At 47.2% G+C, this 72,089-nt stretch overlaps 1 protein-coding gene and 1 pseudogene across 1 annotated transcript; one reads left to right on the top strand and one right to left on the bottom strand.

The window, feature by feature from the left end:
- The first annotated feature begins 18,157 nt into the window (after nucleotides 1–18,157).
- Nucleotides 18,158–59,311, top strand: LOC126529616 (protein lifeguard 4-like). Its single transcript, XM_050177133.3, has 6 exons — nucleotides 18,158–18,536; nucleotides 18,701–18,809; nucleotides 22,999–23,104; nucleotides 31,875–31,908; nucleotides 46,427–46,544; nucleotides 58,902–59,311. Exons 1-6 carry the CDS (start codon nucleotides 18,428–18,430, stop codon nucleotides 59,152–59,154), a joined length of 729 nt encoding a protein of 242 aa, XP_050033090.1. The 5' UTR covers nucleotides 18,158–18,427; the 3' UTR covers nucleotides 59,155–59,311.
- On the bottom strand, nucleotides 36,970–39,485 carry LOC140213180 (uncharacterized; annotated as a pseudogene).
- Nucleotides 59,312–72,089: the final 12,778 nt, after the last annotated feature.

Genomic DNA, 72,089 nt, shown 5'->3' with positions numbered 1-72,089 from the left:
CTGGGTGCACGTTGCCGCTATTACCAGCTTTAAGCACGATCGGGTGCTGCGGAATCCAGCTGTTGAATAAGCTCACGTAAGCTGGGATCACAGCGCTGTTCATCGAGGATGTGACTTAAAGCGGAGAGTGACAGTACACATGCAGGCGCGTCATCGGAGGCTTCAGCGAGATCCACGGGATTACAGGCGTCCCGGCGCAATCGTTCAGACTTATGAGAAATAGGGTAGGTGTATTCTTGGTGCCATAGTACCCAGCGACCAAGACCCCCAGCGGGATCCTGGCAAAGTGCCGGCAAAGCCGGCAAAGTGCGCGGTGATCAATAGCGACGGTGAAATGCCGGCCATGTAAATAAGGCGGACTTTGGCCACCACCCAACAAGACCAAGACACTTCCGTTCCACGATGGAGTAGTTCTGTTCGACAGGGAACAGAGACGGCTGGCATATGGGCGATAACACGGACATGCCCATTCTTATGCTGGATTAAAACAACGCCGATTCCGTGATCGCTAGCGTCGGTGCTGAGTTCTGTTAGAGCAGAGCCATCGAAATGAGCCAGGAAGGTGGTGTAGTTAGTGTCGTGATGAGGATGTATAGAATGCGACAGCCTGTGCAGCACCCCCCAAAAAAACGGAACACCTTTCTTTAGTAAGTTTGTGAAAGGGCGTGCAATTTCCGCGAAATTGTTGACAACGCGACGGAAGTAGGAGTGTAGTCCCAGACAACTACGAACTTCCTTTGTGCTAGTCAGAACGGGGCCGGAACTTCTGCATTGTTCGAACTTTGTGAGGGTCGGGGCGAACACCAGTCGAGTCGACGAGATGACCGAGCATTTTAAGTTGCTGATGTCCGAAGTGGCACGTGGATGAATTAAGTAGCGGGCCGGCTTTGAGAAACACAGAAAGGATAGAGGAAAGGTGAGTTTGAGATGTCGGTGTAGGTACAATGACGTCATCAATTTAACGCAGACAAATGGACCATTTAAAACCGTGTAAGAGGGTACCCATCATGCGTTCGAAGGTGGTCAGGGCGTCGCATCAGCCTAAAAAGGATGGCTTTAAATCGATAAAGGCCGTCGGGGGCAACAAAAGCGCTCTTCTCACGGTCCACGTCATCAGCGGTGATCTTTGAGTACTCTGACTGGATGTCGATGGAAGAAGAATGCTTGGCGCCCTGAAGTCAATTTAGGGCGTCGTCTATGCGTAGGAGCAGGCACCTCCACCAAGATGTTACGTGGAGGCAGACGCAACAGGAAAACGCATTTACAATATATTCACAAGGCGATCAAGCGCTGAACCATATGGTCGAGAGCGCGCGTGAGATTAAAAGCGTCTTCTTCGTCTACGCTCCGCTATAGAGGAATAGTACCGTGACAATATGTTTGTGGCATGTGCTAGAACGAACCTGATCGCCAGCGCGGCGTTTGGAAAACCGCGCGGCGCCGGTATAAATGACGAACAGACAGATATATATAAAAGTTGGTTCCTCGGTTTCCTCGGGCCGGCCCGGGGGGCGAGGGATTTGCACCTTGATCGATAAACGGCTAACTCATATCACCCACGACCTCAAGCTGGCGAGTGGTAGAATCGAATATGTCATGGTTGAGATCCTGCTCGACGTTCCGCAGCGGAATCAGCGCAGAAACAGCGTGTTCGTCCTCAATGTATATAGCAACCCCAGAGACTCGCGCCAGCAGTTCAAGACCATTCTCAAGAAGGCGACCGACTTGGCCGGCCCTTGACCCTTCGTCGTCGTCGGCGACTTCAACGCACCATATGGCATCTGGGGTTACGTCTACGACACTACCAAGGGGCGAAACCTGTGGCAAGACACCAACGAGATGGACCTCACTCTGGTCACTGACAAGAATTTTCCTACGCGCATTGGCAACTCCATCACCCGGGACTCGACACCCGACCTCGCCTTCGTGAGGAACATCGAGGACGTGGGTTGGGAGAACACCGCCATGGAGTTCGGCAGCGACCACTACATTCTCGAGACCAACTTCAAGGTGTCTCGGAGTAGGGTCAGGGAATTCACGTTCATTGATTGGGACCATTTTCGCATGATTCGTGACGAACCCGGGAGAGCCAGGGCACCCGCCACTCTCGAAGAATGGTGTGAAGGCATCCGGAACGACGCTTCCGCGGCCACCAAGAAAGTGGAAACAGATCTCGACGTCGAGCGGATGGACAGCAGACTCGCCCACCTGATCCAGGCCAAAACCGCCATGCTCCGCCGATGGAAGGGTCAAAGGATCAATCGCAGACTCCGAAAGAAGATTTCGGAGCTCAACAAGGTCATCGAAGACGACTGCAAGGCGCTATGCCAGCAGCAGTGGGACGAGCTCTGCGAATCCATCGACGGACAAATGCACAACGGCAAATCCTGGGGTATGCTGAAGCACCTTCTCGATGAAAGCGGCTCGAAGTCAAATCAAAGGCATACGTTGGCCCGGGCCCTTCACGAAGCCACCAGGTCTAACACGGTCGATGAACTCGTCGCAAAACTCATACAGAAGTACCTACCTGTCTGTCGCGACGGAGATCCCGGACTACCGAGGCCGTCCACACCCCGAGCTGGATAAAGACTTCTCCGTTGCCGAGGTCAGACAGGCCATCTTCGCGCTCAACCGCAAGTCTGTGCCGGGTCCGGACGGAGTCACCAACAGAATGTTCAGAAACCTCGACGACACGTCGATTGTCTTTCTCACCGACAAGATAAACGAGTCCTGGAAGAGCGGCATTGTACCTGCAGAATGGAAGACGGCCTGCACGGTGCTCATTCCCAAGCCCGGCAAGGCCCCGAACATCGAAAACTTGAGGCCGATTTCTCTGACCTCCTGCGTCGGCAAGGTCATGGAGCGCGTCGTCCTCAACAGGCTTAACGGGTACCTCGAAGACAACCAGGTTTACACGTACAACATGATCGGCTTCCGCGCCGGACTCTCAACGCAGGATGCCATGAAACTAATCAAGCATCAGATTGTGGATGGCCGTTCCAGAGACGTCAAGGCTCTGCTCGGTCTGGACCTCGAGGAGGCTTTCGACAACGTGCTCCACACCTTCATCGTCAAGACCATTTCAGACCTGGGTCTCGGTTCCAGATTCCACAACTACGTCAGCTCTTTTCTAACTGACAGGAAGGCCAAGCTTCGCATTGGAGACTTCCGCTCCGAAGATGTGCCCCTCGGAGGGCGGGGCACTCCTCAGGGCGCCGTCATCTCCCCAACATTGCTTAACATCTGTATGATTGGTCTTTCCGAGAGGTTGGCGCGCGTCGAGAACGTCAAGCACACCATTTACGCCGATGACATCACCATATGGTGCTCACGCGGCTGCGAGGGCAGAGTCGAAAAAGCCATGCAGGAGGCGATTGACGTGATCGAGGAGTATCTCCGCCCCACCGGACTTCGATGCTCCCCCGCCAAGTCGGAGCTGCTACTTTACAGAAAAGAGAAGGGAGGCAGACCCAAAGATTGGAAGCCAGTCTCTGAAAGCAGCATCAGACTTCGCACTTGTGACGGGGGCGTGATACCCAGGGTCGACGTTATTCGGGTCCTGGTCATGTTTGTCGAATACAACGGCGGAAACGGAACTGCTCTCCGCAAGATTATCGCAAAGACGGACCACGCTTTCCGCCTCGTTCGCAGAATCGCAAACCGGCATCGAGGCATGAAGGAAAGCAATCTTCTCAGGCTGATCAATGCCTTCGTACTCTGCCACCTCACGTACACGATTTCTATGCACAACTGGCTCAGAGCGGAGCGAGACAAGCTCAACGTTCTTATCCGCAAAATAGTCAAGAGGGCTCTCGTGCTACCCATCAGGACCCATACCGAGGATCTCTTGAAGCTGGGGGTACATAACACCGCCGAGGAGATTACCGAAGCCCAAGAACGCGCGCAACTCACTCGCCTGGGCACCAAAGCAGCAGGTAAACGCATCCTCGAAAAGCTGGGTTACCACCCTGCGGGATTCTCGACGGTCAGTACCCCGATCCCTAGGTGCATTCTAGACAAGTTCGAAGTGGCCCCTGTGCCCCGAAACGTCCATCCCGTCCACAACGAGGGCAGACGCAAGGCTAGAGCAGCCGCCATCCTCAAACAGATCAAGCGACACGACATTAGCGCAAGCTTCGTCGACACTGCGGAGTACAGTGACGGGAAGACCTTTGCCGTCGTTGTGGTCGACTCGGGCGGCAACATTTCCAATAGCGCCTCGATTCGCACTTCAGACCCCGGAGTCGCCGAGCAAGTCGCCATCGCCCTCGCTCTGCTAGACGGTCGTGGGTCCGAAATCTATAGTGATTCCAAAACGGCAGTTAGGGCTTTTCAAAAGGGTTGCATCGCCAAGGAAGCTGTTCGTCTTCTTAGCGGCTCGAGTCCACATGCTCTCACAAACAATTCAATTCACTGGTTTCCCGCTCACGTAGGACCGGTCGAGGGTGCTCCCCCGAACCTCAATGAGTCTGCCCACGAGGCTGCGCGTGACCTCACCGACCGCGCTTCCTCTATGCACTGACTCCCCTCCTCTCTACGGTCACAGGGACGCTCCCGCTACTCACAACGAGATTATTAAATATTTCTACATGTCCAGAAGGGTCTTTCCACCCCCTCGCCCCAAGTTGAATAGGGCGCAAGCCGTTTCGCTTAGGCTCCTACAGACCAGCACATATCCGTGTCTGTCCGCTCTCCACGAGGCTTACCCCAACGTGTATCGCGACGACGCCTGCCCGTCCTGCGGCCAGACCTCCACTCTACCTCACATGCTCACATGCTGGACTCGCTTTTGCGTAGCCCCGCTCTAGAAAAGCAAATCCTGGCCGTCCGGCGTGCCCGCGACCGGGCCGGTGGGCTAGACTTGCCGGTCCCGACGTGCGACTAGCCGGGTGCGCGACGAGTTCGCGTCCTCGCCGGACCTACAATAAAGTTTATTCACTCACTCACTCCTGTCTTCTCGGTCATATATATATATATATATATTGTACTGAAGGCACTGGGCAGTGGGCATGGTGCTAGTGAATGAGAAGAAGACGACGAGGAGTGCTTGCTTCCCCGTTTCGATATAACAATGACGTGTTTTAAGCCTACCGCTGCCACCTAGAGCTAGTGCTGCTAGGCGAACACCCCCGTTGCATTTGGTGGAGCTGCTGGGTTTCTCTTCAACATCCTGAAACTCCGCAGTCGGACGCTACCACCAGCTGTTGCAATGGATGAACCGGGACCGTCCCAGGCTGCTGCTCCCGTGCCCCCGGCCATCGTCTGCTCTGGCGTTATCCGCCAGCGCGATCCGGCTATATTTAGCGGCACAGATGACCACGACGTGGAAGACTGGCCCGCCGAATATGACCGTGTAAGTGCCTATAATAAGTGGGACGACCGCGCCAAGCTCACAAATGTCATATTTTACTTGACTGACGTGGCCAACCTATGGTTCCGCAATCATGAAGCCGATTTTACCACCTGGTCGGCTTTCACGACGACTTTGGCTGAGGTCTTCGGCCGTCCCGCAGTTCGCCGGCTTCGCGCTGAGCAGCGCTTGCGTGGTCGAGCTCAACGCCAGGACGAGACCTTCACCAGTTATATTGAAGACGTGCTCTCGCTCTGCAAGCGCGTCAACTCATCGATGGACGAAGCTGACAAGATCAAACACGTCATGAAAGGCATCGATGAGCATGCCTTCCAGATGCTCGTCGCGAAGAGTCCCCGGACGATTGCCGAGCTCATACAGCTTTGCCAGCAGTGCGACGAGCTGCGCAAGCAACGTGCATCAACACGCGCTGCTCAGCAGGACACTGCGGATCTATCCCCGTTGGACTTCGGTCGCGACGCTGCCGACATCTCTGCTTTAATGCCGGAGATAAAAGAGTTCATCCGCCATGAAGTGGCACGCCAACTCTCACTGGCGAATAGCGCACCCGAACCGTCGACAACCCTGGCTCCTTCGCTTCGTCACGTCATTCAGACGCAAGTTGCCGCGGCGCTGCCATCTGCCCCTCCTCCGCAGCCTGCAGCTGGACCGCTAACGTACGCGGACGTTGTCGGCAGGCCTTACGCTTCTCCGGCTCCTGATTCCTACCGGGCCACCGGCACCTTCCATGTACCGCCGCCACCTCCGCGTCCGATAGTCGTTCCTTACTCGGCTGCTGGAGCCCCTGTCGTCAACCCGTGGCGAACACCTGATAACCGGCCAATATGTTATTCCTGCCATTTTCCGGGCCACGTAGCACGATTCTGCCGCCGTCGCAGCCCCCGTTTACCTGACAGTGGGGGCGCCTGAAGCTACAGGCCTGCTCGACTTCCGCGTCAGGACCAATCTAACCTTTCTCCGGACTCCTCTTACAGTCGCCTCCCCTTCGATTCACGCCGGTCGCCTTCCCCACGTCGCCGATCCATTTCCCCGATGGTTCGCCGACCCAGCCCAGCCCGAGAGGAAAACTAGCAGTCGCAGTTCCAGAGGCAAGAACTGCGTTTACGTCGAACATTTCAAGGCCTCATTCTGCGCCGACGAACGAAATTGAACTGTCTGTAGACGGCGTCACCGTATACGCACTTATCGACACCGGAGCCGCCGTTTCTATTATTAGTGAGGAGCTCTGCCGCAATTTGAACAAAGTGACCATTCCCCTTATCTCTCTTTCTCTGCATACGGCAACCTCGCATCGCATTCAGCCTTCAGCGTCGTGCACAGCCCGGGTTGTCATTCAAACCGTTATGCATGTTATCGAATTTGTCGTCCTACCTCGTTCCTCACACGACGTTATTCTTGGTTGGAATTTCCTATCTGTCAATCAAGCTCTTATTGACTGCGCTCGTTGCGAACTTACGTTATCACGGCCGTGTTTTGACCCTGACGACCATTCTTCTCCTAAAGTTGTTGCCGCCTCTGACATCGATATCGGACCTTTCTCCGCCGCTCTGGTTCCTGTGTTATGTAGCTCTGCTGCGAACTCATCCGTTCTGTTTACGCCGTCGGCCACTTGTGCGCGCCGCCGGAACTTTCTGCTTCCGTTTGCTGTCGTCACTTTTTGCGAAGGTTCTGCTGCCCTTTACGTGTGCAATCCGTCCGCCTGCCCATCATCCCTACTCCGCGACGATTGCCTGGGTACCGCTGAATCTTTCGATAGCGTTCTCCCGGCCACCATGTTTGGTGATACGGCATCACTTCCGATTTGTGCCGTAACTCCTCCCGCCGCGACCGATGCCCCTGTAGACGTCTTCGCTCGTGCCGTCGACGCAGAACTCACACCTGCGCAGCACACCGAAATCATCAAGCTCCTCCAGCGTTCTCGTGCCTCATTTGACATTGGCCAACCATCCTTGGGCCGGGCGTCCGCAGTCGTTCACCGTATCGACACCGGCCAACAAACACCATTACGCCAGCGTCCGTATCGTGTGTCGGCCGTTGAACGCCGTGTCATCGACCAGCACGTTGAGGACATCCTGGAGCTTGGCATCATCCAGCCCTCTAACAGTCCCTGGGCATCTCCGGTTGTCCTCGTTAAAAAAAAAAATAAGATAACTCCATTCGGTTCTGCGTAGACTATCGCCCCCTTAACCGAATCACGCGCAAAGATGTCTATCCTCTGCCGCGCATTGACGATGCCTTGGACAGTCTGCAGGGAGCGGAATTCTTTTCCTCGCTGGATCTATGCTCCGGGTATTGGCAAGTGCCAATGGCAGAGGCCGATCGCCAAAAGACGGCCTTTGTAACTCGTGATGGGCTATATGAATTCACCGTCATGTCGTTCGGCCTCTGCAACGCGCCTGCCACTTTCGAGCGAATGATGGATAGCATTCTTCGAGGGCTGAAGTGGAAAACGTGCCTCTGTTATTTGGATGACATTGTGGTTTTTTCCACCGACTTTGCGTCGCACCTCAGCCACCTCGAGCAAGTCCTTGCGTGCCTCTCCACTGCAGGACTGCAGCTAAATTTGAAGAAATGCCACTTCGGCGCTCGCACGCTTACTATTCTCGGTCATGTAGTTTCCAAAGACGGTATCCTCCCGGACCCCACGAAACTTAGCGCCGTAACCGAGTTCCCTAAACCAACCACCATGAAAGAGCTTCGCAGTTTCATCGGCTTGTGCTCATATTTCCGGCGCTTCATCCGTAACTTTGCCTTTATCATCGCCCCCTTGACGCAGCTTCTCACCGGCAGTTCTGACCTATCAGCCTGGTACCCGGCGTGCGACGACGCATTCCAAGAACTGCGACGCGTTCTCACCTCTCCACCAGTAGTGCGACACTTCGATCCCTCTGCACCAACTGAGATCCATACGGACGCTAGCGGTGTCGGGCTAGGCGCTGTTCTTGCACAACGCAAGGATGGCTTCGAAGAGTACGTCGTCGCGTATGCCAGCCGCACCCTTACCAAAGCCGAGGCGAACTACTCGGTTACTGAAAAGGAATGTCTGGCCATCATTTGGGCAATCGGAAAATTTCGTCCTTATGTGTACGGGCGTCCATTTGACATCGTGACCGACCATCATGCCCTATGTTGGTTATCTTCATTAAAAGATTCAACTGGTCGGCTCGCCCGTTGGGCATTGCGCCTACAAGAGTACGACATCCGCGTTGTTTATCGCTCCGGCCGAAAACATTCAGACGCAGACGCTCTATCCCGGTCACCCCTGCCCTCCGGTCCTGTCCACTCGTCTATTTCCACCTATGGAGCCTTCGCCCTCAACATTTCCGACATGCCATCAGAGTAGCGCAAGGACCCGTGAATCACTTCGCTTATTGACTTCCTGTCTAGCCAGTCGCCAGCGCCAATTTCTCGAACGCTCCGTCGTCAACCCGCGCACTTCATCATTCGGGATAACCTGCTGTACCGCCGCAACTACAATTCGAGCGGTCGCAAGTGGTTGCTTGTTATACCCCGACACCTGCGCCCTGACATCTGCACCACGTTCCACGACGACCCACAATGCGGCCACGCTAGTGTCTTAAAGACATACTCTCGCCTCCAGCTTCGGTAGTACTGGCGCGGTATGTACCGCTTGGTTCGCCAGTATGTCCGGTCCTGCCTCATGTGCCAACGACCCAAGACGTCACCTCAACATGCCACCGGCCCCTTGCAACCTTTACCATGCCCCGCGCGCGCGTTCGACCGCGTCGGCATTGACCTATACGGTCCGCTTCCCAACACTCCAAGCGGCAACCGCTGGGTTATTGTTGCTATCGATCACCTTACGCGGTACGCCGAAACTTCAGTCCTAGCATCTGCCACAGCAAAAGACGTCGCCAGTTTTATCCTTCGAAACCTGATTTTACGCCATGGAGCACCTCGAGAATTACTGAGCGACCGCGGTCGCGTTTTTCTCTCCGACGTCATTGCAGCATTGCTAAAGGAGTGTCGCATCATTCACCGCACTACCACGGCATATCATCCTCAAACTAATGGGATGACAGAGCGTTTCAACCGCACCCTTGGCGACATGATGGCCATGTATGCTTCATCTGACCACTCGAATTGAGATCGCATTCTGCCTTTCGTCACCTGCGCTTATAATACCGCCACGCAAAGCACCACTGGGTTCTCCCCTTTCTTTCTCCTTTACGGACACGAACGTTCATGCACTATGGACACGATTCTGCCTTACCGACCAGATGCTTCGGAGTGCACGACTGTTTCTAGAGCGGCTGCTTACGCCGAAGAATGTCGCCAGCTCGCTCGTTCGTTGACATCCCAGGAACAGTGCCGCCAAAAGCATCGCCACGATTCATCTACTGCGGCTACGTGCTTTGATCCTGGCTCGCTGGTCTGGTTGTGGGTGCCCTCTACTCCTCCAGGCCTTTCCTCTAAGCTGCTCTCCAAGTACCACGGTCCTTATCGGGTAGTGAAACAAACATCCGCGGTAAACTACCTCATCGAGCCAACGGAAGCGCCTTCCGACCAGCGTCGTCGTGGCCAGGAAATTGTCCACGTCTCCAGGCTCAAGCAGTGCCATGACCCTGCTGTGTTTTCCTGTCCTTAGGTCGCCAGGATGGCTACTCTTTCGGTGGGGAGTCATTGTACTGAAGGCACTGGGCAGTGGGCATGGTGCTAGTGAATGAGAAGAAGACGACGAGGAGTGCTTGCTTCCCCGTTTCGATATAACACTGACGTGTTTTAAGCCTACCGCTGCAATCAATATATATATATATATATATATATATATAGTTACGGGGACGCGGGCAGTGTAGAAGATTGTATGTAGAATATATATACAAAATGAGCCTGAGTAGCTAAGATGGCTGAACAGCACGCAGCAGCCAGCGTCTCCGATCTTCTTCGTCCTCTCTCTTCTTTCATCCTTCCGTAACAATATACATATATATATATATATATATATATATATATATATATATATATATATATATATATATATATATATATATATATATATACATATATGCGCCCACCGATTCCAACTAGCGCCCGCGGATTTCCGAATTTCATCCCTCCACCTTGTCTGCTGCCGTCCTCGACTGCGTTTCGCTTCTCTTGGCACCCATCCTGTAACCCTAGTGGTCCAACGGTTATCTAACCTGCGCATTACATGACCTGCCCAGCTCCATCTTTTTTTTTCGTGATGTTAATTACAATATCGTCTATACCCGTTTGCTCTCTGATCCAAACCACTTTCTTTCCGTTTCTTAAGGTGATCGCTAGCAATCTTCGTTCCATCACTCTTTGCGCGGTCCTTAACTTGTTCTCAAGCTTCTTTGTCAGTCTCCAAGTATCTGCCCGACATGTCAGCAGTGGTAAAATGCACTGATTGTACACCTTCCTTTTCAGTGATAATGGTAAGCGTCCAGTCAGGAGCTGACAATGTCTGCCGTATGCGATCCAACCCATTTTTATTCTTCTATGAATTTACTTCTCATGATCAGGGTTCCCTGTGATTAGTTGACCTCGGTAAACGTAATCCTTTACACACTCTAGAGACTGACTGGCGATCCTGCACTCTTGTTCGCTAGCTTGCCCGGCTATTGATCATTATCTTAGTCTTCTGCATATTAATCTTGAACCCCACTCTAACACTCTCTCTGCTAAGGTCCTCATTCATTTGTTGTAACTTGTCTGCTTGTTGCTGAATAGAACAATGTCATCGGCAAACCGAAGGTTGCTGAGATATTCACCGTGGATCCTTACTCCTAAGCCTTCCCAGTTTAATAGCTTGAATACTTCTTCCAAGCACGCAGGGAATAGCATTGGATAGATTGTGTCTTCCTGTCTGACCACTTTCTTTATATATATGTAGATATTTTCCAAGGTATTTCTGTAAGCGGTCTGTACTCCTTGATTACATAATGCCTGTATGACTGCTGGTATCTCTACTGAGTCAAATGCCTTTTCGTAGTCTATTAAAGCCATATAGAGAGGCTTATTGTACTCTGCGTATTTATCGATAACCTGATTAATGACATGGATGTGATCCATTGTAGAGTATCCCTTCCTGAAGCAAGCCTGTTCCCTTGGTTGACTAAAGTCCAATGTTGGCCTTATTCTATTGGAGATTATTTTGGTAAATATTTTATATAATACTAGGAGTAAGTTAATGACCTGATAATTTTTCAATTATTTAACGTCTCCTTTGTGGATTAGTATAAAGGTTGCATTCTTCCAGTTTTCTGGGACCCTTGTAGTCGATAGAAACTTCGTATAAAGAGCCGCCAGCTTTCGAACCATTATGCCTCCTCCCTCTTTGATTAAATCGACTGTTATTCCATCTTCTCCTGCCGCACTTCCTTGTTTCGTGTCTTGCAAGGCCCTTCTGACCTCATCGCTAGTTATAGGAGGAGTTTCTGTATCGTGTTCATCGTTTAGTTAACGCACGGAATTACTAAAGTTTCTGCATTGCATTATTACCTCCTCCGGCCGGATTATTTTGCCCGTAGGGACAGTTTTAAATATAGTTTCTGTCCCGGTGTAATTGCATACTTGATTCTTATCAATTGCCTACTCGTTGTCTTCCTTTAAACTTATTTTTAGCCGCTATTGAATATGTAGTTGGTATTTTCATTTCGTCTGTATTGTTAATATTGCCTCTATTATTTGTCATTGTTCTGCTTTTCACACCCACTCCTGCATTCGCCCTATAGGGTTGCAGTATGTACAAATAAACGTAATTCATTTGCTGAAATATTATAATTACATAAAAAAGTGTCAATGAGAAAGTTATAGAGCAACATGGTGAAAAACTCCCGGTGCAGCTTTCTGTGGCTCTACATAAGTGTTTTTCCTAGCGTGAAAGCAGCCCACGAATACACGCAAAATTGCCGCGCAAGTGGCCGCTCGAGGCATTTTGTGTGTTTTCGTGGGCTTCTTTCATGCTCGGAAAAACACTGATATGTAGCGCGTATTGAGCAACAGAAAGCTGCACCGGGAGTTTTTTACCATGTTGCTCTACTATTTTCTCATTGACAATTTTTATCTAATTATAACGTTAGAGAAGTTGAATAAATAATTAAGACTATATATAATTATGTAATTAGGCGGAATACAAAAGATAATCTGAGCATCTCCAAGCGACGGCAAACAACTTTACCTTGGTTCTGTCCACCTACGTAGCATTTGCATATCTTTAAATCTTGGTGCATGATAGTTTGGACACCCTGTATATTTGCATATGAATGTGGCTGTGCATGGTGTTCACAGTGGAAATGTAAAAAAAATGCTGAAGTGAGAATTAAGGTTGTTTCGTAGAGTTTGTATACTTACTGTTGGCTTCCCCTGTCTTTTCAAACGCATCTTGCATTCTTATGGGGGACATCAATATCGACTTAAGTTCCAATGATGCTTACGTAGAAAATCTTGAGACACTGTTATCTACGTATGGCTTCGCAAACCATATAGATAAACCTACAAGACTTACAAAACAAACTGCCACTGTTTTGGATGTTTGCATAACAAACTTCAGTCCACGAGACATCTCCAGCGGAATATTTTCATATGCTCTTAGTGATCATCTGCCAGTTTTTTTTTTTTTTGCTTTTTTCAATGACTAAGCACTATGACAAGCCCTATATTAACAGAGAAGGTAGACGAGCCATAAACCTTCCAAGACAAAAGGAATTTTTCCACTTGGTCAGTCTGATTGACTGGTGTGAGGTTTACAATGACGAAAATGCAGACAGCGCTTACGAGAAATTCTTTTCTTTACTACACGCTTCATACAATGCCGCATTTCCTGTATTACAGCCGTCCGGTCGTAATCGAAGTAAACATAAGCAACCTTGGATTCATTCAGAGCATTATCACCGTATCAAAATAAAAAATAAGTTATTTCATGATTTTATCCGTTCAGTATCGGAATGCTTAACGACTGAGTTAAGAAAAGCAATACAGTACTACTATCAGAATCTTTTTGAGAGCATATATAATAATCAGCGACGAATGTGGGAGGTTGTAAACTCGCTCACTTCAAGAACAAAAGCTAGGGATGGTATTACGCAGCTCGTAGTTGATGGTAAAACACTCATCGGTGAACGACTAGCTAATACAATGAACACACATTTTGTGGATGCTGGCTCCTACAATACCATGAGCGAATCTGTCCGCGACGACAGTATGCCACTAGACACCATATTGAATCACTCTCTTTTCCTGAAACCTACTGATCCTAGTGAAATTTCAAGTATAATTGGCAAGCTAAAAAATAATACATCTCCAGGGGTGGATAAACTTCGTCCAAATGAAATAAAATTAATATCGCCTTTAATATGTGAAGTTCTTAGCTACATAATTAACCTCACTCTAATAACAGGCGTATTTCCTAAGCTATTAATAATCGCCAAAGTCACCGCAATTTTCAAAGGAGGTGATACAAACAATTTATCTAACTACCAACCTATTTCAGTACTTCCTACAATATCTAAAATATTTGAATGCGTCATTCATGAGAGGCTAGTTTCATTTTTAGAAAAGCATCAGGTGATAACTCAATGTCAATATGGCTTTCGCAAGCATCGGTCGACAGAACACGCTCTCGTACACATCAAAGACAGGATAATTGAAAACATGGAATGTAGAAAATATACACTAGGTTTGTTTTTAGACATTCAGAAAGCTTTTGATTCCATACAGTTCGATTTATTACTTAACAAATTATCAAGGTACGGTGTCCGAGGTATTGTACTAGATCTTCTAGATGGTTATCTGAATGATCGTTATCAGTTGGTGAAAATTAATGATGCGGTATCAACACTCGCGAAGCTAAAACAAGGTGTACCACAAGGATTAATATTGGGCCCATTACTATTTCTTGTCTATATCAATGACATTGTCAAAATTGATAGTTCTGCTGAAACCATAATGTATGCTGATGATACCAATGTCTTTTTCTCTTCGCATAACCTACTGACACTTGAATCCTCTGTAAATGACTACCTTGTGCATCTTTCAAACTGGTTAAGCAGAAACAAGTTAAGATTAAATGCCTCAAAAACAACATATGTCATATTTCGTCCTCCCAACAAACCTCTACACCACAAACTTAACGTGAAATTTGAAAACACCCTTATAAAACAAGTTCAGACACAAAAATTTCTCGGGGTTTGGTTTCAGGAAGACTTGAGCTGGTCAGTGCACGTTAGAAACCTAAGTGTAGATCTTGCCCGCACAGTTGGATGTCTGTACAGGATATCTGCGCTCATACCGCTCTGGCTAAAGAAGAACATTTATTATTCACTTTTTTATTCCAAATTAACCTATGGCTTAATAGTTTGGGGCACTACTACGCAATACAATTATACTAAACTTATTACTTTGCAGAAGAAAATTCTGCGCTGTTTTGAATCTTATTGTGGTAATGCACAGGACTTAAGAACCGCTCCTCTGTTTAAGAAACACGGCATCCTAAAGGCAGACCAGTTATATTATTTAAAAGCGCTGCAAGTAATCCATCAGAAGAAACTATTCGGAATTATGGACTCTGAAAACGCTGAATACCTTTTGAGGCACCGAAAACACCGAACACCAAAAATCCGAACAAATTATGGAAGGCAAACAATGGCGTATCAAATACCTGCGATCTTAAACAAATGTGAAGGTAAGCTAAACTTTGAATGCAAATTAAAAGCATTTAAAAGCCAACTTAGGGAGCTATTGTTATCTTGCCAATTTAACTATAGCCAAAATTGAAGTGTTTTTCATATTTTACTGTCTTCTCACAAAGGATACATAAAACTCTATATAACACAAAATGACTCTAGAAATTGCTCTTATCTTACTTTTGTGTCGTTTCAAGCAACATTATTCAGCTTCACTGACAATTATATTTTATTTGTATGTTTTTGTACAACAGCTGTTTGTGCTGATTTATTTATGTGGCTTAGCGTCCTATTATGTATGAACTCCCCCCGGAAAACTGCGGAGGGAGTTCGGGCAGCCCTCCGGCACCTATGGCTACTCGGACACGTGGACCTGGCATTTAGTTTGTCTACCTCTCCATGCACGGATGCCCTATGTCATCAAAAACTATTGCTGCGGAGCCAATACTTGAACACTCTGGAATAAAGGTGTTCGCACATTTATAGATTGGGTCTCGCTGCCATGTGCAATGATTAACAATACTTACGAATTGGCATGTCACAACCACTGGTGGCAAGATTTTTAAACATTTCAACAACTTTCTTGGCCCGGAATTTTAGGCGATCGCATATGCAAGTTTGCACTGCCTGCCTTCGTCACCGAGCTCATTCGTTCATGCAAATGCATTATTACCCTCCTAAACAATTATTTTAAAAAACTGCAACGCCAAACTAATATTAACGGAATAACAATTCTGCATGCCACAGTCCCGGCCCTACCCCAGACGACCGTCGAACGGATGACGGTCGTCTGGATTAACTCTCATACACTTGGTAAGAAGCTTGCACCGTGAAGTTTTACGAATTTGCAATGACCAACTCAGTACAATCAATCACACGTCGAAACCTCAACAAGCCAAATTCACGCCAGTCGGCGCAAACACAGTGCATTAAAGCACTCTGACGAACACACAACACATTGGAAACGCATAAACATTTGCGACATTTATTGCTTGGTCACAACACAAAGACTAGTTTGGCATCCATGGCCTAGGAAACCGCATGCTCCAACAGGCGCTAATTAACCGGGAACTTTTCAGCCAATATATATACTACACCAGGGGCCAACATTACACCTCTGTTCTCGACACGCGCAACTAAAAGCACTTGGTGATCCTGCAGCAGTGCGTGCATACATGCGGAGTGCTGACGTGCCGCCGTGCTGGCTATCCCCCGCTGACGTGAACAAACAAACAATCGTTGAGTGCATCAGAGGTGATCTGTGAATAACAACCGCGTTTTCGGAATCCAACCGTCGCCATGTCTTCCTTGAGTGAAGGCGCAACTGCTTCGCTGGCTTTCCGCACAGCATCGGCAAACGCAAAACAGGGTGGGCGGTGCGGCTTATCTCATAGTCCGTTACGCTTCCTCGCGTAGATCCCTAGACAGGCACAGGTGCCGAAGATGGTGATCACGATGCCCAAGATGAGAGCAAGCGCATCTCCGGTGTCCAGTCCGGATGCCTGTGCCGTGGACACGCCGCAAACCGCGACGAAGAAGGCGACGAGGAAGGCGCGGATAGCGAGACCGACAGCCATGATTGCGTTGCTTGCGTGCGTGCAAATCAGCAAATGCGTCAACACCGCAAAGTGAAGCCGAAGCTGACTGACCTGGACCGATGAAGGTAGCAGACGCAGGAAGCTACATGGACGCCGCCACTCGCAACAACGGCTTATTTTACGGCCTCTGAGATTGCGCCGCGCGTACGGGCATCGAGTATTTGTAAATCTCAGAGGCCATGCACAGAGGGTTGAAAGAAACCAACGTTGTTGATATTATGGAGGAAATAATGGTTGACATGTGCACTCTATATTTTAATGCACATTATCAAGATACTTCACGCACTTGAGAATGATCACTCGGGTGATCATTCTTAAGTTTTACGGAATTTTTAACAATCATCTGGGGCAGATAGCATAATTCTTGTCCTTGAGCTGGATTAGGTGGACATTACTAGCACGAAAAACCGAAACATAATCAATTAAGTAACCAAAATTCACTAATTAACTTCTTAATTAATTTAATCAGTAACTTTGCGGCACAAATTGCAACTTACGAATTGTAGCCGGTGAACTTGAAAGACATATCTACTTGAAATTAATCTGCAGGATGACCCCATGCACATATGTGCCGTAAAGTAACTACTTATGAAGTTAATTAGTCCATTCTTTTGAATTAGTTGAATATGTGTTTCTATTTCTCGTGCTACCCATGTCCCGCTCTCTAAATAACCCACCTCAAGGACTAGAATTATGTTATCTGAAACACACGTTTTTTTTTTTTTTAATTCCATAAAAATTAAAAATGATCAACCCATTTGATACACCACCGGCGTTGTCAGAACGACCCTGCTCTCCTTCGACGTTCTTGTTTACATTGATTGTTTAAAAGAGTTATGGCATGTTATGGCATATCAATGACATGCACGTGTGGCATATATTGGAATGCAATTTGACATGCGCTCTATCAGAATCATATTGGAGTGCAATTTGACAAGGAGCTCAAAACACGTGGGTTGGCTTCTTTCATGCTTCTCTGCAGCAGTGCGCTCGGCGAATTCTATGGCGAACGGCAGCGGAGCGGCGCGTTTAGCGTTCCTTCATTGCTTTAATATGGTCCCATTAACGTCGACAGCGGTCATAATTAGGAAGGGGTTTGTCGTAATCTTTTATTGTCCCAGTTGCAATGTTCATCTTTACGTCATTTAAAGTGCAGCACGAGATGAACTTGAATAAGTGATTGATGTATCAGGAAGGCAGCAGGATAAAATATAAATAACTCTGCAAACATATGTCATTGCGAATGTTTTATTGGCTGTGTGTTTCGACGAGCAGACTGAGCCGCAATCGCTATACACATCTGCGATGTCAGACAATGTAAACAGTGCAAAAGAAAGCTATGAAAGCATGAAGGGAAGAAATATATTATTTTCTACAACCATGAATGAACGCTTCATGCGTGAAAGCGGCAGAAACAGAAGTGGCTCAAGCCAGTTGCCCATTAGGCTACAACTGGCTTACGGCCGACATGCTTAACACTTAGCATCGAGCTGCATAGAGTAATGAGTACACGTACAGGGCGAATACCCTTCTGAACTGGCTCGCGCTCGTTCGTTCTGTTGGTTTCGTCTGGGCAGCAGCAGCAGTTAGTGGTGCGTAGTGCTTAGGCAGCAAGGCTGCATTAGCAACGTACCGAACATCACTGCGCGTGTCGTCTCTGCTGTTATTGCGTTGTCAAGTCGTAAGGACCCCCCTGCACTACTGCTGCTGTGTTTCGTATCTGAGAAGTGAAACTGTGCTGCTTGCGTTCAGGCCATAGAGCGAGCAAGAGGAGTGTGTAGTCCGCTACCATGGCCGACGTAAAAATAAGTATGGACGACAGAGCGGGCCAGTCCTCAATCTTAGATGATTTTTGCTACAATAACAACGTGTCGAAAGCAAACGTCTACGTTCGACTCGGTAAGTGACGCGTTTAATGCATGAAAGTGGGCTGGGTCGCTTCTTCGTGCGTTCGCGCCTGTGTTCTAGAAAGAACCCTTATGTTAACATCCTTTCGTTTTCGAATTGTTCTAGATTGACGCTGCGATTATTTTGGTTTCGCTGGTTTCTGAATGTCGCCCCAGGTTTCCTGCGCAAGGTTTACGGCATCCTCAGCATTCAACTGCTGGCTACCACGGTGATTGCAGCCTTCGGAATGTTCACGCCAGCTGTCAAGCTCTACATTAGCCAGAAGTAGGTACACTTTGTTTGCTGGTTATTCCCATTCTCGCCCATTGCGGAGCCTCTGTATATCCACTATAGTAGGCTAATCTCAATTTTAAAGAATCCTGCATCAGCTGATGTGATCCGTAAGCAATGGGTTTAATGAGAGCATAGGAAGGCCATGCGGCAGGAAAAATGATGATGAAAGAAAAGCAAAGAAAAATAATATCCGCACACAACTTTGAGCAACTGTGTACCTAACTGTGTGCATCTGTTGCACCTTCACACACCACTTATACAGGACATATTGAGCACATGTAGTATGGCCGGTTTACATTTAAAGGGAGCATTTAGTTGATTCTTTACGATAAATTCAGACAAAGTATGATCCACTGGAGTATGCTCCACATGAGACCCATTTTACTGCAAAATTCGAAGAATCATTGACACTATTAGGTGCTCACGTCAAGGGTGGGCCATTATATTTCGTAGCACAAACTGGCAAGATGGCACAGCCCTGCCTCTGAGGTCAGCATTAGCAGAGCGTCAGCTATAACCACCGTCGTCATGCTTGTCAATGTGCAAAGCACTTGTCACCCAACACCTGGTGGCAAAAGCACCGTCTATGACGAAGAGCAAGCAGTAGCGTAGCACAGCTTGAGACAGAAAACATGAACGATTTGAGCCGTTGGTCCCACAGATAACAACATGGAAGCCACAGAGGATACCTCATATGTCATGTTGGTGACTTGATGCAAGATACGGTATGAGCTGTGATAGTGCGAGAGGAGTTGGAGAGTCCAATACGATGAAAAAATGTACAAAGCGAGACCACACACCCATGCCATAAATGCACATCCCTGTGGTTACGGGTGTAACTGGTCATTTGAGCAACGAAAGATGCGGACAGACAATTACGGGCAAAGGCATCACATGTGTGCACAATACTTACCAGAAGGGTCACGTCCAAACAAAAGGTAAAAAAGGAGAGTAACCGGCAGTGTCATGTCGCAAAGAGTTGTATGCGAATGTAATGAAAGGTGTTGCGATGCTCCATTCCCTATGGCTGTCACACACATACATGGAAAGCATGACTGTCAGCGGTATGGTTCAGACGCTCTGTAAGTCTGTTAGATTGGGAGGATACGCTGTCGTGAATTTATCGCAAGTCAAGCACAAGCACAGAAGTTAGTGCACAACTTCTGAAAGAAAACAGCTGCCATGATCGGTGATGAGCTCACAAGGGGCACTGTGATGTTCAAGTACATCATGGAAAATAAAGCCCATGATGTCGTTGGCACAGCTGGTCAGGCCAGGAGCAGACTGGTTGTCACCGTCAGACATGGTATCGGAACAAATGTGGAATGCATCAGAATGCGTCACAAATGCTCTCAATTTCATCGTATACCACGATGCGTCAGCTCGGTGTCTCCCGCGCCACAGTCTGCGCAAAAGTCAGCGGTGGCCATGCGCTCCAACTACCGCATTTTAATTGCTGGGCACTAGTGTGTACAGTTACCCACAAACCGTGCATATCTAGGCTTTCCACCGTTCCATCTGGTGAGGCCGCGATAAAAGCCAATTGAACTGAATGGCCTCACCAGCTTCGGTTACGTTCCAGTAACTGTTTGTCCAGCCAAAATCGCAACATGTTTGTTCAAATTTGGTTTCACCTTGCATTGCGGCAACGCAAAACTGAAGAAATGACGGAAAACATTCAACCAATGTATCTGGAAGCGTGCGCCTGCTGCACCCAGTATGGCCATCACATGCCATTGCGTTTGGCGTGCCGCCGCATGAAAGCACCACCACCCCAAACTCATCCCACACCCACTGCTCATTAGAAAGGAAAATGTATATCAAACTTTCAGCTTTTGAATTAGGCGCTGAATCTCCAATGCCTGTGCGTTACTGCGATGTGTCACGGACACCAAAGCATCTTTTTGCATTTAGGTTTTTGGCTCAGCAAAAGTTCCCGAAATGCGCCATGTTCAATCTTTCGCTCCTTTAGGCGACAATATAGTTTATTTTTAGCACCAAAAAACTAACTGGGCCCTAGAAGATGCTGTTGAAATTCATAACGTCATAGTGAACTGGTGCGGGAACTTCAAAGAGAATTCGACACCCATCTTTTGTTGTTGCACTTTTTCTGACTAACCAAGTGTCTTGTCATGGTAAGAGTGGTGCTTTTGATATTGTATAATGGTAATTTATTGATGCAGAAGAAATCATTTTTCTCTTTAGTGTCCCCTTAAAGAGTCCAAGGTATCCAAATGGAACCATCCACAATGGTGTCACTTACAGCCCTGTGTTGTCTTGGGATTTAGAAAAAAGTTACAATGGTTGCTCAAGTCAAACCCGAATTTTTCATTGTATGCACATATGCATTCACACTAGCACCATCAGTTTGCTGTGCTGTTATGAGACATTTGTCGGCTATTGTGCCATGGTGTGCTGGTGTCGCTTTGCACCAGAAGGGACGTGTTAAGATGATGGAGTAGCCCATGAATTCACTTGTAGAACAACACATCATAATGAAGTTTCTCGTGAACAAAGGCTGAAAACCAACTGAAATTCACGCTAGACTTTAAAGTCAACATAGTGACAAGATGCTAAGCAGCACCACAATAGTTCGGTGGTGCTGCTATTGGTAGAACATGCCACAAGGCAGTGAATAGGCAGTGAAACTCATGGCACAGATTTTTCTTAGCTGAACACAGCATAACTTATGTTGATTGCCTCCCCTGTGATGTGACCATGAAAAGGCACTACTTTTGTGAGCTTTTCCTATGCGTGCACAGGGCACCCAGGAAAAAGCAACCTGGCTTGTTGATTACTATGGTTGTTTTCGTTAACCAAGACGCGTGCCAACACGCAGTGCACTGCACAATGTGCACTTTGTGGGGTCTCAGTCAGGAGGAACTTCTGCATCCACCATATATTTCTAAGCTCACTCCAAGTGACTGTCATTTGTTTGAACTAGTCTGAACTACCAAAAATGTTCCCGGGAGGCCAGCACTTTGGAAGTGACGGTGATGTGAAGCAGGCTGTCTGTTAATGGCTGGCGAAATCTTTCTGTGCTACTGGCATCCATGTCCTGCTGAAACGCTAGTATAAGTGTGTTAGTGTTAAGGGAGATTACCTCGAGAAATGTTATTTTCTCCTATTTCTGTTTTGCTGTGTGGCACATTCTGAGTGGAAGCATTGTGCATTTTGCATTGGATGATTAACGGAAGTCACAAGTCATGGTCGGCGACATTGCAAGCAGTACGTCTTGCGTAGAGGCATTTGTGAATGGGACCTTGACTCTCTTGCTTGAAGCATGGCTCCTTCAAAAGGAAGAGCGCACGGCTTTCTGCTTGAAACAACCATTTTTGTGCCACACAGACGTTTGATACTTGGTAGGCACGGTCACACTGTGTCTTATACGCAGCGTGCTTGTTCGTTTTCACTGCTCAAGCCTAATGAGGGGTCCTTTTCTTTGTTTTCTTGTTATGTATGTACTCTCCATAGCTGAAAATAAAGGTGTTGAACTTGTTTTAATTTCCTTCTGTGTGGGATGGTGTCTGAGCCTTGTGGGAGTTAAAGGAGTTGCCCAACATTTAGCAATAACGCTCCACATTGCATGACTACAAACATTTGTGGCTGTCTTACTCAGCCAGATGCAAAAGGCCTGGTTTTAAATATTTAGATATGTTCTGCTTTCTGTTTGCTTTCTAAGTTCAACATGCTGCCCAAAAAACACGAATTATGCAATGCTGCTATCACATGATGGCAGGACTACCTTCAGTCAGGAGCGATGTAGTGTGCCGAGATTTCATGCTACTACAGTGCCATTATTGCAATGCTGCTATCACATGATGACAGCACTACCTTCAGTCAGGAGCGATGTAGTGTGCCGAGATTTTCATGCTACTACAGTGCCATTATCTCAGCTTACACACCGTCTGATGTTTTCCTTCCTTTACCTGCTGTGGTGTCTCAGTGAATATGGTGTTCCACTGCAGAGCATAAAGTCCCTGGTTCGATTCCTTGCCTCAACAACTGCATTCTGATGTGGTGGAATGCAAAAGCGCTTGTGTGCTTAAGTATGCTTGTAAAGGAACCCCAGGTGGTCAGAATTAATCGGGAGCCCCTTGCTACATGGGTCCCTCTCAGCATGGGCATTGCTTTGAGATGTTGCACCTCATAAACTGTTTTTTTTTTTCTTTTTTTGCAGCCACTGGATGGTGGTGGGGGCATTCTTCATGTCCATGGCCCTCCTCTTGGCTCTGATGGTGAAGAGGCGGGAGACACCCACAAACTACTTTCTCCTGATGGGCTTTGTAAGTTTTGTCGAGGCCTGATGCTCAACTTATTTGCTCACCTTTACGGTGAAGTCCACTGGTCGACTCTGAGCAGTTGCCCGAGTCCTAGAGTGAGCACTTGATTTTCTTAAATCCAGGCCTGCCTACAGTAAACAAATTGCTCCGTGCTGAGTTGTTCCTAAATTGACATGTTTAGCCAATGCTGGAAAGAGCTTTGGTTTTCCTTGAGGTTATGCTCTTACAAATATTCAGGGGGATTGGGCTGCTTTTACTTAAGTCATTTGTTATCCATGAAATGCTTATTTGATTCCCATATTTGCTGGAAATGCAGTGATAATGCAAGATGGTACATTTATGTACACCTGTGTGTTAAAAGCAGACACGTTCATGACTTTAGCAGGAGGAAGTGATGCATTATGGATTCGAATTCATGGTTGAATCGACTCTGACGGCAGAGCAAAAGTGGTCAGCTATGAAGTAAGTTGTTCCAACACAATCAGTGGAGTGTCACTTCAATTCAGAACGTGCTCCAGATCAACTAGTAGAATTTATCTAAGACACGGTGGATTAGGGCATGATCTTTGTGATTAGTACTGTTCACTCTTAAGGTACTGCTAATAAGGCTGTACTAATGCTAGTGTCATGGTTCATTGAAACTGTTTCACTGTCATGATTGAACGGTTGTGAAGTGCACATATGCTGCAATATAAGTTCACTTGATGTGGTGACCACGCTCTTAATGTTGAGGAAGCCAATCTGCTAAACGTAGTGTTCTGTCAGCCTGATGTTTTAGAATGGGAGAGCATCACCAACTCTATGAAGAAAAGGCATACAAATTTCAACGAAATCTTTCTTTCAAATGAATGACACGTGGGGTGCGTAAAACAATGATTTGTGTGTAGGTACGGCTTGTTGAAGTTACGTGTATGATCTCCATCCACCACAGTCACATTTCAATGGTGGCACAATTCAGAAATGCCCATGTGCAGTGCTTTGGGGGAAGGTTAAATAACCCCAGGTAGTCAAAGTTAATCTAGAGCCCTTCGCTTAGGCATTCCTCGTAGCGCACTGTGCAGCTTTGGGATGGTAAACCCCATAAGTTTATCTTACAGGGATACTGTATAAAAGTTTTGCCGCCAAGATTTTGAGCCTAAATGAAAGCTCGAGTGCTGAAACTGGCTCACACAACCTTGTTTTCAGGCAGAAACTAGCAGAAAATAACAAATTTAAAGCATTTTTCGCAAAATATCGCGTCTGGCAGCAGCACCGTGAACTAGAGAAAGTGGCATTTCTGTGAAGTCTGTGCTGGATACTGGCGTGCGAGCCATCACCTGTGTCTCTCCACTTGCATGGATGGTGCCGATTGGCAGTGAACGACGTTTTGACCGAGCAGTTGCTTGTGGCCGCATGCTTGCTTTTGCAAGTGGAGCTTGTGCCCAAGTCTTTAAAGTCACTGTTTTTGTTGTGTGCTGCTCTGTAATGTGATCAGTGAAGCATCTGGCACAATGCAGGAGAATGCCTCTACGCTGCTGTGCGCAAAGGTGTCAGAAAAGTATCGTCAGGTGAGACAATCCACGTCATACCGTTTCGGCAGAGCCGAAGCTTCGAAGGATATGGATTAGCACTGCACGCCCATCGCAGCCAACATGGGTACAATCAAAGTGCGACTTTCTGTGCTTCGAACACTTTGAGAACAGTGACTATCAGACGAGAAATGCTTTGCTGCAGCTGTGGCATGTCAGCAAAAGGGCGGTGTGGCATCATAGTAGCGGGTTCCTTCAATACTTTTCATATGGTCATGAAACTTTTGCCTAGTGCTATGGGAGAGCTTCATATAGTGCCCACAGTGGACACACAACGCTAGTGCAAGTAGAAAGTCAACTGGCTCAGATGCCAAATGGACGCTGCAGGCGTTCTGTGCATACTGTTATGCCATACTACGTGCCTATCATCAAGGCGACAAGAGCTCCCACTTCTCCATGACGAATTAAGAATTCGACATGGATGATGTCATCACCCACCCCTCCTGATACCTGCCGACGAGGAGTTGCCAAAGGGACTTAAGGGAGGACTGGCGCATTGTGAAGACAGAGAGTCACCTCCAGCCACCCGGTCGGTCTGATGCACTCTTACAACTATATGTGCACTATCATCCACTGTCTGTAAATATCGCATGAAGTTTTTTGTTTCTTCTTCGTCCATCGAAAGAGTCCGTCTCTCGTCCTCCACCCTGAAGTCACAACAGTGGATGGCAAGCTGTGGGATTCGAAGCCAGGTAATGCCCGCTACACTGCTCAACCACAGCCACGACCGGCGTGAGCTATGTTGGATGGCTGAGTGCCCGCCGTTTACCTTTCGAGTCACGAGACCTTTGTCGCACATGTAAATGCTAAGGACAATTGCTCAAGTGTTCTGAAAGGGTTGTAGTGGTTTTGTCTTAGTTCTCTTCAGGCCTTGCATAGATTTCCAGCTTCGGAAGCAAAGCTAATTTAGAGGCAAAACATGAGACGAGCCGTCAGATCGCGATGGAGAAACTCAGGGTACAGGACCTTCTTGATGTTTGTCAGGAGATGGGCATTTCGATCGCCACAGAAAGGTGAAAGAAAGCCATTCTGGACGCTATGAGGGCAGAAGAGGCAACGGAGGAGAAAGTCAAAGAGGTTTGGGGAGAAATCCTTGAGAGGAGAAGCGAGAAAAAAATGCGCGAAGAGGAGCAGAAAAGGCACGAGAAGGCAGAAGAAAAGAATAGGCGCCAAGAGCGAGATCATGCTCTTAAAATGAGAGAACTGGAAATAGAGCTAACTCAAATCAGCTCGGCATGTTCAGTCACCTTTACGTTGGAGACGATACGCCTAAACTTAGAATACAGGACCTGGTGCTACCGTACAGGATAGGCGACGATATCACACTTTTTCCCGTGAATTTAGAACGTACATGTGAAAAGATAGGGCTGGACGAAAGCCTTTGGTCTCAAAAACTTCTTTCAGTTGTCCCAGGAAAGGCCGCGGAAGTTCTCGCACGCTTGTCTAAAGTAGACTATGAGAACTATGGAAAGGTAAAAGCCGTGCTTCTTCGCAAATACCACCTCTCCATCGAGGCATTTTGACAGCGGTTTAGACAGGCAAAAAGGGGCAGTGAGTTGCACACTGAGTTCTCGTATGAGTTAATGTCTAACTTAAAAGAGTGGCTCGAAAGTGCAGAAGTGTATGGCAACCACGACAAGGTGCTTGAATGCATAGCACTGGAGCAGTTTTACAGAGTTCTTCCAGAGGAAGTTAGACTTTGGCTGCAGGAGAGGCTCCCAGAGGTAGACCTAGAGAAAGCAGTGCAGCTTTCGGAGGAATATTGCACGTGCCGAAACTTTCAAGATAAACTGATTCAGGAAGATAGGCCAGAAAAAAAGGACTCTTCTGTAAAGCGGTTTTCCCCTGACAACCCAGTTTTGCTGAATAAGAAATCATCTACGAGCGACGAGTTCAGTAAAGGAGTATTGACCAAGGCTGAAGTGGTGAGGGAGGGGCTAGCATAGACAGCCCAGTAGCCTGAGGCCGCTAAAGCTGAGGCAGACGTAGAGTGCGCATTCACATTCGACCAATTATCTGCTTCTGTTGCAAAAAGGAAGGCCGTATTTCCTCAAATTGCAAGGAGCAAATCACGTTTGTGAGCATTAGCCAGTCAGACGAAAATCTGAGGCTGCTCGAGCCATATATACAGAATGTTGTGGTAAACGAGAAAATGTGCAGGGCACTTCGCAATTCCGCCGCCACCATGGATGTTACTCATCCATCCTGTGTTTCTCCCGGAGACTATACAGGGGAATGCGCCTGGATCGGACAAGTTGCAGAAGAGCACAGCGCGTGCTTGCCAGTTGCCAGGATAACCCTCGAGGGCGCTTTTGGAAGGTTACAAACGGAGGCAGCCGCGAGTCCAAGTTTACCCGAACACTTTTCATATCTTTTTTTTTTGAACAAATTGGAGCAGCTTTTAGAAAAGAAGGGCCGGTCGTTCTCTACCAGTTTTGCTTGCATGACATTAATGGGATCGCGGTCATGCGCCCTCTCAAAGAAACTTGAAAGCTCATCTTCGAACAAGGAAACTGACAATGTATCGGCCTCGCAGCGGTAGCCTAGGCCGATGATACGGCTGATGAAAAGCAGAGGACTCAGACTTGTGACGGGTCATTTACTGGATCAGTGACAGTGGGTGAGGAGCCTTTCAAGACTCAGGAAAACGGGGTGTCTAGGGCTGAAGTGGAAGGTTCACTGCTTAGTCTCGCATCCTTTTGCTGGGAGCAGCTTAGTAGGGTTGACTGAGGTGCTTATTGTGGCACGGAAAAGTGAACCTTTCCTAACTGTGCTGTAGGCTAATGTGAATGAAGGAGTGGCCCGAAAGAACATCTTGTTCTACGCTAAGTCAGGTCTCAAGTACCAGAAATATCAGGATTCTAAGGGTCGGACATACAACCAACTACTTGTCCCAGAAAAGTACCGACCACAGCTTTTAGAGTTAATGCATGGGAATGCTTAGGCAGGTCACGTTGGTATCAAGAAGACAAAAGCTAGGCTAGCACAAGATTTCTATTGGCCAGGATGCTGGAAGGAGATTGAACCACTTGTTCGATCATGCGACACATGTCAGCAAGTTGGTAAATCCAACGACAAGTGGAAGGCCCCAATGAAATTGGTGCCCATTATCACAGAACCATTTTGGAAGCTGCATATTAATGCTGACGGACTTGGCAGAGCCTTTTAGGCTGCAGCCTGTGCTTATCTGAGAGCTTATCCTAGAAGTTAAGTTTTAATGCTACATTCTCATGTATACTTTTGTCTCTTCAGTTTTGTCTCTTCACATTGAAGTTCATTGATAATCACTTACGACACATTATCATGTGAAGGGTATTGTAACGTTAGTGCCACTGATTAAAAAGGAGCCTCCGGATCGTTCGAGAGCCAACTGCAGCCACTCGAATGGGCTATCATTGCAAACCAAGTGACAGGATTTTGCTCGGAGCGAGGCAGGGCAAAATATAAACTTTCTTGATCACCTCAGCTGTGTCTGGCCTGCCCGAATAACTGTTGGGAATTGCTTTTCAATCTATTCTTTAGCTGTTTATTCTCTTTGAATTGTCTTCTTTGAGAGCACTATTTGTAGAGGTCTATATCCCGGGCTCTCTACCGGATGCATGTTTCGTGTTTAGTACAATAACAGTAATGGTGCTGTTGAGACCACAGAGGGGGTTAGATCATTTGTTTTCATGGAGATTGGTCTGGCATTGTGGAGAGCATTGGGAGGGTGCTCACTTTTGCTGAAGTGGTTGGCATTGATTTTCGGTCACTCCGTGAGTTTTCTCAGATCAAAGTAAGGGAAAGACCAGCGGATGAAAGGGCGGTGAAGCCATTTCCTTAACCCCATCAAGGACATCACTCAATCAGAACATCGCATACGTCGAGCCGTGTCGAACAGTTTGACTTGTGGATGTATTATCTGGCAGCGGGGGTGCTGTTGTGTCATACCACGTGCTTATCATCGAGGCGACAGGAGTGGCCATACTACGTGCCTATCATCGAGGCGACGAGAGCTCCCACTTCTCCGCAACGAATCAAGAATTCGATGCAGGAGGGGACTTCAAGAAACACCCAGCCATCTCTGTGACAAATCAAGAATTCAACGCGGGTGACGTCATCACCCGCCCCGCCTGGTTCCTGCCGACGAGGAGTCGCCAAAGAGACTTAAGGGAGGACCGGCCCATTGTGAAGACAGAGAGTCGCCTCCAGCCGCCCAGCCGGTCTGATGCGCTCTTACAGCTACATGTATGCTATCATCCACTATATGTAAATATTATATAAAGTTTTTTGTTTCTTCCGTCTCTCGTCCTCCACCCCAAAGTCACAACAGTACGCTCCCTATTGCGCAGTGGTCGATTGCCTGTATCCACGTGTGAATATTGTCGACACAACGTGCAAGTCGCTGCCCTGTTTCTGTAGTGTTCAGTAACTTAAACACGAACAATATTGAAACAACTTCAGCGCATTGTTACGACAATGCCTGCTGTTGCTGCTGCAAGCCATCACACATAACATAATGACGGTCGGTGCACGGCCCTGCACGTGCTGGCACACAATTGCCGGGCGCTGACAATCCTCCAAAAATACAGCCATGTGTTAAAAAATATGTGAAATAATCACTGTGTTCCAAACAGTCACATCTTCAGAGACGAATTTCGATGCTTCCCTCATTTTTTTTTTGCATATTTTTTAAGTATCCCTTTAATGTGTAGCTTGTCAAAGTAAACACTTTGTACGGCTGTCATGTGTGTGAGTGTTGTGATAGTTCGTCTTGCCCAGTCCCTGTCAGCCTGGGGACATAATGTCAGATGATCACTTTTCACGATACTATCACTTTTACGTTGTACTCAGTGTGCTGTATTATTTGAGCAGCTTTGCTCAAGAGCCAATCTGCACACACTGAAAGTGATATCTCCAATAGTGAGTGTCTGAGAATACGTCTCCTGTTGCCATTCCAAGGCAGTGCTGCGAAAATGCCTGTGCTGCATTTATCAGTTTTCAATCAATAAGTTTTGGGTAGAACTGAACCTGGTTGATTTGATTGAATAATGAGTTTTCTTGCTGCAAGGGCTAGTTCTGTCCAAAGAGCTCCAGGCACGTGGTAAGCACGGAAACGAAGTATTTGCTAACGAATGCATAGCCGTGCTGCAGGGAGAATTTCAGAGAATTTTGTGTGTGGGAAGTTTTATTGCATGTACTGTACATTGCAGAGGAAGGAAAATGCTTTACGAAATACATAGCACCTGAGAAGCCAGACATCCAGTTTCACTGTGCTGCTGCTTTCTAGCACAACTGAACACACACATTGTTAAGCTGCAACAAACTATTGCAGTGCATGTCTATTTTCTTTATTCGCAGATACTCTGAACTGTAGCCTGTGTACAGTAATGTAGTAAATTGATCAAGCTAACAAAAAATCCAAGGACCCCAAGCACTTCTTGCGAGTTGTGAATGCAAAAGCATTAATGTATAATTGAACGCCGCTGAGTAGTCCTTGTACTTTTGCGCTGTGAGTCACGTTTTGGAGTTTCGCACTGGGGTATTTTTGAGTTCTGCGATTAACCCTTTCGCTGTCGGACGTTTCTGGCCATGACGCACCCCCAGTGTCGGCTTGGTTTCAGGGAACGAGCATAACAGGGAATGAACATAGCAATTTATTTTTGATTATGATTGGTATACAAATAACATAGTCAATGCAATATGCACATTTCAGTGTTCTGCAGCTGTTGTTAGTAAACATCATCATCATCATCAGCCTGACTATAAAATCTGTTCAACATCCGAATCTGACGATGCGGAACCCTCTTCGTCTCAAGCGACTTTGTCCGAGTCCGAATCCGAGCTCGGCTCGTATTCTGAATCGGAATTCAGCCACCGCTCCCATGAGCAGACGAAGGTCCCGCGCGCCGAGCCATCCGAAAGTAACCGCGCGCAGGGAGGATGCGCTTTCAGTCGCCCGCGCAACGGAGAGAAATGGGACGTTGCGTGATCAAGAAGACAGAGGGAGATGAAAAAAGGCTAAACAAAGTTCGAAGGGCTTTACGTTTACTGCTGCAAGTCGGAAGCGAGGGTGCGGCGAGAGAGCGAAAGCAGCAATCGAGTCACCCTTTTTGGAGAGGCAACGGCACGTGCGCCGGAACTTGACGCGCCGTAGCAGGCACACCAACAGAAGAAAAATAAAAATCTTCAAACCAGCGGAGATTACAGAACAACCCTTGAACCCATAACCACACGCGCGCTACGCATGATCCAGCGAACGCGGAGCCACCGCGCCACTCAGCAAAGAGAAAGTGGGGAGTGGCAGTCGCACCGTACTCTTCAATACATGGGTTACCACAGGTTGGAGCGAATATACGAACTTGTAGAAAGAGTCAACAGATGGCGTGGCCAATCCAGGAGCGCCTGTTTTTGCGCTCAGGCGCGAAATTTTGAACGCACGATAGAGAACGTACCGGTACGTCAGTGACACCGTGGGGGGGGAAGCGCGATGACGTACCGGTACGTCAGTGACAGCGAAAGGGTTAAATTGGTGCAGGTTATTTTTTTCATGCTGTTTCTACGTTAGCATGTGGCTCTAGACCGGAATCATTTAGACGATATTGCTGCGAAATCAAGGACGCTGCATGCCACCAACATCCTGCACAATGAGAGACCGAGGAAGCAGCAGCAGCCACTAAGGCCAGCAGGCGCGCGCAGCACCTAAGCCCATTGAGGGTGAGAGAGAGAGAGATAAGGACTGCACACTCGCTTCCAAGAGCGAGGTGGTTGCACCCATATACGCGTGTCACACGACTGCCTCACCGACGACAGCCTGTCTTGCCCCGCGGCGTCGCATCGCCGTACCTGCTCCGTCGAGGCACATTGCTGACGTGATGCCGCGACAATGCCCTCTGCCCTCATGCAACACCTGGCACGCGACCGCGATAGCAGGTGGTCCATTTAGCCCGCTCTGCTCTGTCAAGGAACACGCATGACAAGGCATCGCAGCCAATGGGAATTTGGGTGCCTTCTCACTGCTACAGATGCCGGCTTTTTTGCTCAATGGGCCATTTGATGGTTTTTCATCAAAACTTTTGCAGTAACCACTGATGATAGTCAATGTAAGCGAATAGTCTAAACAAGCGAGCGAGAGCCGCTCCCCCCACCCCCCTTGCCGCTCCTCCCCACAGCTTTGCTGCGCGAGAGCTTGTGTGCATTGCTGAGTATTGCTTTATTTTTTCCAGACTCTTGTGCAAGCTTTCACCGTTGCTGTTGTTGGTGAGTCTAAAAATCTTGATAATTATTGCTTTGGAAAGATTGCTGTACTTTGTCTTTTCCAAATGTTCACGAGAGGCTTACGCGAGAAAAAAATTTGTGTGTCTGGCTTCATTGGTCAGGTTTGAGGCGTCATACTTGGTAGGGCCTTGTGGTACTCTCTCATTATTTATGATTACAAAATAAGACAGCCTAGATGCTAAGAAATGCTCCTATGAACACATAAGCCAAATATTATTCCTCCACATGCATCAAGGACTTGCCATAATAATACAATCGCACCCACTTATAACAATATTCAAGTACCATGAAAATTTAATTGTTATAACTGATAATTCTTAAAATGAGGTTGCACGAAAAGAGTCAAGATAGGGGGATGGCAGAGCTGTTGTGAGAAAACTATAATGGCAGGGAGGCCAGTGCTCCTCCCCACCACCTTCCTCCATCAGGCTGCTGATTGTGTTGACTTGTTTAACTGTGCTTTTTGCACGCTCCAATCGCATGTACCAAGCCACGGCTGTTGGCGTTCAAGAATGGCACTGCTATAACAACTGCAAAGAGAGGTCACGGAGCGCAGGTGACATGTGAGCTCCGCCGAGGCATTCGCTTTGGTGGCCCCAAAAGGGGCCTTCTAAAGAATACGAGAAGGTTGCCTTGGCAACCTCCCAGGTTTAAAAAGTCCAGAAGAAATGTTAGGGCAAGATTTGCACAAGGAAGTTGCCCTGTACTTTTCGCTGGCTTGCACGAGAAAACCCCATGTCCATCAGCATTGCTTGGTTTATGCAAAGCTTGCTCACATCCTTTTCCAAAGCAACCAGGTTCTCCATGTAGTGCAGGGGAAAGTCCCTCGTGAAAACGAAGCCCCGGAGGGACTGAATTATCTGCAGGGCCTCCTGTGAAGGCAACGTTGAGGCAGCCTGCCCTACCGCATCGTCATTCCTGTTGTGGCCATCACTGTTGCCGTCGCTATCTGATACAAGCACGTTAGCAATGATTGCCTCACCGGTTAGAAGCGCTTAGTTTCCAAATCTATAGCAGTGCGCTTTCTTCTCACCGGCAACGTCATGCATTGACGATGATCAACGGGCAAATTGGCCGTCTTTTGTTTTGGCGGCGAGTCAAACGAGGATGAGAAACCACATCATCAGGAACGACTTTGACGCAACCAACAAAAACAAGCATGAGCGACTTAATCCGTTAGCAGAACTGTGCCAAACCAGGGGCTAGTGAGCAAACTAGGAGCAGTGACGGTTCGCCTCTCGGAACTACTTTGCTACACTCGTAACAAGTGGCAACAAGGGAAAAAGCATTTCAATTTCTCATTCAAGTTTCTTCAAGCTCGTCATCTTTCCACACCCACTTCTACAAACATGAGTTCGTCATTTGTCTAGTGAATTCGATGCAATAGAACTTTGTCATGCCAATGTTCGGCAATCTAAAAGCATTCAATGGAGGAGACGGAGGTGCGTAGCCCTGCTACATTGAATGCCTTGGAGCTTTCTTCATTGCCAGTGACATTGCAGCAGCAAAAAAAAAAAAGTCTGCCTTCTTTATTTGATTTGGGCAGAAGACTTATGCTCTCTTGCGAGATCTCGTTAACGAAACCCGCATAGCCACTGGACAAAGCTTTGCTAGAAATTAATTCAATTCTGGGTGACCATTTTGCCCCAAACCATCTGCCGTTGTTTAGCATTTTAGGTTCAACATGCACGTTCTTGTGGAGGGCGAGTCAGTCGGTAACCTCGTGGCATCACTCTGAAGTATCTCGAAATACCATATTCACTTGATTCTAATGCGTCTTCGATTGTAACGTGGACCTGTTTCCGGGACCAAAAGAAAGGAAAAAAAAGTCCTTTACAGTACTGTGCAACTCATTCTTTCATACAGAAATAAAACTTTCTCTCACTTAGAAAAACAACAATTTACTCCAAATACACTAAAGTTGTGATAAATAAAAGAAGACAGTTTCACCCAAAAGGCAAAGCATCAATTTCCATAGCAAATTAGTAGACAGCTGTACAAAAAGTAAGTCTGGTATGGTGGGCTGAGGCGACCAGGTTCGAAACCAACAGTCAGACCAACTTTTGTCACTGGGTATGTGCCACTGGGTATATGCTGCTCTTCAATGACAAAAAATAACCTTGAAAATTTCTCAAAATCAAAGCCTTATCACATGTCTTCAGACACGTGCCACGTACGGACTTTGTGGTGGCGCCACTGGATGGCACAGAATATCCAGAGGAAAGCACATTAGAGGAACCTGGCTTTGTACACGCCTCATACATGACGGCTTTCGGTGGTGGCAATCTGGCCGGTCACCACATTGCCTCAGCGCTAATTGCATTAACATCAACATTCGTCATGAGAAGGGCTCTTCCAGAATTATCGAGTAAGCTTTCGTATTGTTATGTAGGAAGATGCAGACAAGAAGCTATATGCAGATATATTTACAAACAAATGTGTCGCATTTGGCCAAGAGGCAACAGCCCGTGCTAGCCTCTAATTGCGCCGTCTTCCCACTACTGGTCTCTTCGTCATTGTAAATACTGGTCCGCAGCACTACCCCCGGTGGCAAAAGTGCAGTCTTGGAGCAATTAAAGGCCTGGCTTGGAAGCATTGTAGTAGGCCTTGAGCCTACTGAGGTGCATGACATCACTGGATGCCAGAGTACAGGGTGAGGTCGAACTGACAGGAGCAGTTTCGTATGTCACTGGCGTCACCAGGCACAGCACACAATAGGGCCCCGTGTATCGCGAAAGGAGCTTCTCTGAAAGTACAATGTGACAAGAGGGCAACCACAGGAGCACGCGCGCACCAGACGAGAACTGTGCATCACAATGGCGGGCATCGTACAGCTGCTTATGATTGGTTTGCGAGGCCGTCAGTCGAGTATGTGAAAGCTGACGAGCATCGTCGGTAAGGGCGAGGGCGTTGCATGCATACTCGCTTGTTGAGGTTGCAGTAGGAGGAAGTGCCATATGAAGGGGCAAGGTGGGTTCGTGACCGTACAATAGATAAAATGGAGAAAATCCAGCGGTGTCGTGCCAAGAAGAATTGTACGCAAATGTGACATAAGGAAGGGCAATGTCCTAGTCATGGTGGTCCTTTGAAACCTACATGAACAGCATATCTGTGAAGGTACGGTTTAGTAACTGCTCTGTCAGTCTATTGGTTTGAGAATGGTATGAGAATGAATGTTGAGTGGAGCAGTAGTGCACAATGTTGGCGATAACTTTCGACAAGTTACAACCACGGTCAGTCAGCAGCTCTTTCAGAATGCCATGAAGCAACACGATGTCATGCGAGAGAAAATCTGCAACGTAAGTGGCGCAGCTGGTTGGGAGGGCCTGCGTGATGGTGTATCGGGTGGCATAATCAGTTACAACGGCTACCCATTTGTTCCCAGAAGATGACGTGGAAAAGGGGATGAGAAGGTCTAATCCAACACAAAAGAACAGTTCCACAGGGATGGAGATTGGCTGGAGATGACCGGCTGGTAGCATCTGAGATGTTATTCTGACGCTGGCAGGAATCATAGGCAGCAACATGGTGTTGGACAGAGTGAGCAAGACTGGGCCAATAGAAGCAGTGGCAGACGCGGTTATATGTCCGAGTTACCCCAAGGTGCCTTGCAGTGGGTGCGTCATGAAGCTCAAAGAGCACAGGCCGTCATAGATGTTTGGGCACGACAAGAAGAAGATCAGATCCGCCAGGGAGAAAGTTCCTTTGATACAGAATGCCACCCTAGAAGACATATCGGCGAACTGAGGCGTCGGTAGGTGTAGAGTGCAGATGGTCGATGAGTGCTCGCAGCGATAGGTCCCGTTACTGCTCATCAGCGATGTTAGCAAAGGCAGCCACAGAGAAGGGCTCATCGACCTGGTAGCGAGACAGGCAATCAGCGTCCTTGTGGAGACGGCCAGGTTTGTAGATGACAGAATACAAATATTCTTGGAGGCATAACGGCCAGCGACCAAGTGTTCCAGTAAGATCTTTCACTGAGCACAACCAGCAAAGTTCGTGATGGTCCATGACGACTGAAAAGGGTCGACCATATAAGTATGGGCGGAATTTTGCAACCACCCAGACTAGGGCAACACACTCTGCTCAGTGATGGAATAGTTGCACTGAGGGGATGGGAGGAGCCTGCTAGCACAGTGCCTCCTCTATTTTTCTGTGCCTGGGAAATGGAGCGGAGAACCAAGGGAACCGGCTGTCGGCTCTAGTACGGCTTTTCGCCGCCACGCGCCGCCGCCGGAGTAGGATCATCGTCGCTCACGGAAACGCAGGGCGCGACTGTATACGCAGTTGTTAAATGGTTGAGCTTTCGACTGTATTCGCATTGTTTCAAGTACAAGCAAGACCTTTGTAAACGCGAACCCTGAAGCACTTGTCGCTCTGGGCAACCAGCCTATTTTAGAGGCATGTGTCGTTCGCGGCTATTGCTGTCCGATGCGCTCGCGCGTCGTCTGCTGCGCCGATACGAGAACGCGCGCCAGTTGAAATCCAATGCGTGGAAAAATGTTCTGTCGCCGTTATGTTCGCTTATATGAAAGTCGATATTTGAAAGCAGTGCTTGCCACCATATAATGGGAACGCTTGGGCGCTGAAAGAGCCCCTAACGTCTACTCGTGTAGCAGGGTGCACGCAAGCCGGGAGTTCACGCGCTAAATGGCACGTAATGTCGTGAGACTGCTCTACGGCAAAACGTGATGCCACGTTTCCTTCTTAAAGTTTTTGAGAGTTACATTTGTTGCCACCGCAAGGAAGCCACAGCTGGCGTCAGAAAATGAGGAGCTGTGCCGTGTCATTTAGGAAATCAAAGCTGTTGAATCGTAACGGTGCAAAAACAAACAAAAAGCGCGTTCTGCCCTGCGGTTCTGCAACACATGAAGCTCTGCAGAACCTGCATGCAGACATTACTCCGCAAATAGGGAGGTTCATGTCTTCAATATCAATGAGTTACGAGTCATGGCTCACATTGATTTTACCATTTCAATGGTGGAATTAAAAGCATTTATTGCGGAAGGAAACTACCACATGTCATTGAAGCGTATACCACTCTCACAGTTTCGCGTGCTTTCGCGAAAGGGGCTTTCTTACAAAATGTTTAACTGCGTCGTGCCTATCAGTAACATTGAAGGCGTAGTTGCAGAGGAGCGGCCTCAGGAAACGAACTGATATGAGGTTCATGAGCTTAAGCCTGTGCTCGTTGCTGTCATTGCTCTTGCACTTTAGCAGCTTTGAAGAACAAAGAGCTGGGACGGCGTACTCCACTAAGGTAGTCAGTGGCTTCTGCAAGGTCTGGTGCTCCTGCAGTGCACGGTCAGCAAAATCTCTTAAACAGTCCAGGACAAAGAGAAGTTGGTCCGACGGGTAGAGCAGCCCACCTCGATCTTGGCTCCGAGTGAGCTGAAACAGCGGCTGGTTTCTCACCGCCTCGTACACAAAGTAACACAGTTCTCGCAGTCAATATGCTCGCCTACAACCCTTGCAATGTAGCCCCCCACATAGGCGGTAGCCGAAATCTGTAGCGATGACAGCTGCTGTGGCAAAATTGTCGTATTAAGTCTCTGCAACGCCAATCTTGCTCTCGAGAGCTGGGGCACTGCTTGCACAGTCGACGGCAGGGGAGGCATTGAAGCTGAAGCAGAAGTTGGTTGTGCAGAGGAATGTGCATCACACAGTATGTGTCCCGACATTGCACCACATTCTTTGTGGGCAATATTGGAGGCTGCATTGGACACAGCAATCCCGGTCTTCAGTAGCTTTTCGAGGCCTGACAGTGCAGCCCGAACGTCCAACATGTCGTTGCACCCGGATGACATTCGCAAACTTCCAAAGAGCGATTCAATTGGATCGCTGTTGAATTTTCGAGTGAGCACAAAAGAAAACTTCTCTTCTGTCAACAGATATCTGACGCACGCCACTGTCGAATAGGTGGTTAACAGAATTGCTTCATACGTTTCGGCTGTGAGGAATTCACGAGCATGTCCAGATCTTTTCTTTAACGTCTCCAAGTACATAGGAAAAGTGACCTCAAGCCATTCAAGCCGCAGATCAGCACTGTCGTCAAATTGACGGCCATCCGAAAAATTGTGGCGTATGTGCTGCGTCGTGCTGCTGACATCGTGAAGCACGAACCACCGATAAACGTTCTTCATGAACGTAATTGTTGGGCCTGCGGCTGAAAATGACAGCGCACAAGTGTGTCCAGCCTGATCCTTGAGATGTTCCAAGGCAGCGGTTACACTCGGAGACATGAGCTGGACGGCTTTTGCCACGTTCATCTTTTCTATGTTGCTCGGATAAACATGCTTCCTGCTTAAAAACCGAACAGGCTTTACAGACAAGCCTTTCTGCAGTTCGTAGAGGTCTTTTATGTGTGAAGCAGAAATCTCACCTTTCGGGCCAAAGTCACGCGATAGAAACTGTGACCTCACGTTCTTCAGCACGTGGCACGGATCAAAGCTAATGAAAAGAATCCTGCTGCGGTCACAGGGGTGTTCAATCCGGTAGGTAAGCAGGCCATTTCCAAGCAGTTTCATGCAATTCACGTTCACTTTATGATTGTCCGTGACAAGGCAAACAATCCTAAACCCACAAGCTTCCACTTTTTGCATGACGAAAATCAGCAACTTGTGGAGTTGGGGGCCCGTTAGCCCTTTTGTAAAATAGTAGGCAACTGGAATTCGAAACTTTGTTGTCAGTCCACTGATGACAAAGCACAGGAGCAAATTGGCTAAGATAAGGTCACCGTTTTGCTCTTCCACCCCGATGTCTACTTGCCCAACAAAGCAGTCACGTTGCTTGTTGTATTGCAACTTCTGCTTTACCCTCATCTCGTCAACGATGAGCGAGCAGACCTTTGATTGCGGTTTGTCAAAGTTTTCAGCTTCACATATCAGCCGAGCTTCCACCAGTTTGCTGAAGCCGGTTTCACCACTTGTAGTTCCAATATAGTTGGTTAGGGTCTTTCGGTCTGGAAGCTTCAAAAGCATCTCCCCTCGAATATGTTCGTAGGCTTTCGTTGATAAATGCCTCAGCACCACACAACGTCGAGTAGTTTCTTCAGACCATGTAGGCCTTTTTTTTTTGTAATTGGTAATTTGGTCCACAAGAAACAATGCTGAAGCCTCTTTCTCTGCTGCTCTTTCTCTAATGTAGGAAACGTCTGCAGTCAAAGAGTCCTCCTGCAGTTTCTTGAGCTCCTCTTTGTACTTGTCAATTGTCTGATGTAGTCGCAGTATCTGGCTTCTCAGATCTCTTTCTTTTCTCTTCCATTTGGCCTTTTCGGTAGTGAGCAAAGCAGAGGCCGAGTTGCTGTCGACCTGGACACTTTTGTCGCATGAGGCAGCCTGGTCAGCCCTGTGCACGCATTCATTCTGGCACTGTACACCATGATGGTCTCTTGTTTCGCAGGTAGCGCTTGTAGTATCCATCGGCTCCGATTCTTCAGCTTCGGGACCTGATGTTGCCTGTGTTGCACATGACAGCGGTCGCGAGGCAGCATGGCTACTGGTGCAATCATTCGTTGACTGTTCGTTCGCAGCACGGTCACGTTTAGTGATACTTGCCATGCTTCGTTTAATTGTTGCCTTCGGCTGCAAACGTGAAGGGTAGTCTGCAAAGACGGACAGAACTGCATCCTTCCTCAGCCGCCGTTTTTTTCCTTCTATGAAGTCTTCTGTTCTGAAATGGCGGCTGCATACTCTAGTGTAGTTAGAAGTTGTATTAGGCGACCAATCACCCCGCCTAATTACTGCAAGCCACCTCTCTCGTATACCAGCGGCAGCTGGTATATCGTGAAACGACAGCCCGACAGTCTTTTTTTTTCCGTTCGATTTGCACAATGGTACGCAACAGTAAGACATACTGAGGCATAGGGAACACGTGCTTGCAAAATCCTGAAAGAAGAACAATACGAATTCAAAGTTTCGCAATGTTAGCGCGGCTGGACAGGCTGCATGTGCAACACGTGCGTGCAAAAGCCTGAGAAAAAAGAAAACGGATGCTATGAAATACGAATGCAAGTTTCGCACTGTCAGCGCGACCGGACAGACTGCATGCGGAATACGTACCTGCAAAAGCCTGAGAAAAATCGGAATGCAATCAAACGCAGATGCAAACACGAATTCATCAGCTTTGTACTGCGCGCGGCCCGTCAGCGCCAGCTTACTATCCTACTCACACAGCGCTGCCACGCGGCGGCGGCGACGCGGGCGCCCGACGGCCTGGGGAGAGCGTTCGCCCAGGCACTGAAAAAATAGAGGAGGCACTGGCTAGCATAAGCGACAACGTGGTCGTTGCCGTGCTGGCGTTGTGGTAGTACTGCATTGATTCCATGGCCGCTGGCTTCAGTACGGACTTTGGTAGGCGTAGAAGGATCGAAATGGGTCAGAACGGGTGGCGTTGTTAGAAGGTCGATTAGAAACGAGAATGCAGAGGCCTCGTTATCACCTCACTTGAAAGGGGTGCCTTTCTTCAGAAGCACAGTTAGTGGTCGTGCTATGGCTGCAAAATTTTTCATGAAGTGGCAGAAATAAGAGCAAAGGCCACTAAAGCTGGGCCCATCCTTGACACACTTCGGAACAGGGAAGTGCGTAACAGCATGGATTTTGCTGTCAAGGGCGGCATCAGTGCGAGGTAGGGGATAAACATCCTTTTTTGTGGCCCTGTTAAGGTGCCAGTCGATGCAAAATCGCCGTGAGCCATCTTTCTTTTTCACCAGTACAACAGGTGATGCCCACGGACTACACAACGGTTCAATTAATGTTCTTGGCAAGCATTTTGTGAACTTCTGTGTGAATAACTTGGCGCTCAGCTGGTGACACTCGATATGGGCGGTGATGAATAGGAAGTACATTGGTGGTATTGATGAGGTCTTTAACAGCTGAAGTTTGGGCCAAAGGACGATTGCTAAGGTATCAAAGTAGCACCGATACCCAGCAATATGGACCCGAACCTACACATGGCACGAAGACAAGCAAGAGCAGAGTATGTACAAAGAACACTGGCAACTAGACACGACACAGTGTACGTAGACGCCGCTACCTGCACTCAGGACAGAAACCACAAGAAATGCAAAGTCGCAACGGTGATCAACTCGGACCTAAAAGAAATCACCAGCGCATCAATTCGGAACTGTACGGTAGTTGAGGCCGAAGAGGCAGCCGTGGCTCTAGCGGCAGCGGAGGGCTACCGATCCAACAGGTCCTTAACCATACTCACAGACTCCCAAGCAGCGAGCCGCAACTACCTAAATGGCAGAATCAGCAACAGCGCGCTCCGCATCCTCCGCTCAAGTGGCAACACCGTCAACAACCAGGCCAAACACACGATAGTTTGGGTGCCGGGACATACCGACATTACGGGAAATCAGGAGGCGGATAGGATAGCTCGAGGGCACGCAACAAACCGAGCATCCAACAATCCCGACCCCGCTGAGGAACCCGAGCCGGTAGCCCAAAGCTATTCAGGGATATTAAACTACTACAGAGGCATCAGACGAAAATACCCGCCCCCTCACAAACAACTAAATAGAGAAGACGCCGTAGCATGGCGGCAGCTACAAACGGGAACATTCCCGTGCCTAAACATGCTAAGTAAGATCTACCCCACGCAGTACGAGAGCAAGTGCCCATGGTGTGGAGACAAACCAACCCTATACCATACCACATGGGCTTGCCAGAAAATAGATGGGCTAGCCATAATAAAAAACCCGAGTGCGGAACAGTGGGAGAGGATGCTATCCAGCGACATCCTGAAAGTCCAACAAGGACTAGTAAGGCGTGCACGCAGGGCAGCTACCCTCAGCGGAGCCCTGGACTAGGGGAACCGACCCTGGAGAGAAGATGGAAGACTCCATCTGAAGCCGCAAAAATCACTGCAAAATAGGGAAAATAAACGTTTTTCATCATCATCATAAGGTCAAAAATATTGTGGTATGAAAACAGAATGCAGTAGAGCTCATGTGCATGCTCGGATGGCAAGTCTGGCGTAATCATTTTCTGTAAGTCAGTGATGGTACAAGTTGCCGACTGCAACGGTAGAGGAGCTTCAATCTATTGTCGTCTACTGCAATAGATACTACTGAGTGATCCTCGAATGAGCAAAGCTGGGCCAGAGACATCCTCTGTGGCAGCACTCGTGTCATCAAGCCAAAATTGACCACTAGCAGGCAGACGCTATTCACTGTAATAGATAAAACTGTATGAGGTACTGTGATACCATGTGTAAGGAGGACGTCTTGCATGGGAGCCCTGATAGGGGTGACACAAAGTCGACATAAGTCAGGGGTGAAGCCGGCAAGTGAGTGAAGTCTGCAGAACTGAGGTGACTGAGGGGTGGCTCACCGGGATCCACAACAGGCAGGTCTAAGTGGAGAGTACTGGCTGAACAGTCTATGAGAGCAGAATGCATGGAGAGAGAGTCCAGGCCAAGGGTGATGTTGTGGGGCCAGTGGGTTATGACTATGAAGAGAAAGAGAGCGGAGTGATCGGCGAAGGAGACACGGGCGGTACACATGCCAATTACGAGGGCTGTTCCGCCATGGACAACAGGCGTCATGGCGGGCGTTATTATTTTCTTCAGGCAGTTACGAAGGTCAGCGCTCATGACAGATGAATGCTCCCTATTGTCTATAAAAGCAGACACAGAAACATTGTGGACTTGCATTTCAAGAGGTTTCATCTGAGTGGGCAGCGCCAGTAGAGGATTTGGCGGCATAGGGAGCAATGCAGCATCATCTAGTTTTCCAGCTGGGGGCATCTGTAGAGAGTCTGCGAATATGAGCGATGGGGCTGGGGCAAGCGAGATTGTCAGTGTTGAGGTGAAGGTGACATTGAGTAAGGGTAGTTCAGTGCAGGAGATTCAGTGGCAGCATTATCGGACTGGGCGGTATAGGAACGAGAAGGGCGGCTTGGATGACAGTAGCCAGTATAAGTGGTCTGGGTCCGGGAAATCTAGCGACTGCGACAGTAACGACAAATGTACCCGATTCGACGGCAGTGAAAACAAATGTGCTTGTCGCCAGCAGTGTGCCATTGAGATGGGTTGCGGAAACAAGGCGGGTAATAAGATGTAGGACGGGGCAGAATCGAAGAATCTGGGTGGGCATCAGGGTGATAGGCTGAACAGACGTTGTGGAGACCCATGTTGGTGAATTCTTGGCGAACAACTGCCTGGATCAAAGAAACTGTGACTGCAGGTGAATTAGAGGAGCTGGAATTGAAGCCAGCTAGATAGGGGGCCTCAATCTCTTGCTGGACGATCCTGGTAACGTTGCCAGTGTTGTTGTGACAAGGAGCATCTGCACAGGAAGATGTCGCCACGGTGTTTGGTAAATGGGCAAACTGTTGGTCAATATGTTGGCTTTTTACAAGTTCCAGGTGGCGGCACTCTTTGATAACTTCGTCCACCGTCACCATGTTGTTGAAGACGAGCAAGTTGAAGGTGTCATCAGCAATGCCTTTAAGAATATGGGAAACCTTGTCTGGCTGACTTACTTGTGCGTCAATTTTGCGGCATACAGCCAAGACGTCTTGAATGTACGTGACGTAAAGCTTTGTTGACGTCTGCAGGCAGCTGGATAATGCCTTCTTCACAGCAAGTTGGTGATCGTAAGAGTTGTCGAACAAGTTCTGGAGCTCTTACTTGAGTGTATCCCAACTGGTCAGCTCATCTTCATGTACCCAAAACCAAACTTGAGGTGTGCCACCGAGGTAAAAGACTACGTTGGCAAGCATGATATAGGGTCTCACCGGTTATTGGCTCTGACGCGTTCCCAAAACCAAACTGAGGTGTGTCACCGAAGTAAAAGACTATGTTGGCAAGCATGATAATAGGGTCCCACCGGTTATTGGCTCTGACACGTTCGTACAGGCTGATCCAGTCTTCGACGTCTTCCCCATCGTTTCCCGAGAATATGCTAGGATAACGGGGAGTGGAGAGCGCGGTATAGGTCGCCGAAGTGGCAGCAGGTGTCAGAGCCGGTTGAGTTGAGCGGTCATTGCCAGGAGCCATGATGGAAGGCTCGACATACCATCCACTGCGAAGCTCCGTGACGAAGTACAGAAAACGTCCACCTCCACCAAATATGTTACATAGGAAGATGCAGACGAGAAGCTATATACAAATATATTTACAAACAAATACAGTGCACTTGGCCAAGAGGCAACAGCCCGCGCTAGCCTCTAATTGTCATTGTCTGCACATTACTGGCCTCTTTGTCATAGTAAATACTGGTCCATAGCAGTGTGAAAGCGGTGCATCGTTTCTGCCAACCGACGGTAAAACTCATTCTGTTGCCATCTTGTGATGACAAGAGCGATGCTGACTCTGGTAGCAGCTTATCGCCAATGTCACAAACATGGTATCAGTTTTATGTCTGATTTTAACTGGTTGTCAATTTCGGACACAATCTTTTACGAAGTGGTGTATATGTTAGAATAATTTAAAATACTATAATTCATTGTTAGCTACCATTCTCACATAAAGCTCTACTGAGGCCAAGCAGGAAGTCAACATTTTCAGTGGGACATAGCACGTCTTTAGCACACTCACTGTCCCCTAGCTCTTCCAAGACAGGTGGTGAAGCCATTTAGTTTATCATCGGGGTCTGACGAGGCAAGTTCAGGTTGTTCAGTGGGGCCACTGCCATGATCAAAGTAACAAAAGTCTTAGCTCATAGAAATGTATGGCATGCTGGCATAGAAATTCCAGCCAGGGCCTTCAGTCAAGATTGAATGAACTGAAAAGTCAAGTTGACTGGAGTTGAACTAACAGATGTCTACTTCATTGAGACAGATCTTTGTAGTCTGTTGGAATATGCAAAGAACTGCTGAAGTTGTTTGGTGCATTAATGTTCAGCAAATGAACCTTTCTGATTCAAACTTTGCCTATGTATATGGGAGAGCCTGTAGACTTCAAAACAATGTTGTAAGTATCTTTTTGTATTCCTAAGGTGTTAATTTGTTAGCAGTCATGTCCTCTGGGTTGCCAGTGTAAGTACTACAGCTGTGACACTTCATGTCCTGGATGGAGGCATTGAGGAGAGAAGTGTGCACAAGGGTTGCAAATGCATTCCACAAGGATTAGAAACTCTAATTGCTGGGAAAACACTCCAAGGCAAAACAAGCGGCGAACAAACTCATCTGTCATTGAAATCTAATCCACGGTTCAAGTGCATCACCTATTTGAACATCAACTCATCATACATTACAGCTTAATCACTGGTGCTCGGAGTGCATTCCAGAATGTGCACCTATATTTCTGTCACACATGCAATCTGATTAGACGAGATTCATTTGGAACGGAATTGGTAATAACATTCTGGATTGTTCCGATACATGTAGGTGTGCCTCCTGGCAGGTGATAGCTTTGCAACACTGGTTAGTCGATAAAAAACAGTACCTGAACAATGCCAGACAGTGTGTGCAAGTCATTAGCAGGCTGCATGCCCTGTGGTGTGGCCTCTTTGTCCCGAACTTTGCTTCAGTGAAATTTAGATTGTGATTCTACATGTTCACACAAGTCTCCCTGGATTTTCTTAGTGCAGCTTGTTCAGTGATGGACGTACAGTACAAGCTCGTTAATTCACTACTCGTTAATTCGACATTTCGGATAATTCGAAGTAGTCGCCGCGGTCCGTCCAACAATGCATTGAAAGCAATATGTAACACATCCCGCTTATTCACGCGGAAATCTGCAAAATTTTTTTTTACGTGTGTGATGCTTTTTTGGCACACTTGGTTCAGATCATGGAGGAAGGAAAGCTTAGGAAAGGCCCCGGCCAGCCTGGCTGTATTGCAGAGAGTGTGCCTGAAGTCGCATGCTGCTTTTCGAAAGGGAGCACTTGAACTCATGGTCCACACATCCTCGTTTCCATAGGAACTGCACCCATGAAGCTTTCGCTGCTCTCGGCTTTTGAAGGGCTCGAAAAGAGTTTTCTGCTCGGGCATTTCTCGAAGCACATTCCCTTCTCGAGACAAGCTGCGTTTGGATTGTAGTTTGTGTGCTTGACCATTGTGTTTTGGGTCTGTGAACGGTGAGTGTGAGTGGCAACTAGCAACACAGGCTCTTGCATGTGATGGCTCGGGTCTTCGTTGTCTTCTTCTATGCGTCGCGGAAAAACATTGGAGCACATCTGCCTAGTTGAAACTGGTGCAGAAATTTCGTAGGTTTCTTTCAAAGTTCAAAGCTTGCGCCCATCTGCTCCAGCGAGCTGATTAAATACTCAAAAGTGAAGTGTCATGCCAAAATCGCTGCATGTCTGGCTTCAAAAGCATGACGTCAGGGCCTCTTCTATACTGTTTCTTTCCTCCTTGGTTCAGAGTCACTGATATCACATGCTGCTGTGGCTGGATGGCTTTAAACATTTTGTCAATGCTATTGTTATCCTTTCTTTTCCACGTTCTATCTTGCTTTGTTTGTACTTTCACATCTTCTAAACTGAATGTTTTTCTTGAAATCCATTTACTACGCTCTTTGTGTCGACCTCACCATCAGCGTGTCCTTGCAGTGTCCTTCTACGATCAGATGGCAGTGCTGCAAGCCTTCCTGCTGACGCTGGGCGTCACCGGTGGTCTCACGCTCTACACCTTCCAGAGCAAGCGGGATTTCTCAACATGGGGGGCAGGGTGAGTCTGCGTTCCTTAATTGATTTGTTCCGTGATGTGGAAAGCAAGTGTGCTCACTTGGTGTGCATGTATAAAGCAACTTGGCATTCAGAACTACAGTTATTTCAGGGATGAAACTGTTTCCTTCTTTGCACCTGAAGAACCATTTCGTTTGGGTTTGTGAGCGTCTGATGCGGTTGTCATGGTTTTATGCAAGTCCCACACTTGATCCCAACTATTGCCTTCGAAATTATTTGACTCTAATTACTATTTGCTTCGACTTCACGTCTAACCGTGAAACTGATATTCACACAAGGCTACTTTTCAACAAGTGTATGAATGCTAAGTGACGATGACCATATTGTTGCGTAGGAAGACGCAGACGAAAAGCTATGTACAAGTATATTTACAAGAAAATACGCTGCGCTTGGCCAAGAGGCAACAGCCCGCGCTTGCTTCTCATCGTCGTCGTCATCTTCGCACTGCTCGCCTTTTCGTGATCGCACATATTGTTCCGTAGCACTACCCCCGGCTGCAAAAGTGCCGTCCCGGAGCGACTAAAGATCTGACATGGAAGCAGTGTAGTAGGCCTTGAGCCTACTGACATGCACGACATCACTTAATGCCAGAAGAGAGGACGAGGTTGAACCCACAGGAGCAATTTCGTAAGTCACAGGCGTCACCTGGCGCAGCACGCGGTAGGGCCCTGTGTATCGCGAAAGGAGCTTCTCTGAAAGTCCGACGTGATGGGAGGGCGACCACAGGAGCACGAGCGTACCAGGCGAAAACTGTACGTCACGATGGCGGGCGTTGTAATGACACTGCTGAGTGGCTTGTGAGGCCGTCAGTCGAGCACGGGCAAGCTGGCTTGCATGGTCGGCGAGGGCGATGGCGTCGCGCGCATACTCGCTTGTTCAGATCGCAGCAGGAGGAAGTGCCATGTCTAGGGGCAAGGTAGGTTCGCGACCGTACAGTAGATAAAATGGAGAAAATCCGGCGGTGTCGTGCCGGGAAGAATTGTACGCAAATGTTACGTGAGGAAGGGCAATGTCCCAGTCGTGGTCGTCTTTGGAAACTTACTTGGACAGCATATCGGTAAGAGTACGGTTTAACCGCTCTGTCAGGCCATTGGTTTGAGGATGGTATGAGGTAGTCAGTTTGTGTTGAATGGAGCAGGAACGCACAATGTCAGTGATAACTTTCGAGAAGAAGTTTCGACCACGGTCAGTAAGCAACTGTCGCGGGGCACCATGAAGCAAGATAATGTCACGCAAGAGAAAGTCCGCGACGTCAGTGGCGCAACTGGTAGGGAGAGCCCGAGTGATAGCGTATCGGGTGGCGTAATCAGTTGCGACGGCTACCCATTTGTTCCCAGAGGATTTTATTTATTTATTTATTGATACTGCGGCCCTGTTTCCAGGACCTTAGCAGGGTGCATACAAAGTGAAAAAATCTAAGTACAAAATACAGCGATACATAACATAGGTCACTCGCGATGTACAAATGCAAGCAGTTACTGAACAACACAGTAAATCACTCGCTACATAAACATAGGTGCGACTCAAACAATGGTAGTGAGCATTGAGTTACAACGTCATCAGTAAGATTATTCCATTCAACAATAGTTCTGGGGAAAAAGGAAAATTTGAAGCAATTCTTTTTAGTAATTAACGGTGTTATTGTCTGTGAGTGTCGATGACGTGTAGTATAACCAGTAGAGAAAGTGATAAAGCGTGATGTATCAATGTTGTAATGCCCTTTTATGAGCTGAAATAAAAATTTTAAACGGCATGTTTGGTTCCTTTGTGTCACAGATGGCAATCCACTTCTCTTGAGAAGCTCCGTAACTGAAGTGCGGCCATACGAATTATATATGAATCGTACTGCCCTTTTTTGAACTTTTTCTAGTTTAGTAATGTTTCTTTTAGTAAAAGGATCCCATATGACAATTGCGTATTCCAACATTGGTCGAATGATTGCATTGTAAGAAAGAAAACGCACAGGAGGCGTAGCGAATTTTAGAGAGCGTCTTAGAAAAAATAGTTTTCGAAGGCAGTTTGCCGTGACAGTGTCAACATGTTTGTTCCACGAGAGAGTGTTAGTAATCCAGAGGCCAAGGTATTTATATGCGGTTACCTCAGAAAGCATAATGTTTTCGGCATTGTAGTTGTACAATAAAGGCTTATTTTTTAACGATATTCTCATAAAGACAGTTTTATCGAAGTTAATTTCCATTTGCCAATCATTGCACCATGTTACTATGCTTTTAAAGGCATCATTTAGTCTAATTTGATCGTCAACAGAGGAAATTTTTTCGTACAGAACACAGTCATCAGCGTACAACCTAATACCCACAGAAATCTGATCCACAATGTCATTTATGTAAAGTAAAAACAGAAGCGGACCAAGAACTGATCCTTGGGGGACGCCAGAATCAACGGGCACCTTATCTGAACTGGCTGAATTTAGTGTTACAAACTGACGTCGGTTAGTCAAATAACTCTTTATCCAGGCGAGTAGTTTGTTATTTTGCAGAATGTAGCTTAACTTATGCAACAATTTGTTATGAGAGACCTTATCAAACGCCTTACGGAAATCCATGAAAATTACGTCTGTTTGTTTACCCTCGTTTATGGCTGCTGCAAAGTCATGAATGATTTCTACAAGTTGGGTATTAGTTGAAAATCCTCGCCTAAAGCCGTGCTGCATACAGGTAAGTAGCTTATGTTCTTCAATAAAAGTAGTTATATGTTTGTGAATAATATGCTCTAAAATTTTACAGGCTGTTGAGGTTAGCGAAATTGGACGGTAATTCTGAATGAGCGTTTTGTCACCAGATTTGTGCAAAGGCACGATTCTGGCATCCCGCCAATCATCAGGTACTGCAGCTTCGTTTAAACACCTAGTGTACAGAACATGTAAGTATTTTGCACACCACTCAGCATAACGTTTCAAGAACGCATTTGGGATATTGTCTGGTCCAGGAGATTTTTTTACCTCAAGGTTCAACAGCAGGATGACGTGGGAAAGGGACCGAGCAGGTCTAATCCAACACGAAAGAACGGTTCTACAGGGACGGTGATCGGCTGGAGATGATCGGCAGGTAGCACCTGAGGTTTTTTCCGACGCTGGCAGGGATCACAGGCAGCAACATAGCGTCGAACGGAGCGAGCGAGACCAGGCCAATAGATGCGGCGGCGGACGCGGTCGTACGTGCGGGTTACCCCAAGATGTCCTGCAGTGGGTGCGTCATGCATGTCAAAGAGCCTGTCGCAGCTGTTTTGGCACGACAAGAAGAAGATCAGAGCCGTCAGGGAGGAAGTTCCTTCGATACAGAATGCCGCCCTGGAGGACATATCGGCGAACGGATGCGTCGGTAGGTGTTGAGCGCAGACGCTCGATAAGTGCTTGCAGCGATAGGTCTCGGTACTGCTCATCGGCGATGTTAGCAAAGGCAGACACAGAGAAAATGCCGTTGGCGCTACTACTGTGGGCGTCGTCAGGCTCGTCGACCGGGTAGCGAGACAGGCAGTCAGCGTCCTTGTGTAGACGGCCAGATTTATAGGTGACAGTATACAAATATTCTTGGAGGCGTAAGGCCCAGCGACCAAGTCTTCCTGTAGGATCTTTCAGTGAGCATAACCAGCAAAGCGCGTGATGGTCTGTGACAACGGAAAAGGGTTGGTCATATAAGTATGGGCGGAATTTCGCAACCGCCCAAACTAGGGCCAAACACTCACGCTCAGTGATGGAATAGTGGTGCTCCGCGGGTGAGAGGAGCCTGCTGGTGTAAGCGATAACACGGTCGTAGCCGTGCTGGCGTTGTGCCAGTACTGCGCCAATTCCGTGACCGCTGGCATCAGTACGGACTTCGGTAGGCGCAGAAGGATCGAAATGGGCCGGAACGGGAGGCGTTGTGAGAATGTTGATTAGATGTGAGAATGCAGAGGCCTCGTTATTGCCCCACTGGAAAGGGGCGTCTTTCTTCAAAGGCTCGGTTAGTGGTCGTGCTATGGCGGCGAAATTTCTCACGAAACGGCGGAAGTACGAACAAAGGCCGATGAAGCTGCGCACATCCTTGACACACTTCGGAACAGGGAAGTGCGCAACAGCATGGATCTTGCCTGGGTCCAGTTGCACTCCGTTCGCATCAACGAGATGTCCAAGGACGGTAATCTGGCGACGGCCGAATTGACACTTCGATGCGTTGAGTTGCAGACCGGCTCGACGAAAAACGTCCAGGACTGCTGAGAGGCGCTCGAGGTGCGTAGCGAACGTTGGGGAGAATATCATAACGTCATCCAAGTGGCACAGGCACGTGGACCATTTGAAACCGTGAAGACGGGAGTCCATCATGCGTTCAAAAGTGGCAGGGGCGTTACATAGACCGAACGGCATCACTTTGAATTGATAAAGACCGTCGGGTGTTACAAAAGCAGTCTTCTCGTGGTCGAGATCGTCCACGGCAATCTGCCAGTAGCCGGAGCGAAAGTCAATAGAGGAGAAATAGCGAGCACCGTGGAGGCAGTCAAGGGCGTCATCAATCCGAGGTAGGGGATACACGTCCTTTTTGGTAACCCTGTTAAGGTGCCGATAGTCCACGCAAAAGCGCCATGAGCCATCCTTTTTGACCAGTACAACAGGTGACGCCCATGGACTATATGATGGTTCAATAATGTTCTTGGCAAGCATTTTGCGAACTTCTGCGTGAATAACTTGACGCTCAGCTGGTGACAGTTGATACAGGCGGCGATGAATAGCAGGGGCATCGCCGGTATTAATGCGATGTTTGACAGCTGTAGTTTGAGCCGAAGGACGATCGTTAAAGTAAAGAATATCGTGGTAGGAAAACAGAACGCGGTAGAGTTCACGAGCGTGCTCGGACGGCAAGTCGGGTGCAATCATTTTCTGTAAGTCAGCGATGGTACAATTTGCCGACTGCGATGGTAGAGGAGCATCGGTTGAAGTGTCGTCTACTGCAATGGATGCTACTGAGTGATCCGCGAATGAGCAAAGCTGGGCCAGAGACATCCTGCGTGGCAGTACTTGTGTCGTCAAGCCAAAGTTGACCACTGGCAGGCAGACGCAATTCGCCGTAATAGATAAAACTGTATGAGGTACTGTGATCCCGTGTGTGAGGAGGACGTCTTGCATAGGAGCCGCGATGTAGTGAGCGTCGGGGACTGGTGGGGAAGACACTAGGTCAACGTAGGTCAGTGCCGAAGGCGGCAAACAAACGAAGTCGACGGAACTGAGGCGACTGGGGTGTGGTTCAGCAGGATCCAGAACAGGTAGGTCAAGGCGGAGAATACTGGCGGAACAATCAATGAGAGCAGAATGTGCGGAGAGGAAGTCTAAGCCGAGGATGATGTCATGGGGACAGTGGGCGATGACTGTGAATAGCATGATTGTTGAGCGATCGGCGAAGGAGACGTGGGCGGTACACATACCAATTACGGGGGCTGTTCCGGCATCGGCGACACGGACAACAGGCGTCGTGGCGGGTGTGATAATTTTCTTGAGCTGGTTACGAAGGTCAGCACTCATTACGGACAAATGCGCCCCAGTGTCTATGAGTGCAGACGCAGAAACACCGTCGACTTGCACGTCAAGAAGGTTCAGATGAGTGGGCAACGTCAGTAAAGGATTTGGCGGCGTAGGGAACAATGCAGCGTCACCTCGAGGCGCTGCATCATCTAGTTTTCCGGCTAGGAGCGGCGTCCGAAGGGAGTCGGCGAATAGGAGCGACGGGGCTGGGGAGAGTGAGATTGCCGTTGTTGGGGCAAAGGCAAACGAGAATAGGAGCGATTCGGTGCAGGAGAATCAGCGGCGGCGTTATCGGAGCGTGCGGCATAGGGACGAGAAGGGCCACCTGGGGGGCGAGAGTAGGCGGTATAAGTAGACCGGGTCAGGGAACTCCAGCGACTGCGACAGTGCCGAGAAATGTGCCCGATTCGATGGCAGTGGAAAGAAATGGGCTTGTCGTCAGCAGTGCGCCATTCAGATGGGTTGCGGAAACGTGGTGGGTAAGAAGGTGCGGGACGGGGCGGAATCGAAGACGCCGGGCGGGTATCAGGCAACAGCCCGCGCTAGCTTCTCATCGTCGTCGTCGTCTTCGCACTGCTCGCCTTTTCGTGATCGCACATATTGTTCTGTAGCAATATTTTCTCATCTGCTGGGGGAATGCGCATGGTTGCTGGGAACAAAAGAGAAGACAATGACTCAAACGGACAAGACGTTTCTGGCTTTCGCTCTCTTGTTAGTCACCTAATTAACGTTCTTTTAAATAAACGTAACGAGTTTCTTTTCTTTAACCATGACCCCGCCATGTTGCCTTCAATTCCTACTTGGGAGAATAAAACTGTCACCCTTGTGCTACAGATGCAACTGGTGCAATCAACAAGATTTTTGAGGTTAAGTAGATGAAGGCAGTAGTGGGCCTTCAAAAGGCACGGCCACAATAAAGGGAAAATGCATGCAGTGTACTGCAGGCAGCCAAATACGGGCCGCAAAAGTTGCTGCGTGGCATTATCCTAGTGCGGTACAAAGGACGGGTCTCAGAGCTGCCTTTCGCATCATTCCATGCACCTTGGACAAAGGAGATCGATGAGAGTGACTGCTTTAGTAACATGCGTACGAGGGACCCAGTGTCATCCAGACTCATCATACGGACGTGTCAGAAAGCTAACTTCACCATCATTATCATTTATCATTTATTTTCCCTTAAGGACCCCTGTCAGGGTCCACTCACGTTTATAGTTTCTGCTGTCAGCGCACACTGTAGGGTTGTATATGGATCATGAATGATGAAGTTCTTTAACATGAAATTGCGTAGTGCCAGGCACGATCTCATGATGCCCTCAGTTATGCTTGCAACGAGGTTCTCATCACCTGACATCTCTTGCGTTAAGAATGAATGCTTGGGAATGAAAACACAGCACCCATCTGTCAGTAGACGAAGGAAAAACTCGCCGACAGTTACGATACTCCCTCATGCTAAATTCAAACACAGCTCTTTGTGTTGTCATTTCACAATATATTGGGACAATCTGTCTCGTGTGGCGCATTGCAAACGGAGTGAAGTATTGTCAAACTGGTAATACTGGTGTTACACGTACAATTATGATTGCAGTCGGGGCCAATCCGGATCAGATTTCTTGATCACGATTATTATTGGTCGCTGCTACATGGTCCAAAGATCCGGATCAAGTTATTCTCGTCTTCTGATCATCAGCAACTCTCAGAACTGCATAATGTATTGGCTACAAATTCAGATTTGCAAAATATGGTTAAATTTGTACATTCTTTCAGTTTTACAGCTTACTATTACTGATAAAAAGATTTTTAAACGTTTCCTATTGAGCTTCCTTCACTTGTGTTTAGCATTTTCAGAATACTACGCTAGAGGGCGCAGACATGAGCCTGCAATCGCGCTTAAGGGGCCTGATCACGATTCTTGGATCGCGATCACCCAGATCCGGTTCCCTCAGGATCGCGATAGCAGTTTATCCGGATTGGCCCTGATTGTGATCAGAAGCGTACATGTGGCACTGGTATAGCACTCAAACACAACATTAGTGGAGAGCAGAGTCAGCTATTGTTGCAGGTCAAGCGTGTTGGCTTTTATACATGACTCGTCAAAGGTTTCAGTATAATCGCTGGTGCCTACGTGGATTCCAGAAAGTACTACACGATTCACGTCGCGCATACGATCAGATTACAAATACTATGGAGCACCTTGTAGTCTTGTGCAGCACTCTGCTTTCCTCCTTGCCCATTAACCATACTCTCCTCCTCCACTTCCCACTTCATGCTTTCACTATAGCCTCCTCGTTCGCTTCCCTTCTTGCACTCTCTTCTTTCATCTCCCGCTGTGCTCTGCGTTCGCTTTCTTCTTTTTCTCTGCCAGTTCGCTTGGTTACAAGGGAAAACCCTGATGCTCGCTGTAGGAACGGGCTCCTAAGAGCTGCACTCTAAAGAAGCATTCGATATGTTGAATCTGCACGCCAACTTTAAAAGAAGGCAATGCCTTCAGGCTGAGACACGACTACCGCAGTAGCTAACTGCTAGTTGATGTTGCTGCACCTGCATTTTACTGCCCCACGTGCCTTTTTGTCTGGTGTGGCTGTGCCTTAAGATGCAATTGACGTGTTCACTGGGCCCAACTAGTGTTAATCGAAAGCCAACTTTTTAGCAAGGCTAGCCTAGTCCCTTGAGCTCTGAGGAGACAGTGAGCACCACTTTCTGACATTTTGAGAGCCTTGCGATTGCCTGTTATTTTTCCGCCATGCACAGGCAATGTCAAACCCATATAACTTGCAAAGCAGGAATTATATCTTGGAAATGGAGAAAGACGGTGTGGTAAACCTACACGAGCTGGTGATGAGCATTCATACGACAGGGTGTCAAGCAGACATCATGCAAGATAGGGCATTGGAATACCAAATAACGCTGATCCAGTTTCAACGGAAGAGTTTTGGAGCAGCAACTGAAAATCAGCAGGCAATTCCAGAGAGCCATGAGTTTCTAACCCAGGAAAAATCAGAGTTCTGTGAGGATGGCAGCAGTGGAACACTGGAAGATGACAGAGCAGGAGTAGGATGAGCAGCTAAAGCTTGCCAGCTTGATATAGGGATGCTGGCATGAATGCCAAGTCAGGAAGCTTTAGTTCCTTGATGGTTTGTGCTTGTAGGGGCAACTCTTGATTTGTTTGACATTCCTGCTGAGTGGCGGGCCGGTCTGGTGTTACTACGACTGAGTGAAAAAGGGCGCTTTGGCTGCTCTCAAGACTGACAGCACAAGAAAGGACAACAGGCATCTTAGAGAACATTCCATGTTTTTGGAGACAATGGGCAGCAGTATACAAGAGGCTTGGGGAGACAAAGAGAGTGGAAAGTGAGTCCTGGGATGTTTGCTCTAAAATTGGATAATTATTTAGGTTGTTACCTGGAAAAACAGAGAGCCAGCACTTTGATGGTACACGACAGAATCAAAGAATGCTTGAAAATGGAAGGAAGGCCCACAGTATGCTGAGAGGTGACAGGTTTTCTGCGACAACAGAAATCGACAGGTTGATGGAAAGCATTGATGAAGAGTGTCAATTGCAAGCAGACGGCAGTGGCAGCCATAGAAAACACTAAAAGTATGCCAGGCATGAAGCAAAAGGAGAAGACAGGTGCCGTGCCACATTCTATGGCTGCATTGTTGGTGTGAGAAGAGAGGTGTTTGTAATGCTAGTTGGCTGATCATTTGGCAAGAAATTGTCCAAAAAGCAAGTCAAGCAAACAGTCAGGTAGCATAGAGTTGTGTGATGACTAAGCAATTGTGGCGAAAGTGACAGTGCCTATGGGAGTGAAAAGATATTTCTGCTGTTGTAAATGAGGGGCAAGAAAAGGAATCTCAGTTGCATGGCCTACAGAAGGTAACTTGGAAAAGCTCTGAGACCAGGGACTGAAATTAGACTTGTTAGGGAGGCTGTGGCATTGAAATATGAAGGACAAGGCTCAAATATAAGTCTTATAGGAGAGGAAGCCGGAACGGAGACTAGCATACATTCCACCGGCAGCCACTGAGGACATGCTTTTTGTACCTTTCAGTAATGCACTAACAACACTTAAGGCTCGTTCAAACCAGTGGCTCACAGAGGTTGCACGACCATGTTGGTTGCAAACTGACCAATGGTCACAAATTGCCACCTTTGTCGAAAAGCGAATGTCTTGGGTCAGTTGCTTGCTTGTCGATTTTTCGGTTGCGCTACTGCAGCCGTAAACCTTCCAAACCAATCAGCAATGCAGGAGCAGGATGTCTGCTTATTTTACACAGTGATGGCAGTGCGAACAAACATAAACGGCATCAATTGTAAGACATTTCTGTGTGGTGGAACATTAGTTGCCTTGAGTCGTTTGTGAGCACAAAGTCGCGGGATCGAATCCCGGCCATGGCGGCCGCATTTCGATGGGGGCGAAATGCGAAAACACCCATGTGCTTAGATTTAAGTGCACATTAAAGAACCCCAGGTGGTCAAAATTTCCGGAGTCCCTCACTACGGCGTGCCTCATAATCAGAAAGTGGTTTTGGCACGTAAAACCCCATAATTTTTTTTTTTTTTTTTTTTGTCGTTTGTTGGTCGCCAGTCACTGTCGGTTGTGTGAATTCTGTCAAATGCTGGTGTTAATGCACCCTAAGTGGGCAGCGGACAATTTGTTGGAAGATACAGTTGCACTTGTCACTCTCATGTACTGCACCCAAAAAAAGAAAGGGCTGTGGTTGAGATCACTCATCTGTGAAATGCGGTAACCGATGGAGGCAAACAAGAGGAAATTCATAATAGAGAAAAAAAAAAAAAACTCGATGCCGTTCCACTCTTTGAAGATGGGTTACCAGTGAAGGTGTATATGTGGGCCCGTTAATGGCGAACTGCACTTGAGAACAGGCCAAGGTGAAAAGGCATGGCCTGGTGATCCATGATGGGTTACTGTGTCGTAAGAACTTTTGGGAGGTCTCAGAGTTGTACTCGACGCCCGTTGGCACTGGAGGTTGTCAGGAAATTTGCATATGTGGCAGTGATGATGCTTTGGTGCCGTTTTTGTGCGTACGTTTGGGCATACCGAGGCATCTCCAACGGAAGGCCATTACACCAGCAGAGGGAGTGATTGCAGAGACTGCAGCTATGAGAGATATTGGGTGATTGCTTTGAGAAATTGTCCTGCAAACACGGAGGAAAGTCAGTGCATATGTCATGGGAGATCTTGGGCAGTGGTGGCCAAATTCTGCCATAAGCAGAAACTGGTTGTTAAAGGAACCCTTAAGGGAAAAGCAGTTTAAGCGGTATTAGTATACCACCCTTCTACAATAAAAAAAAAGTCGCTCTTAATGTGAAAAAAAAAAAATGGCCAGGCTTAGCTTGGTTAAGCCAAGAATGCGTTGCATATTGCGCGCGTTGCGTTGCGAGTTGGGGCCCAGCTTTTCCTCCGGCTGTCGTGACGTCACGTCACGTGGTTGCGCTAAAGGTCAATGGTGGCTGCCCGGCCGCGGCGAAGGGCTGAACTGAGTGATTGCAATATGCAACGCATAAAACTCTAGTGTAGGGGTATGAGCCACTATGATGGCTCATACCCCCAATGGTGGCTGCCCGGCCGCGCCCAAGGGCTGAACTGAGTGATTGTAATATGCAACGCATAAAAACCGAATTAGTAAGTCAGAAAAGGTACAACATCGAGACTGGTGGCAGCACTGTCTTGGCGTACTTGCACCAGCTCGCCGTGGTGTCTAGGATGTTTACAGCAGCTGTATGCTCCTAGTTGAGTTTTTATCGGTAATGGAATAAATTGTGTTCTCAAAGAGCAACAGGCTGAACTTGGGACGTTTCAGCCAGTTCTACTGAGCCAGAACAGCCGAAATACGAGAAGATAATTTGAAATTAGTGATGTCACAGTGGTGTATAAGTGTGGAGGTTTGTTCACAAAATTCGAAAAATGAAACTTTCACTTTCATTTTATCTTACAATAATGAAACTGTCACTGCGAAATTAGTTTTGAAAGAATGTTCTGTCAGTTGAAATAGATTTAGTGATTCTCTTTACTGGCGGCAGCCAGGAAAGTGAACCAGCACAATGTCTGTGAGGTGCCAGGGGCTTTCAACAATTGAATGGGTGCCAAGTGGCAAGCACCTGCACGACCTCACCTCCTGTGAAGGGACTACTAACAGGCCATGCATGGCAGATGTGACGATGACCTGAGAGTGACTAGAGATCCTTGACTCTATTTAGCTTCCTATTTAGTGTTCTTGTAAGTAAATGTAACAAGCTTCTTTCTGCTTCTTTAACCCTGACCCAACCGCAACGTCTTTAAGGCTCACACGGGAGAAGAAAACAGTGGATAGCACTCGTGTCACAAACATGACTAACCTTCTGTGACATGGGTGACTATGGTGTCAAGGGTTGCATTGTGGTGCACGAGCGTACCGGAAAACAAAACAGCCGGGATGATCAAGTTGAAAAGGTAATGCAGTACAACTTTCACATCTCCAAGAGAGTGTCAAATGCCAGGAATATACGGGAAGCGGTGAATTTGTGTGAAGGTCGAGGGTTGTCTGGTACGGCTTTCATGTTGAAGGTTAGCCACGATCCTGGGCTGACGCTATTTTCCACAAGACGCTCAAAGAAGACTGCCGATCCTGTACAATAAGCTGAAAGCTGCAATAAACAAAGCCTGGCAATGTGCTTTAGGAGACAGTACCTGCAGAGGTTTCTGAGACTTCTCAACTTGGGTGATCCCTGTCTCATATGTCCCTGTTTTTGTGTGCACTTCATAGTAGTACTGGTCCACCTCACTGCATAGTACAATGAAGCCATCTCTGCTTTTGTTCCTTTTTGTGCAGACTGTACGCGTTCCTGATGGTTCTGCTTATGGGGAGCCTGCTGCAGTTCTTCCTCACCTCTAGCCACCTCGAGTTTGTGCTCTCACTTGGCGGTGCAGTGCTGTTCTCTTTCTTCATCATCTTTGACACCCACATGTTGATGCACCGCGTCTCTCCCGAAGAGTACATCCTGGCTACCATCGAGCTGTACCTGGACATCATCAACTTGTTCCTGCACATTTTGCGCATTATCGGGGAGTCAAGGAGAAATTGATTTAAGGAGGGTACTTGGCATCCAAGGAGCCCTAGCTTTTTTTTTTTCTTTATTTTTTTTTCCGTTGAGGTGTGAAAGGCTTCAATGCTAATCAAGACAGTGCTGGCATTCCAATGGATTGAGCAGAAGTGATGGAAGTAAAGATTTACCTTGTCAAGGCTCGCGTTGTCACTTTTTTTAAAGTCCTGATGAACCCTTGTCTGTGAACTAGGGTGGTTGCTTGGGCTAGTTGGTAATTCATGACAAAAAATAACGTACAGCGCGAAGGAGAAAGTCTGCGAGAGACGACATACTCAGCACTGTGTATGTCGTCTCTTGCAGTCCTTGTCCTTCGCGCTGTACGTTATTTTTGTTCCTTGTCTGTGAGTTGCGTTTTGCACAAGAATTAAGCTATTATCTTCTTTGTGCTGTTAGATATTTGTACAGAAACAAGCTATCTATGCTGTGATGACTGATCTTCACTGTTGTACGAGTGTTTATGCTTCTGGAAGTGTTCATGAGTGTAACTGCTACTTAACAGGCAATATCTAAGTGTTTGCAGCTTGTTAGCTGCGAAATATTTTTAAGCATAACTTAGCATTTTGCAATTGTTGCCTTCCAGTAGGTTATATATTGTGCATTTGGCTGTGCCAATTGTTGATGTGGAGGGGTGGGGGGGGAGAGTTGTTGTAGCAGTTTGGATTTTACTGCCACACGCAACAAATAATAAAAAACTGCACTGCCACATTTTCTATTTCCACATCACTTGTATTAAGACTACATTTCTATTGAAGAGAAACTAAAATTTGCATGAATCTGTAGTTGGCGTATTTGTATCGTTAACTTCGATAACTGTATGGACCACTTTTTAGGCACCGTCGACTCATGTTAACTCGACTCGTGTATATGATACTTGTATAAGTTTTGGTCCAAATAAGAAATGCCAACAAAATGAGTAGATAAAATTTTTTTTTATTGCTTGCGCTATGTCGTCATTACCAGACTACTTCATATGGTATTGCAATAACTACATGTGCCACCATTGGTCATTTGCCCGCAGGCCCCAGCGCTATTGTTAGTGCTTGCCTGACAAAGTCGTTGAAATAGCCCAGGGCACAGCGCAAGGCACCATCACCACTGTAGGACAGGTCGTTCCCATCACTGTCATCCCCTAAGGAATGAGCAGTTTTGCTGAATTTCTTGTGTTTTGAAGCTTTTAGTGACCACTGCTTGCCTGAGGGGGCGCTGGTGTGGGTGGAATTAACCAAAGCAACATAATCGCTTTAGAACTAAAGTGTTACTGCCCTAGCAATTTATGGTTTCTTGCCGAGATTTTCCAGTGCGTTCGAAGTAAGCAAAAAGTATAAATAACTGAGGTTGAATTGGAAGTCGACCTCATTCGAGAACCACACGGAGCTGAACTGCATTATCTAGCAGCTGTGCAAAAATTTTCCACCTGCATATGCAGTGCTGTTGTAGGCCGTGACAGCAGTAGCCTCGTTGTAATGTCTATCCTGTCGTGGTGTAAATAAAGTAAAATGTGTTATGTAAAATTTGAAGAAATAAAGGGACGTCAGCCAGTTTGTAATGTAGGGCTTTCCCTACAAAGCAGCAAGCACACAAAGCAGTTATACAGTAGCATTCACGTTCTCAAGCAAATACTGTGCCACCTTGCCATTTGAATGTAATTAAAATTTAGAAACTGAAAGCAGAGTGAGCATAAACAGTGCAACCAAGTTCATTCAGTGAAGTCCCTCGGGTGCAAATCGATTTTTCCGGACTGTTATTGAAGAAGAAAATGGTTTAGCATTTCACTCACATGCGTGTTCCATATGCTGTGCAACTATACCAGTAGAAATAAGTAAGAAGAAATGGCATTGCTGTTACTTTACATGAGAAGCTGTAGCATGGGAGCTGCTGTCTAAATACATGTGTTGGCAAATCATTGCGCAGATTATGAGGTTTGTTGCGTTTAAAAGACAATGTTCAAATGTAGTGACTTTAGGTTGGCAATTTTTTATTTAAGGCAATAATTTACAAAAACCTTTTAAAAATGAAAAATAAAAATATTAGCAATTTGACATAAAAAGCTATCCAGTTAGAGCGGGCAAATTTTGTTATGCATTGCTGTGGTGCTCGCCAATAACTTATCAGTAGGACACTTGCAAAACCTTTGTTTGCAAGTGTCCTTTATGCAAAACCATAACTGTTTTGCATAGGCTGTCAATTATATTGCATACTTTAAAAAATCCGGGGACACCTAAGCAATTCTTATGAGTTGTGAATGCAAAAGCATTAATGTCTCGTTCAATGCTGCTTAGCCATGCATTGAGATTTGCTGCGGGGTACGTTGAGTTTTGCTATCCCCTGCTCTCTCACTGCATCGGATTGACACATCTGCACTTGGCGTTTCTGTGCTAAATGTTCACCTCGATGCTCATTGCCACCACTCGATGCCGCTTCACCTTGCGTTTTCGAGCCAGTGGACACTCGCATTCTGAGCCACACTTCATTGCATATGATGTATCGGCTCCGTCGAGGCACACTCGTGACATGGTGTCAAGGCCAATAAGAATTTAGGTGTTATTTCGCTGCTACAGACAACGGCTTTTTCACTCAATGAGCCATTTGATGTTTAGCATCAAAAGTTGCCCATGTATGATTGGTCTGTTTGAAACCTTGTCCACACGTCGTGCTTTGGAGCTCTTTGGTCTGTTTGAAACCTTGTCCACACGTTGTGCTTTGGAGCTCTTGTTGGGAGCTTTCAAACAGCCAGTAATTCACCAACACCCATGTTACTTCGCCATGACATTTACAATGGTGTCCTTCCACCGTCCCTACCCCCTCCCTCACTTCCCCACCAACTCAATTTTCACTAAACTTAATATCGGTTAAGCTTACAGTTCTCCCAGGGCAGTGTGATAAACTCTTCTTTGTTCATAAAACAGATTTATAAAGCTACGAATGGCCTGCATGTGTAATTTACTGTAAATGTCATAATTAGTCCCCTATCTTTGAAGTTGACCCATATATTGCCCATAAAGTGCCTAATATTTTCGCTATATATAAACAAAGTATCTTGTTCACCGAGAACAGCTCTGAAAGCAAGTAGGAACCTTCTATATGATGCATGAAAATAGGAGGAAAAAAAATAAAGATCCTGCACACTGTGGGAATCGATGTAAACGAAGCTTTCTTTGCTGGTTACTTTCATTGACAGTAATTAGGGGTGGTGTTGACGGCAAGTGTTTAATTTTTTCTATGTTCAGTCCAACGCGAGAGTGCTGAGTTGACATTAAACGTTACCTTTCGTGCACCCCTGCTGTTTATCTGCGTAGTACACAGAGCACACAAGGAGAGGTGTTTGCTTGAGGTGGTGTTGTGCGCCATATTTTATAACCTCTGAGAGAGTTGATCGTTCTCATTGCCTCACTTGGCACATCGCATTGTGGTAGAAGTATTAAACTTGGACTATGGGGATGTATGTTTCAAGACCACAATCGGATTATGAGACAAATCATAGTGGCGGACTCCGGATTAAATTTTCAGAAATACCGGGAACCTACTGTACCGCGTACCTTGAACTTAAACTTGTCCAGTTTCCCCGCAATCACTGTCGTATAATAGTAGGGTTTCCTTGCCTTCTCACGTCCCCCCCTCCCCCCGCCCTTGTATGAAAACTGCGTCTTCTCCTCCCTCCTCTATACAGTTCTATCTATGTCCCCTCTGGACTTACACATTAGTAGAAAGGGAAGCACTGCAGTTTGTGGAGTGTTTTTGAGGGGGTCGTGTATAATTGCAGCTGTCAAGAGGCTAATTCGGCGGTGCCCAGGGAGCTCCAGTGGGCATTGTGCACATTTGATGCAGCGGGGTCCGAATGAGTTTCTCGCGTCGTCTTTCCTCTGTGACTCGCTCTTGTCATGTATACACACGCTATGAACCGCCCTCCGACGTGGTGTGCCAGACAGCCGCAGCCACAGCAGCAGCACCAGCAGCAGTAAGAAAGTCGAAGGAAGAGGCAAAGAAAACTTCGCTTTCTTTAAGAACGACTGTTCAGTAATTATTTGCAACACTTCTAAACTGAACAAAGAAAGTTTGTTGTACAGTAACCTACAGCTATGTCGGGACACTGGGAAGCATAGCTGGTAGCTACCATATCGCATGCTTTTCTACAAATGCTGTATTTAAAAGGCTGTGTTTGATCCAACCGCAAGTAACTTCGCACAGAGCGTTTCCGTAGTGTACCACCAATTATTGCTACATTTGGTCTTGGTGGCTTTTATACTTTTGCCACTGCACTAGAACAGCCCACTGAATTCTTCCCCACTTGTTAGACACGCTCATAATGGTATAGAGTGCTTGCATGCGTAATTTATTGCAAAAACAACAATTGCCCATCTATATTTAACTTTACCTAGACATCACCCTTGTCTTTACAACACCAAACATAAAGAAACCGTCCCCTTTAGTTCGGTGAGGACACCAGGTGAACCTTATATATCATGCATGAAAAAAAAAAAAAGAAACCAAGGTTTCATTAATTATTCATAATGCTTCTAATTAAGCCAGAAAAGTTAAAACTACATCACACATTGTGCTTAAAATACTGTCTCTTCACAGTATAAAACATCTGAGATGCAGAGTTCTCTTGGATCATTCAGAAAAGTAGCTAATAACAGCAGCGTGATTCTTTCGAATACTGGCTTACAGTGTTTTTTAAAACTAGTATTTGATCAACACACACTTACCATCGCACATAAACTTGGTGTGTAGTTCCCTCTATGTTCCCAAAATTTGACCTCAGTTGTACTTTTGCCAGCCCAGCCATCCAAGTTTGACACCACTCGTAAAACAGACTAATAACGCTATGGACCACATATATTCTACTGGAAAAGGTGCATTTAACCCACCCCTACGGAACACTGGCTACACATTATTCGTACCACGCCCATAATTTTCCACAGATATAACAGCGGAGAAACATACTACGAATTTCATATGGTGCGCAAGAATACACAGAAAAAGGAGGGTTTAGTAATTATCTGCAACACTTGCATTTAAAGCAGGAAAGCGAAAGTTTCACAGCGCATTGTGCTTAAAATTCTCCCTACTTCACGGAATTTCTCGTCCGTATCTTGCGCTGTTATTTTAGGAGTCTGGAGTCTGGGAAACATTTCGATTAGTGGAAGTATCACACCCTGGAACACTTCATTAACTTTCGACAGAGGCTTTAATGAATCTACACAGAAAAAAAACATTTCTCTCTCGTCACTCGGAACGTTGCTTCGTACTTCGAATAAATATTGTTACAGTGCATTTGGACAGAGGACTGTGTGAGCAAGAGAAACAATTAAGACGAAGAGGAAATTACCAGGTAGACTGTCTCCTAGAGCTGTAGCTTTTGCACCAGCCTGCGCCATTACCACTAACTTTTCCCCATGTAAATAGTTGTGCATACATTTCTGCATCGGGCTTCCTCTTCGTTACATTTGGCGGAGGTGCATGGACTCTGAACAGAGCTTCACAGTGGTCACCGATGACGCAGGAGACGCTGTTTAGTTCGGCAGTGGCTGCATCCACTGCGTCGACTCTACCCATGCATCCGCGTGATCAGGAACCTTCTGCGGCACCGATGGCGCCGATGAAGACGACTGGCTGGAGATCAATGTATGAGCGGGTGAGCAGTCGCATCAAGTGGGATCCCACAGTGATGCTGACGAACATAATTGTTTACTTGGCGGGAACTGAACGAGTGGGGTTTCAAAACCACGAAGAACTCCATGACTGGGATACCTGCAAGCAGAAGCTGCGAGATCTCATTGAAAAATTACTGGGTCGGAAGGTTGTCGCCAAGAAAGAGTTGGCGGCACGAGCTCAGACGTGTACCGAAGGCTATGTCGCCTATATACAAGACCTGCTGGCACACTGCCGCAAGGCTGACGATGAAATTCCGGAGTCTCAAAAAGTCTGGCATGTCTTAACCCTTTGAGACGCTGTCTAAACAATTGTGCACAGCAGGAGAGCGCATCAATAGCAAAAGCACTAATGAAAGTAATGGTATTTAAAATGTGTTTTATGCATCTTGAAACACTTAATATTGGAACTGTGCTGCAATTTTGAATCACGTGCAGAATGTTTTAGCAAAATGAGTGGGAAGGTAGAAGGCTGGGTGTTCTTGCTCTGTGTCAGTATGTTGTATATAGCGGGTTCACTTCTTCCATTGCTTTTTGCAATGTCATGCACCAGGCATAATTTTCAAGTGGCTGGGTAAGTGCTTTTCAAGCTTTTCAAAACACGAAATAGTACATGTTCTCATATTTTGTGTTCTTGTAGTGAGTTTTCGCATGGAGTCGAAATTTTGTAAACTTGACAAAACTCGCTAAACAATTGAAAATTCTTAATCTTCTCTGCAGCTGTACACTTTCTATGATTCTGAAGATGCAAGAGATGTGGTGAAAGCAACATTTCAATCAACGGGATAAAGTGGCATCTGAAAGGGTTAAAAGGTATCGCTGATGACACCTCCAATTTACTCATTTATAAGAACTGTGCTTCGGTTAATGACATTATCACGGTGTGCAAGCGTTTCGAGAAGGTGAAAAGCCGTCGTATTTATCAGTCATTTGTACGACTTCCCAATACGGCTGCAACATCGTCTTGTGAAGACTGACATGACTTTCCCTCATGGCAGCAGCAGCCTTCAGAGCAGCCGACGAAGATCGTGCACCGTGAGCTGGAAGCCATGTGTCCTGCAGCTCTATACCCACCTGTTAACGATACATATGCGCTCCTATGGCTTCCCCCTGTTCAATATATTGTGCGCCAAGAACTCGCCAATGCCGGCTTGCAGTCATTTTGCACCGTGGCCAGTTTCCGGCCAACTGAACGTCCTGTGCACACTCAAGACCAATGGATCCCTCGAGGTTCTCGCAGCATGGCGGAGTGGCGAACTGCGGATGACCGACCTATTTGCTTCAGTTGTCGCCGCGTTGGTCATGTCGTCCGATACTGTCGCAACCGCTGGACCTCGATGCCGTTCTCGAACAGCTCTCGTACAGATGGCGGTTTTCGTCATATCCAGCCGCAAGCCGAGTCGAACTTGCACGCCACTGACGTTACGACTGCATGGCGCCGTCAGTCACCATCGCCGAGCAGTCACTGCAGTCCCGTTCGCCGCCAAGTCGTCGCCCGTCGTCCAGGTCACCCCAGTCCGGTCGCCTGTCGCCGTCATTCCGACCCGGGCGCACACCTTCAGAAAACTAAAAGATGCAGCTTCCGGGGGTGACGCTTCGTTGTCGATGTGTCCGCCAAAGCACCTCACCCTGCCGACCAGACGAAATATAGTCGGTGTAGAAGTTGACGGTGTATTTGTCACAGCGCTTTTTGATACTGGAGCCCATGTATTGGTGATGAGCAACTGTCTTCATTGCCGCTTGAAGAAAGTCCTTATATCTGCTGCATCTCGTGCTATCCGGGTCGCTGATGGAGCAACGCCCATTATCCTTGGCATGTGTACTGCGCTAATAACTGTTGCTGGTTTCAACACTTCCGTTTTATTTGCTGTTCTGGAACAGTGTTCCCATGACTTGATCTTCGGGCTCGACTTTTTATCGGACCATTCAGCACTGACTGACTGCGCTGCTGGCCTCCTACAACTCAAGCTGCCTATTCACTGCTGTGCTCCAAAATCAGCTGAGCCTCGTTTATGTCCTGTAGACTTCGTACGGTTGCCGCCTCAAGCCTCCATGTATATGCCTTTGACGTGCTTTCCATCTGTTCCTCACGGTGACTATGTGCTGACTCCTGATGTCAATGTTCTCCTGCTACACAGTTGCCGTTCCTCATACCATTGTAGCTATCGCTTATAACCGCGTATTTCTTCATGTTTTACATTTTGGTTCAAGTACGCAAGTTATCCCGAAAGGCATATCGCTCGGAAATCCCATTTAAAGCTGATAGTTTTAAACATTATATCTAATTTAAAGGGTAGTTTATTGTAAGCTTTTGTGAAATCTGTAAAAATTGCGTCAATCTGTTTTCCGGAATTTATCATCATCATCATCATCATCATCATCATCATCATCATCATCAGCCTAGTTACGCCCACTGCAGGGCAAAGGCCTCTCCCATACTTCTCCAACTACCCCGGTCATGTACTAATTGTGGCCATGTTGTCCCTGCAAACGTCTTAATGTCATCTGCCCACCTAACTCTCTGCCGCCCCCTGCTACGCTTCCCTTCTCTTGGAATCCAGTCCGTAGCTCTTAGTGACCATCGGTTATCTTCCCTCCTCATTACATGTCCGGCCCATGCCCATTTCTTTTTCTTGATTTCAATTAAGATGTCGTTTACCCGCGTTTGTTGCCTCACCCAATCTGCTCTTTTCTTATCCTTTAACGTTACACCCATCATTCTTCTTTCCATAGCTCGTTGCGTCGTTCTCAATTTCAGCAGAACCCTTTTCGTAAGCCTCCAGGTTTCTGCCCCATATGTGAGTACTGGTAACACACAGCTGTTGTACACTTTCCTTTTGAGGGATAGTGGCAACCTACTGTTCATGATTTGAGAATGCCTGCCAAACGCACCCCAACCCATTCTTATTCTTCTGGTTATTTCAGTCTCATGATCCGGATCCGTGGTCACTACCTGCCCTAAGTAGATGTATTCCCTTACCACTTCCAGTGTTTCGCTACCTATCGTAAACTGCTGTTCTCTTCCGAGACTGTTAAACAGTACTTTAGTTTTCTGCAGATTAATTTTCAGACCCACCCTTCTGCTTTGCCTCTCCAGGTCAGTGAGCATGCATTGCAATTGGTCTCCTGAGTTACTAAGCAAGGCAATATCATCAGCGAATCGCAAGTTGCTAAGGTATTCTCCATCGACTTTTATCCCCAATTCTTCCCACTCCAGGTCTCTGAATACCTCCTGTAAACATGCTGTGAATAGCATTGGAGATATCGTATCTCCCTGTCTGACGCCTTTCTTTATAGGGATTTTGTTGCTTTCTTTGTGGAGGACTACGGTGGCTGTGGAGCCGCTATAGATATCTTCCAGTATTTTTACATATGGCTCATCTACACCCTGATTCCGTAATGCCTCCATGACTGCTGAGGTTTCGACTGAATCAAACGCTTTCTCGTAATCAATGAAAGCTATATATAAGGGTTGGTTATATTCTGCACATTTCTCTATCACTTGATTGATAGTGTGAATATGGTCTATTGTTGAGTAGCCTTTACAGAATCCTGCCTGGTCCTTTGGCTGACAGAAGTCTAAGGTGTTCCTGATTCTATGTGCGATTACCTTAGTAAATACTTTGTAGGCAACGGACAGTAAGCTGATCGGTCTATAATTTTTCAAGTCTTTGGCGTCCCCTTTCTTATGGATTAGGATTATGTTAGCGTTCTTCCAAGATTCCGGTACGCTCGAGGTTATGAGGCATTGCGTATACAGGGTGGCCAGTTTCTCTAGAACAATCTGACCACCATCCTTCAACAAATCTGCTGTTACCTGATCCTCCCCAGCTGCCTTCCCCCTTTGCATAGCTCCTAAGGCTTTCTTTACTTCTTCTGGCGTTACCTGTGGGATTTCGAATTCCTCTAGGCTATTCTCTCTTCCACTATCGTCGTGGGTGCCACTGGTACTGTATAAATCTCTATAGAACTCCTCAGCCACTTGAACTATCTCGTCCATATTAGTAACGATATTGCCGGCTTTGTCTCTTAACGCACACATCTGATTCTTGCCTATTCCTAGTTTCTTCTTCACTGTTTTTAGGCTTCCTCCGTTCCTGAGAGCCTGTTCAATTCTATCCATATTATAGTTCCTGATGTCCGCTGTCTTACGCTTGTTGATTAACTTAGAAAGTTCTGCCAGTTCTATTCTAGCTGTAGGATTAGAGGCTTTCATACATTGGCGTTTCTTGATCAGATCTTTCGTCTCCTGCGATAGCTTACTGGTTTCCTGTCTAACGGCGTTACCACCGACTTCTATTGCGCACTCCTTAATGATGCCCATGAGATTGTCGTTCATTGCTTCAACACTAAGGTCCTCTTCCTGAGTTAAAGCCGAATACCTGTTCTGTAGTTTGATCCGGAATTCCTCTAGTTTCCCTCTTACCGCTAACTCATTGATTGGCTTCTTGTGTACCAGTTTCTTTCGTTCCCTCCTCAAGTCTAGGCTAATTCGAGTTCTTACCATCCTGTGGTCACTGCAGCGTACCTTGCCGAGCACGTCTACATCTTGAATGATGCCAGGGTTCGCGCAGAGTATGAAGTCGATTTCATTTCTAGTCTCACCATTCGGGCTCCTCCACGTCCACTTTCGGCTAACCCGCTTGCGGAAAAAGGTATTCATTATACGCATATTATTCTGTTCTGCAAACTCTACTAATAATTCTACTCTGCTATTCCTAGAGCCTATGCCATATTCCCCCACTGACTTGTCTCCAGCCTGCTTCTTGCCTACCCTGGCATTGAAGTCGCCCATCAGTATAGTGTATTTTGTTTTGACTTTACCCATCGCCGATTCTACGTCTTCATAAAAGCTTTCGACTTCCTGGTCATCATGACTAGATGTAGGAGCGTAGACCTGAACAACCTTCATTTTGTACCTCTTATTAAGTTTCACAACAAGACATGCCACCCTCCCGTTAATGCTATAGAATTCCTGTATGTTACCAGCTATTTCCTTATTAATCAGGAATCCGACTCCTAGTTCTCGTCTCTCCGCTAAGCCCCGGTAGCACAGTACATGCCCGCTTTTTAGCACTGTATATGCTTCTTTTGTCCTCCTAACCTCACTGAGCCCTATTATATCCCATTTACTACCCTCTAATTCCTCCAATAACACTGCTTGACTCGCCTCACTAGATAGCGTTCTAACGTTAAACGTTGCCAGGTTCAGATTCCAATGGCGGCCTGTCCGGAATTTATAGCTTGAGCGAAATCATGTACCGTATAGTTACCTATTGAGTGCAAGTAGAAAACCCATTTCTGAATCCATGTTGAGAACTTGACAAAAAATTCAGAAATATGATTATGCATTATATGTTCAAGAATTTTACACCAAGTGGAAATTAAAAAGATGGGCGATAATTAGTAACGTAACGTGTGCTTCCACTCTTATGAAGGGATTTGACTCTGGCGGTTACCCAGTCATCTGGAACTCGGCTCTCATTCAGATTTAGAATGGCATATGCCATTACGCGTGCCCTGCCTGCCAGCTGTGCTACAGATGTAGTAGACATTTTACTTCAGGATGTAATTCCTCAGCACGGTGCGCCAAGGCAGCTGCTGACAGATCGTGGCCGCTACTCCCTGTCCCAAGTTGTCGAAGACGTACTTCGTTCCTGCTCCACCGAACACAAGCTTGCAACCGCATATCACCCACAAACGAACAGACTGACTGAACGGCTGAATCGCACCCTTACAGAGATGTTGTCTATGTACGTTTCAGCAGACCATCGCGATTGGGACACTACCTTGTCCTACGTGACATTTGCGTACAATTCCTCACGTCAGGATACCACCGTTTCTCGCCTTCCTACCTCTTGTTTGGTCGCCACCCCACTCTGCATTTTGACACCTTGCTACCTTCGGTGTCGCGACATACCACGGAATACGCCCATGACGCCGTTGGTCGGGCGCGCCAGATTGCCTGTGATCGACTTGAGCGGCTCAGGCGTTACAAAACACAGTCACCACCGGAAGCTTCAGTTCTCTTCCAGAAATCTCGTTCTGCTGCGGACTCCAAGTCGCCATGCATCGGCCTGTCCGAAAAACTGCTGTCACGCTATGCCGGGCCCTGCCGAGTATTGCAACGATTAGGTTAACTAAATTACGAAATCGCCCTAGTTGAAGACACGCCGTCCTCGTCCCAGCTACGAACTGACGTCGTTCACGTGTACCGTTTAAAGCCGTGCTGTTCTAGTTCGCTATCATTCTAAGAAGCGCTGGGACGGCGCTGCAGCCCCCGGGGGTTATGTTACGTTGCGTGTGTACAGGGCCGTGCGCGCAAGAGGAAGGCGAAGAGGAAGTGGTAGACTGTCTCCTAGCTGGGGCTGTGAACTTTGTAGCAGCCTGCGTGATTATCTCTAATTTTTCCCCGTGTGAATAGTTGCAAATATATTTTTGCATCAGACTTCTTCTTCAGACCGTGCTCCGAATAGTTTACCGAGGACACCGAGAGAAAACAACTAATGCCGTGTATCACGCATAAAAATTGTGAGAAAGCGAGCATTCAGTAACTGTTTTGAAAGTGCACAAGCAACCTACATAGTTCAAATTCTCAGTGCCCCTCACGAAAAGCGGCCCTCATTTGTTCAAAGTATGAAACATCTGCTGTTTTTGCCCGTGTCAGGAAACATCCTGCAAATGAAATCGACTAAGTCGGAAGTAACACATGCCTTTAGAAAAAAATGCAAGTCAGTGTTCTATTGGTAGTGAAATGACTCTGCACATTCGACCAAGGTCATATTGGCGAACATATCTACGATTGGTCGTGATTACACAACGAAATTCGACAGATGCACCTGTAAGAGGTTTGATTAGACTTTTGATAGTGATAAGATACTGAGACTGCAACACTATGGAAGCTTTCTCTGGATTGAGATTCTATAGTTCTAGCACTCGACAATGCAACGACTTTATGCCGTAAGGCACACCAATCGTTGGGCGTACGCGGCTGATCATAATACTTTATCCAAGACCTCCCCCTCACCCGCGGGTTAAATATAGAAAGCTTTTTGTGTTTCCGACTGCGGGTACAGCGGTCCCAAAAAACTGGGCATGTTTCAAGTTGTCCAGGCTGGCATTTGCATAGGCCGGGAACTCACGAACATCAGGCATACTCCGCAACGCGAACGTTAATTTATGGCGAATCCCGCGCGTCGTCAGCTATACGGCGTCCCGAGAAGGCACGAAAGACAATCCTCGCTGCCCAAGCAGGGGTAACGC

Source organism: Dermacentor andersoni, chromosome 9 (genome assembly GCF_023375885.2).
Source record: "Dermacentor andersoni chromosome 9, qqDerAnde1_hic_scaffold, whole genome shotgun sequence".
Lineage (NCBI taxonomy): Eukaryota > Metazoa > Arthropoda > Arachnida > Ixodida > Ixodidae > Dermacentor > Dermacentor andersoni.
Note: the sequence above shows the minus strand (reverse complement) of the source record. Positions and strands in the feature narration are given on the sequence as shown.

What these genes read in the sequence shown, in the direction of transcription:
- LOC126529616 (XM_050177133.3), top strand. Translation starts at nt 18,428, where the DNA reads ATGGCCGACGTAAAAATAAGTATGGACGACAGAGCGGGCCAGTCCTCA. An exon ending in AAGCTCTACATTAGCCAGAA is followed by an intron (nt 18,810 to 22,998) that starts GTAGGTACACTT and finishes CTTTTTTTGCAG; the next exon opens with CCACTGGATGGTGGTGGGGG. An exon ending in ACTTTCTCCTGATGGGCTTT is followed by an intron (nt 23,105 to 31,874) that starts GTAAGTTTTGTC and finishes TATTTTTTCCAG; the next exon opens with ACTCTTGTGCAAGCTTTCAC.